The sequence below is a fragment of the Setaria italica genome, chromosome V, assembly GCF_000263155.2.
Source record: "Setaria italica strain Yugu1 chromosome V, Setaria_italica_v2.0, whole genome shotgun sequence".
Classification (NCBI taxonomy): Eukaryota; Viridiplantae; Streptophyta; class Magnoliopsida; order Poales; family Poaceae; genus Setaria; species Setaria italica.
In genome coordinates, this window is record NC_028454.1 from 805,893 (window position 1) to 875,105 (window position 69,213).

At 45.1% G+C, this 69,213-nt stretch overlaps 6 protein-coding genes across 10 annotated transcripts; 4 read left to right on the forward strand and 2 right to left on the reverse strand.

Annotated features, from left to right (window-relative positions):
- Positions 1–3,972: 3,972 nt before the first annotated feature.
- LOC101755169 lies at positions 3,973–9,020 on the forward strand. Its single transcript, XM_022827225.1, has 11 exons — positions 3,973–4,253; positions 5,746–5,849; positions 5,968–6,030; positions 6,129–6,256; positions 6,347–6,472; positions 6,872–6,927; positions 7,907–8,017; positions 8,098–8,219; positions 8,295–8,567; positions 8,672–8,805; positions 8,924–9,020. Exons 5-11 carry the CDS (start codon positions 6,396–6,398, stop codon positions 9,018–9,020), a joined length of 870 nt encoding a protein of 289 aa, XP_022682960.1. The 5' UTR covers positions 3,973–4,253; positions 5,746–5,849; positions 5,968–6,030; positions 6,129–6,256; positions 6,347–6,395.
- Positions 9,021–10,316: 1,296 nt separating this feature from the next.
- LOC101780417 lies at positions 10,317–16,941 on the reverse strand. The gene is made up of 15 exons (XM_004967379.4): positions 16,384–16,941; positions 15,464–15,585; positions 15,290–15,378; positions 15,177–15,215; positions 14,857–14,950; positions 14,484–14,526; positions 14,289–14,389; positions 13,102–13,660; positions 12,939–13,026; positions 12,206–12,397; positions 11,510–12,078; positions 11,263–11,401; positions 11,114–11,182; positions 10,905–11,024; positions 10,317–10,775 (listed from the first exon to the last, which is right to left on the reverse strand). The coding sequence occupies exons 1-15, from the start codon at positions 16,599–16,601 to the stop codon at positions 10,662–10,664; spliced, it is 2,556 nt and encodes an 851-aa protein (XP_004967436.1). The 5' UTR covers positions 16,602–16,941; the 3' UTR covers positions 10,317–10,661.
- Positions 16,942–19,941: 3,000 nt separating this feature from the next.
- LOC101780821 (U11/U12 small nuclear ribonucleoprotein 59 kDa protein) lies at positions 19,942–25,527 on the forward strand. Of its 2 annotated transcripts, none has more exons than XM_022826904.1 (10): positions 19,942–20,103; positions 20,252–20,450; positions 20,545–20,920; positions 21,043–21,126; positions 21,235–21,300; positions 21,752–21,824; positions 22,412–22,797; positions 22,951–22,991; positions 23,577–23,735; positions 24,902–25,527. In XM_022826904.1, the coding sequence occupies exons 2-9, from the start codon at positions 20,281–20,283 to the stop codon at positions 23,653–23,655; spliced, it is 1,275 nt and encodes a 424-aa protein (XP_022682639.1). In that variant the 5' UTR covers positions 19,942–20,103; positions 20,252–20,280; the 3' UTR covers positions 23,656–23,735; positions 24,902–25,527. The 2 variants fall into 2 exon arrangements, with proteins under 2 accessions (XP_022682639.1, XP_004967437.1); XM_004967380.3 differs by having other exon boundaries at positions 23,577–23,726.
- A 1,760-nt stretch (positions 25,528–27,287) lies between these two features.
- LOC101781224 (S-type anion channel SLAH2) lies at positions 27,288–31,592 on the forward strand. 2 transcript variants are annotated; one of them, XM_004967383.4, is made up of 5 exons: positions 27,288–27,400; positions 29,230–29,351; positions 29,470–30,045; positions 30,190–30,960; positions 31,051–31,592. In XM_004967383.4, the coding sequence occupies exons 2-5, from the start codon at positions 29,244–29,246 to the stop codon at positions 31,432–31,434; spliced, it is 1,839 nt and encodes a 612-aa protein (XP_004967440.1). In that variant the 5' UTR covers positions 27,288–27,400; positions 29,230–29,243; the 3' UTR covers positions 31,435–31,592. The 2 variants fall into 2 exon arrangements, with proteins under 2 accessions (XP_004967440.1, XP_004967438.1); XM_004967381.3 differs by lacking the exon at positions 27,288–27,400 and adding an exon at positions 28,945–29,105.
- Positions 31,593–33,722: 2,130 nt separating this feature from the next.
- Positions 33,723–38,317, forward strand: LOC101755576 (spastin). Its single transcript, XM_004971422.2, has 11 exons — positions 33,723–33,810; positions 34,141–34,183; positions 34,278–34,378; positions 35,008–35,566; positions 35,642–35,729; positions 36,258–36,452; positions 36,580–37,148; positions 37,257–37,395; positions 37,476–37,544; positions 37,634–37,753; positions 37,883–38,317. The coding sequence occupies exons 1-11, from the start codon at positions 33,723–33,725 to the stop codon at positions 37,994–37,996; spliced, it is 2,085 nt and encodes a 694-aa protein (XP_004971479.1). The 3' UTR covers positions 37,997–38,317.
- Positions 38,318–39,102: 785 nt separating this feature from the next.
- Positions 39,103–45,362, reverse strand: LOC101782153. Of its 3 annotated transcripts, none has more exons than XM_022826903.1 (13): positions 45,082–45,362; positions 43,486–43,589; positions 43,293–43,367; positions 43,079–43,206; positions 42,863–42,988; positions 42,199–42,371; positions 41,740–41,795; positions 40,649–40,759; positions 40,447–40,568; positions 40,099–40,371; positions 39,861–39,994; positions 39,650–39,742; positions 39,103–39,544 (listed from the first exon to the last, which is right to left on the reverse strand). In XM_022826903.1, the coding sequence occupies exons 2-13, from the start codon at positions 43,577–43,579 to the stop codon at positions 39,424–39,426; spliced, it is 1,506 nt and encodes a 501-aa protein (XP_022682638.1). In that variant the 5' UTR covers positions 43,580–43,589; positions 45,082–45,362; the 3' UTR covers positions 39,103–39,423. The 3 variants fall into 3 exon arrangements, with proteins under 3 accessions (XP_022682638.1, XP_012701854.1, XP_012701855.1); XM_012846400.2 differs by having other exon boundaries at positions 42,716–42,988; XM_012846401.3 differs by lacking the exon at positions 45,082–45,362 and having other exon boundaries at positions 42,716–42,988; positions 43,486–43,747.
- Positions 45,363–69,213: the final 23,851 nt, after the last annotated feature.

The window sequence follows — 69,213 nt, forward strand, 5'->3', positions numbered from 1 at the left end:
GTCAGGACTAGGGTGTAACATTTGTTCCTGATCTCTCTGAACCTCTGTACGTAACTGGTTACTAGTTCATCACTTCTCTGCCTAAGGCTGGTCAGATCTGAGAGCTTCATCTCGTGGATTCCCGCGTAGAAGTACTTATGGAACTGCTTCTCCAAATCGGCCCAGGTAACGATAGAATTGGGCGGCAGCGTAGTGAACCACTGGAAGGCCGATCCGGATAGGGATGACGAGAATAGTCGCACTCGCAGAGCATCTTGCGTAGCGGCTTTCCCGCACTGGATAATGAATCTATTCATGTGTTCCACAGTCGACATGTCATCCGGTCCCGAGAACTTGGTGAAATCAGAAACCTTGTACCGATAGGGAAACAACAACAAGTCATAGGCTGGCGGGTATGGTGTCTTGTATGTATAGGTTTGCACCTTTGGTTTCAACCCGAACTGATCTTGAATGACTTCTGCTATGCTTGCGGCCCAATCCACCAGCTGCTAATGTATGACCGGTTGAGGAATCGGTACTTGCTGCTGGACCAGGGGGGTGCCATGGCTGGGTGATGGATTGGAGCGTGCTGCAGATTTTTGCGGTTGCGTAGTCGGTTGAGCAGTCGATAGTTGATGGCGTAGGGGATCTGTCGCTCTGTCGTACAGTATCATCGGTGTCGCACCCTTGAGTGTTTCTGCAGCGTCTGCCCTCCTGCTGATTTCTAACGTAGCCGGTTGATATTGTGGGGACGTCGGCCAGATGGCCGATTGGAATGATACTTGGACTCGAGAGTTTCCGTAATTGGTTGACTGATCCAGCCCGGTCGTGGTTGCTGGTGCCCCCCAAGGCACTGAGTTTGGGGGCAGCGATTGTACGGAGGAAATTTGAGCAGACTGAGACGGTGCTTGTGATTGGTAGCATGGCGCGTTGTTGTACCCTAAGGGTATTGAAGCGTTGTACCCTCCATGTTGCATCGGTATCGGCTGAGGAGTCGAGTGAGACGCGCTTGGTACCGCTGAGGAGCCTCTGATTGGAGCTATGATGGGCGGGGTGTACGCTGGTCCCTGATACCCCTGAGCTACTCCGCTGACCAAGGAACTGATGATGGCGTTGTATACTGTGTTGGTCATTACTGTGGACTGGTCGATCATAGCATGGTAGACAGACTGTTGAATCATGTCAGATATCTTCCCCGAGTCCTCAACGATGGTGATGTGGTGGGGAGTTGGAAGAGGAACTTTCTTGACGGTCTCCCCGCTTCTGGTACGACTAAAGGATTGCAAGCATGTATTCCTGTACTCTTCTAGATGTCTTGCCAATTCTTCCTTCTGGTCGTCCTTGAGATCTGCTTCAGAATATTCGATGACGTTGTCTTCAGAGATCTCGGCAGCCTTCGACATGCTGGATATTGTTTCTGTCCCACCGAGCGTGCCAAAAGTGTGCTGGCGCTAAAAATTGGCCGATGATCCTTAGCGCCAGACACACGACCCGGGAGAATCTGCTTAACTCCTGTTCGGGTTATTGTTCTGGTGCGGTTCACGCGGCGTGCCAGTCAATCTGACCTGTTGATTGACAAGGAAATAAAAGTATTAAAATCCAGGGGGTTGCGATCGGCTAGAGTTCCGATCTATCTTCAAAAGGTGTGTCGGCGAATCGGCCGATTCACTGTAGAATTAACCAGCTATAAAACAGCCGATTCTGCGTAGCGATTGTAAAGAAAAACTACTAGAGCAAACTAAACAACGCTAGAAAAACAACACTTGGGATAGATCTAATCGGCTATATGATTCACTGTAGAAGTAACCAGCTATAAAACAGCCGATTCTGCGTAGCGATTGTAAAGAAAAACTACTAGAGCAAACTAAACAACGCTAGAAAAACAACACTTGGGATAGATCTAATCTCTAGAAGTGGCTATTTATAGCCTGTTACAACTGATTTCCTGACCGACTAGGATCTATCTCTAATTTTAAATGATAATAAATATTCACAAACACAACTCGTATGGGAGTTGGTTATCATATCCTCACGGGACAATCTCTTTCTTCAGCTATCCTTCTTTCTGGCTAGCTTAGACCCATACTAGCCAAGCCGCTCCAGCTTCCAACCGGCCGACCTTTACCGACCTCGTTTGTCAATCGGCCGAAACACTGTAGCGTCAATCGGCCGATTCCCAACTATAGCTTTTAGCTTGCCGCATCGGCCAATCTTTTCCTCCCTTGACGCCGATTCAAAACACGTCTCAAAATTCGACGTCAACGGAAACATAGAATAACTTCTAGAAACAAATTGACCCTCTGATTCTGCTTTTCCTAATTCAATAATGATCATTAATTTCTGGAAACAAATCGGCACGAAAGGACCACTCAGCATCGGCAATCGGTTGCATCCAGAAGGTCTTGATCCAGGGACGGCAATAATATATTAACTATTTATTATTTCACTGACTCCTGGGCCCGACAACCACCCGCAACACCCCCCCATTCGGAACATCAATAGTCTTTCGCAGGCAACTCAACTGTCGCTCCCTTCCTCTTCCTCGAGTCCCCCTCCTTTGCCACCGCAAGAAAACCCCATTCCGGTCCGGGGCCCCTTTGCAACTGATGGCACCACTCCCACTCATTCTGCAGCAATGGCCTTCCTCAACATCGATCCTTCCCCGATGATGCTGCCGGGGTTCGGGAGGGTCCTGATCCAGGGACGGTAGCAGTTCGCGCATGGTTACCCCAAGAACAAGTTTCAGGAACGAGGACATCGCCATCGTCATGGTCTCCAATCTCCTCCTGGTGAGATTCCCTTCGGTGAACTCCGTCATCGCATTTTGGAATTTCTGATAGATGAATATGGTGTTGTGGCCGGAGAAGTTCAGCTATTCCTATTTGGTAGAGGCCAGGCATTTGTGCATGTGGACTGAGTCTCGGACAGGGATGCTTTGGTTCACCATACTTTGCACTTTCATGAAGGGCTAGGTTTCGAGTTTGTCAATCACAACAGGGGGGCCAATGCTAGAAGGGTGTTTTTCAATAGAGAATGGTAACTCATGTTGATAGGATATGGGGTGGATAATCGCTCAACAGCAGAGATTGAGGACACAATCAAGTCCTTTGGAAAGCTCATCTTGTGGCAGGGGGACAATTTACTTTCCAGAGTCATTATCAAAATAAGAACTACTGATTTGGTGGATATTCCATATTATCTAATAATGTCTGAAGGAGATGACCTCGAGGGAGTATCCCTGATAGTTCAGTGTGAGATCATTCAACAAAGCATGATGGGTGGCCTTTTGATGGATGAAGACATTCGTCCTGGTGGTTTTGTGGATGACTTCATGGTCCCTGGCTTCCTAGGCCCCAATGAATTGTTGCCTCCTTTTCACCTTCCTGTGCCCCTAAACCTCAACGTCAACCTAGAATTGCCTTACCTGAATGCAAATCCCGATGAGGCCATGCCTAAAGCACACCCATGGCCAGTAGTTGATGAGGCCATGCTTGAAGTAAACCCATGGCCAGACGTCATCTGAGCTGGACCTCCACGTCCAGGAGCTTCCGGTCTCAATGGCATGCCTGTACCTGAGAATGCTATAGCCAATATGGATGAGCCATGATAGTGTTCTCGAAGTGCCTGGGCTCATTTTTACTCTTGAATTAATAGAATGTGTATTTTTATCACATTTTTAACTCTAGATGATAGTTTCATGTTAATATGTATTGACACTTGTATATAATTTTTTTATCACGTGCGACTTCCACCGGTATATAAATAAGGAGAGATAATACAGTGGTGGTAGCCTGGAGGAGGTTTGGCGCCCGAACTGGATGACGCTGGAGTTGAGGAAGAAGCGGAGAATGAAGAAGGCGCCAACACAAGTCAGTGGGTAGCTGTGTGCTATCTGTCTGTAGCGTGTGCGTCACGCGTGTGTGGGCCACTGTTGGCAGCGAGAGGGAGAGTCACTGTTATATTGAGGAGTTGCTAAAACAATCAATTATGAAACAACTAGATACAGGGGGAACCTTCCTCTCTCGGTTCCCACCTCCCTCTTCCGATCCGATCTCGTCCTCTCACGTCGCTGGCGATCGTCGGCGGCAACGGGACGCCGCCGCTCCTCTAGCCCTCCAGCCGACGAGCGACTAGGGTTTGGGGCACCCGTCCGCCGCGCCCCCCCGGGCCTCCCCATCCAGATCTGCAAGGCGTGAGTGAGCCCCTCCCGATCCGCCGCTCGCCCAGACCGCGCCGCCCGTCCCGCCTGCTCGCCCAGTCGGCAGACCGCGAAGGTGAGTCCCAGCTGATCATTCTCCCTCAGTTCTGTGTGTATCTTTGCTGCAAAATGGAATGAAAAATGGATTGCGATGGTACCTTTGTATGTTGGCATGTATATTATCTGGCAAATGGAATGAAAGATGGTTTGGTCTATCTGCATATGTACATGTATATTAATTGGATTACAGAATGGATTGGTATGTTCGATTATGGTCAGTAGTGTCATTCCTTGATAATTACAGAAGCTGGACAATGGACAGCACCTTGCACTGCTCATAGGTATGGCCTGTCATGGTCGCAGAAATTGGCTTGACTAGTAAATGTTGTGCTTGCAATCATTTGTTGTTGGATTTGTGACAAACTTTACAGTGCTGTAACCAGTAGATGTTTGTATTCAATATCAATCCATTACTCATCATAACCTTAAATATGTATTTATGTCATGCTAAGTTTTTTTTAAAAGTTTCATGCTGAATTTTTTGGATAACAACATGGCTGATGGTGCAGACACGGGCGAAGAGAACCTTAAGATATTTTGTCAGTTAGGTTCGGAGCAAGTTAAGGCAAAGAATCGATTGGGGACCCACTTAAACAAACAAGGCTACTGCAATGTATATATTACCCCTAAATTAGGTGACGCAGCCGCCGCCAATGCAAATTAGGTCGCCTCCCCTTGATATCTTGTTTCGATGGAAATGAAATTAGGTTAGGAGCTGGTTCTGTTGGATCTTTAGTTCATCTGATTGCGTATCTACAGGCTTGTACCTCTTAAAATATCAGGGATTTTAGTGTGGGAAGTGAAGCTTTGATGGTTTCTTTAACCATATATAGTGCTTTTCCCTATTGGTGCTTTTCCCTATGAATCCAGGTCAGCTGCCAATTGTAGCTTAGCACCCCTCAGTTTCTCTATACCATGTAAATCAACCAATTAGTTTGGTGCCTGCTTTCTAGGACTTGTTTGTTGTTGCCGGTTTGCTTATCTATTGATTAAAATTTGCTGAAAAATCAGGGTGTTTTTTTTTCGTGTTGGTACTCAAACATTTGATGTTTCTTTCAAATACTTTTGAGGTGTTTGGCATGTGGTTAATTTCCATGTAGGGTCAAGATTGCACGTGTAGTTCGTTGTGAATCCGTTTCTGCTTGTTTTGGCTCTGTCACGTTGCAATTCTCATTGCTTGTTCCTTGGTCCATAGTTTGGAAATTTTGTCCTTTTAATTCCATATCAAATATGAAATATGAAAATTTTTGTGCTCTATATTGGTTGGGAACTAATATATATGTTTCACTATGATGATATTTTGCACTCTACGTGTTCCTTCAACAGAATACAACCTGGTTGTTATTATTTGAAAAGTGAAAAAACTAACAACCATCAAGTTGACGGTGCATTTCTTTTGCTTTGCTTTATGAAAGTAGTATGGCATAAATAAAAATTGAATCGCTGACCCTGCAACGTTTGCTTTTCTGGTTGTTATGACCCACATTTTGCCTTTAATTCTGCTTCAGTTTTGGAAAGATGCTGCCAAGTAAGAGGGGTGCTGATGATCTTACAAGATTCTCAGCTGACAATAAAAGAACTTGCAGTGGAGAAGAGGCAACTGATTTTTTAGGTCTGCAGGTTCTTCCTTTTTCTTCATGTTTTTTTTATTATTTATGGCTCTATTTGAGCACTCGTGTGTGTTTGTAACATGCTTTCTTAATTTGGTGACTTATTTTGGGACAATCAAGATATCTGGAGGGATCTGGGTGTGGAAGTTGCATCAAAGGTGTCTAGAAGTGTTGTCTCAATTGGTTTGTCCGATGGTGATTATTCTGTTGTACCCTTAATTTTTTTCAAAATATATGTCTAAAATCATTAGTTTTGAATGATATAATTTATGATCTTGTAGGGCAAACTGTGCTATATGCATCCTCTGGTGTAGTTATAGAATGTCAGTCTTCCTTCACAAAGTTTGTGACTTCAGCAAGTTTGGTTAGAGCTTTACATGATTCTGAAACAAATGACCATACGGTTAAGGTTTGTGCTGCTGATAATTATTTACTAATTGCTGTTGTTTACTTTACATAACTGTGACCATTCTGTGCTGTTTTGCTTTTATCAATATAGATTGTAGTACGGCATGAAGAAGATGTGGCCATAGGGTTTCTGGAAGAATATGATTTGGATTATGAAATTGCTGTTGTCAAAGTCAAGGCCATCCTTGATGTTTATTGCGTGCCTCTCGATCATCAGGTGCAATTTGACCCCCATGGTCGAAAGGTAGTGGCAGTAGGGCGTCACATCTTTACCCTTAATAACGACTTGATGGTTTGGTATGTCTACTCCCTAGTTAAAGATATTTTTCAAATGGGATAGCTGTCTTATTGCAGGTGTCATAGTTGCTCTGTATTGTAGGCTTGTAGTGTAGCAACATTCCTGTGTATGAAATATTGAAGCCAATATATTTTTTAATTCAAAATATGTTAGAATTTTACGTTGAGACTAACTATTAGGGGATATGGTATCTCTTGACTAAGATTTTGTATACATTTGCTTAGTTCTTTCTTGTTTTATTGCATTATCTGCTCATGTTGATCCCTTTTGGGTTAGTACTCATATTGATCTAGTGCTCATGTTGATCTTCATCTACAGGGATAAAAAAAGACAAATAAGACGCATAGGTGTGAAACTTCTCCCTCGTCCTGAAGGTGAGTACACAACCACTCGACATTGGTTATCAGATGTTTCTTTTTTTTAATTTTGATTCAGCACTATTTGTAAGGTCCTTTAGTGGCGCAAATTAAGCCTTTGCATCTATATTTCTATTTACCTAGTACAGTCTTCTACAGTTGTATTGTAATGTTAGTGCTAATTCGTGTACCTTACTGCTGCACTAGCATTGCTTGCGCGTTGCGATCACAAATAAGTATACCTCAGGTTCTGATTTTATAATGTAAATTTTCTCTGATTACAGAGATTATTGTGCCTATAAAAATCAGCCGACTATGTACATATGCAGATAGTTCAATACTTTATCAAATAAAATGCTACACGCACATCTCTACATAAATCTCAACTACTAAAGAATACTGAGATGGTAATGATGGGGTGTCTGCCATCACCACCACTCTACCCCTATGTGTCACCACAATATTTACCCATCATCCTGCCACTTATTACAAATCAGTTTCACCCTCACCCCAATCACCTAGAACGACATCATGGAACCAAGGTTCACTACATACACAAATGTACTCCTTTGATTTTGTATTGCTGTTGCAACACGGGCAATTTGCTAGTCCATCTAGAAAAGATCTGGATTGCGGGTGCATACAGCACATCATGACCATCACTAGCTCCTTGAAGGTAGAGATGTTCATGGATATGTTCAAACACAATCACTTATAATATGAGTCACAAGATGCCATCATATTATAATTTTACAATATTATCTGCAGAAATTTAAGTGATTGTTTCATATTGTACATATAATTAGCATGTCAGTGCTAATCAACTTTGTTGCACCAGCATTAGCAAGGCACGACTTGGGTTGACTTTTTTATTTACCCCAGTCCATCAATGGATGTAGTCAATCACAATTCCTGTACACTTGCTGATTTATCATGCATTGAACCTTTTTACAGCTCTTCCGTGCCACTAACTATTATGCAATATCTTGTCAACCAGGTAGCATTAAGATTTTTGGAGACGTATATCCTAATGGTGTCTGGAGTGAACTCGAGCATGGAGTTGTTTCTCACATATTAAGAAATCTTGTTGCACTTGCTTCATTCAAAGGTGATTTTACTGTAATGTGTTGTATACTATTTCGCATTTGTATTTAGTCATCACTAGCTAATGACAATTATGTTGCCCAGGTGAATCAAAATTAAGAACATGCACGGGATTTTTCATTGACTATGCTGATAAATGCCCGACTATTCTGACATCAGCGAGCTTGGTTAGGAAAAACGACGCCAAAATTATTGAGGGCTTAAGGGTTGGTGCTCCTAATTATATTGTGTGATTCTTGTTCTTTCAAGACACTGCTTAAGTCTGGTAGTATTTTTTGCAGATTGTGGTGTTGCTTCCAAACAGGGAACGCTGTGAAGGAAAATTGGAACATTATAGTTTACATTACAATGTTGCTCTAGTCAGCGTCAAGAATTATACTGTTGATTGTCCTGTGGATCTGAACAGTGAGCATTTAGATTGGTCTACCAAGTTATTAGCCGTGGGCCGTTGCTTTGAATCAGGTTTAGCTATGGCTGCAAGTGGAAAATGTACCAGGTGGTCAGGCAACCTGGATTGCAAAGATCTTCAGTACACTGCATGTACAATCACTAAGGTAGCGTCATTGATTTTCTTTTTTTTAATTGCCTACTTTTACATGAGTATGATGTACTTAGCCTTATGTATACAACTGACAACCTCTCCATTTAACGTGGTTAGGCTGGGATTGGAGGGCCCCTTGTTGCTGTCAACGGCAAATTTGTGGGCATGAACTACTATAATAGGAACATGGGAACTCCGTTCCTGTGGTTTGATCTTCTCCGTGGAATTCTGAACTATTTTAAGACAGGACAGTAAGTGTGGTTTTGCTTTGCACTTAACTGAGATTTCTTCGAACATTTCCATAATCAAAGTTGGAGGAGGTTGAGTCGACATAATTTTTTATTAAATCCAATCTTTTGTGCTTGACAGAACAAATTATATGAAGATAATCCATGGTTCATCAGGATTACTTTGTAAGCTGGGCTGTATTGTTAAAGATGGTGAGCAACAACCACCAAATAGGTAATGTTGATACATCTCGTTACATAATAATTACCATCTTTGTAAATATGCTGATCACAATATGTTTTTTGGTAAATATGCTGATCACAATATGTTTTTTGGGAAATATGTTACATGGGAAATCGTTCAAGATGAAGATGCATCTAAAAATGAACGTGCAGCCATAAACAAACCCAATAGATATTATTACCGTAACGGAAATCTTTCCGTGTACAAGTAGTCCTACGGTCATGGAGCTTTTACCGTATACAAGTAGTCTTTTTTTCTACTCTGCTGAACCAGATGTAAGCTTGTTTTAGCTAGATTCGTTGAGGAATCTTTGTTTAATATTTGAACCCTTGTTATATGCAAGTCGAGAACTATACTGCTGAATCGTATGAGGTTATGAGCCCAAACAATATGCTGTGACGTTAGTCTCTGCAAGTGGACCCGTGCGCACGTCCTGGTTTCCAAATGTGCTGTCACATGATACCACACAATGGATAGTTTCTTAAGTTGCTTCTTGAGCTATTCAAGATAATTAAATGTTACATTTTTGTATATATGACTGTGAATTGAGGGTCCAAGCTGTGTAATCACATGAACAGTGTTGGATGTTTGACCGGTGACTGCGACGGTTTCGTGCGCTGATGTGGCGCCGCCGACCTCCTCGTGCTCTTTGCCACGCACGACGCCCGCCTCCGTGCTCAACGCTGCAGAGGTAGGCCGGCGTTCAGTTTTATTCAAAATTTTCACGAAAAGAGCACACAAAACCGATCCAAACATCCTCCAATAACCACATCCATTGGGCTGAGTTTCGAGTTGGACCAAGGGTCTATTTCGTAGCGGGCTTGTGTGTCTATTACTTGGTTTCCTCGAGTAAGTAATCCCCCCCCTCCCACCCCCATGGCGGACGTCGGAGATCTCGGATTTCATTTTTTCACCTCCCATAGGTAGCCTTTTAGTTTACGTACGATGAAGATATAAACAATAATCATGCATGTGTACTAAGTGTAATAATTTGTAGGGGATATAAATAGTGTATGTGTACTAAGTGTAATAATTTGTAGGACTGATTCCCCCTCTACGAGTAGAGAAGGTTGAAGCCGGATTATTTATCCATTATCATACGAGTAGAGAAGGTTGAAGCCGGATTATTTATCCATTATCAAAAAATCAATACGATGCTGTTGGAGCCTTTTTGCTTGGAGGTACTGGCCAATACAATTTCACGAAACCACTAAATGATATTTTGTAGTTGCATCATGCCTGAGCTACCTCTATAAAGATCCCCACGCACATACAGAAAAGACCAAAACCATTTCGAGGCTGACCACAACCTATGTAAAATCGTTATGTGACCAGGCAAATACAAAGAAAGAAAAAAAAGAGGAACAATCTGCACCGCAGATTACATTATTTGGTGTAATACAACAAACAGCACAAGCAAACAGGAATTTAAGGTGGAGATAGAACTGTTCTTCCTTCCTTGTTCTACAACAGAAACCGGCTTTTACGGCCTGATTTCTTGTGTCCCCTAACACTCCCCCATTTCTCCTCATGTTGTTATACATGTTCGGCCTATTTCGTCACGGCTGTTTTGTGTCTCTACTCTACTACTCTTTCAAATTATGTCCATACATTCTGCGTGTGGCATTCAGATTGCTCAAAGGAAGTATGTCAATTGCTGCTTCTTTCTGGAACCGCCTTCGCCGTACAGCTCGTTCCATTGCCTCAGCTCACCCATTATGGCGCCCTCGGCAGCGAAACTTGCAGCCACCTGCATTTCAGAGTTTAGGAGTATTAATAACAATTTTGAACTTGAAGCTACCCAGCTGTTCAGTTTAATGTTGGCAAACGCTATGCGCTGCAGTGTGCTTTTGAAATCCAACTTGAATTATGGATTCACCTGGTTCTTTGCTTCCTTCAAATCTGTCATGTTTAGTGGCCTTAGAATGATTGGCTCCTCCTTTTCTTTCTTCTTTGTAGAATCCGACGGAGCTCCTCCTTTTTCACGCTTCAGCTTCTCCTGAAGATGTTGAGAACAAAAAGGTTACATAGTGTATTCACACAATTCCTCTTGAATTAAGAAGCTTAAGTGTGTAGTGATCTCATTACCAGCTCCTTCTTTCTTTCCTTCTGTATCAGCTCCCTCACAGGGCGATACGCTGCCGTGGTGCATAGATTCTGTTACAGAGAAATGTGAGTGAACGAAGGAGTTTTTTTCTTTCATTTTTATTGGTATGTCTCATGATACTGTCACTGACCTTAAGATCACTGCCACTATATCCTTCTGTCATAGTTGCTAGCTCCTTAAAGTCCAGCCCTTCATCAACTTTCTCCTTTGACAAAAGCCGCCTCATAATCAGTTCCCGACTTTCCATTGATGGCAGACCCACCATGATTCTGTTAAAGAAAGAGAACACACCTTAGGCATAGAACATTGGAATGGTTCTGTTAGAAATACAAGGATGGACAAACATAACTACTTCATCGTAGGGACAAGACACAGACCTCCTCTCGAACCTACGAATGATAGCCTCATCAAGATCGAAAGGCCGGTTAGTTGCAGCAAGAACAAGAATTCTCTGATCTGGTCTTGACAAGAGTCCATCCCAGTGTGTCATGAACTCATTCTTGATCTTCCTCATTGCTTCATGCTCCCCAGCTCTGTTCCGCTGCCCAAGCATGCTATCAACTTCGTCAACAAAAATGATAGTTGGCGATACTTTGGCAGCTAATGTGAACAATGCGCGGACATTCTTTTCATCTTCCCCAAACCACTTTGACGTGATAGTTGACATCGAGACATTTATAAAACTTGCTTGAGCTTCATTTGCTATAGCCTTGGCCAGCATTGTCTTTCCAGTTCCCGGAGGGCCGAAAAGTAATATACCTCTGCAAGGCTTAAGAAGACCTCCTTTGAAGAGGTCAGGCCGTCGAAGAGGCAGCATGACAAGTTCATGAAGGGATTCTTTGATATCATCCAAGGCACCGATATCATCAAATGAGACTCCAATTTCATTAGCAGGTATAACTTCCGGTCTAATACGCTTTTCAAACTCATTATCTGGTGGCACTTCCTGGTAGCAAAAATGAAATGACAGATTGGTAAATTAGTTTCTCGAGACATGCACAGGATAACATAGAGCAGACAATAATAATACTACATTACTACTTATTTAAAGATGCAACCAAAAATTCTATTACCGGTGCTTTTGCAGCTGGAGGTGGACTATCCTTCTTCTCTGGTGCTGGTTTGCTCTCAACTGCAGGAGCAGCAGCAGCAGCAGCAGCAGCAGGGGCAGCAGAAGCGGCAGCAGGAGGGCGTACTGGTGGCAGCAAAGTTGCAGGTTTTGTTTCTGATTTTGCAGCAGTTGGAGCAGTTCCTTTTTCAGCAGCCTATATATTTGAGGTATGGTATGTGAATAAACACATTTTCTGAATGTTTCTTAGACAAGTAAAATTGGAATACTAAGGACAAATTAGGTATCCTTGTATTAACAAAATAAGGCAAGCCAAAGAGCCTAGCCAATTTGCTAAGTTTTAAATGGTAAAAGGTTTTAAATAGTCTGTAACATATCAATCCAGACGCCAGCTGCATCATTCTTAGTAACAATCCAAACACCAGTTGGAACATTTTACTGTAACTTACTTAGTGTTTTTTACACTAATTACTTAGCAAAAGTTACTGTAATATCAGTACAAACCTAGCAGCCTTCTCAGAAATGTAGGCAAACCAGATAACAAAACCTCGCAAGGTAGAATTAAGAGTAATAATTTTTATCATCGTGTGTATATTCAGTAGTGTACATCTGTAATATAAATCATAACAAGAGTAAACAGCGCTATCTTTTCATCATGTGTATTTAGTGGTGCATATCTGAGATTTAAATAATAATAATGATAATAATAAACTCGGAGGAGCATCCATTGAACAAACCTTCAAGGCATCAGCAGTCACTTCCAGCTTCAAGCTGTCCTTATCACTCATCTTGTTCTCTTGAAAAATTTCCAATGCATGAGACAAGCTGTGCCATGAAAGAGTCACAAACCGAGGAACAAATGTAAAGATCAACAGACAACTATACCAATATGCTACCTACCTCTTTGCAGATATAACTAATTTTCCATTTCGGTACTCCGGCTCTCTGTTATTCATCAAGTGATATGAAACTGCAGATACCACAATCTCCTCTATATACTTACTAAGGCCTATTGTATCAGATAGGCATATCGAGCCTAAGTCATCACACTCGAGGTCATTTTCTGCAAGGACTTCCAAAATATGATTCCGGTTATCTTGAAACTGAATCATCTTCATGTCTTCTTCTAATTGCGAGTTCCAACTTACAAGGTGATTTTCGTTTTCAGGTGGCTTGATTTCAATATTATATGGGAATAAAACAGTAAGCCTGTCGTCCAACTCCTCATCAACGTCCATCTCTACAATCCTTGATCCAAGGACAAGCACTGGCCCTTCAAGCTTGTTTAGTAATTTTTCAAACAGAAGATACATTTTTGGGGACTTGTGAAGAAACTTCTCAACATCTCTTATGTAGAGTACAATTGGATACTTTTTAGAGACTGAATGCAGAACCTTGTACAGTGCTTGTACTAAAATTTTCTCATCAAAAGTCCAGCTGCTAGCACGTCTGAGAGGAGCTGCATTGTTTATCATACACGATCATGAGAACAGAAAAGGTGCATAATGCGAAGCAGCAACACAGTAAAAAATTACTAAGGTGACTGCTCCCGCAAAATTTGTACATTTTCTCAATATTCATTCAATTAGGAGTACTGTACTCTTGTTTGTTTATTTTTCAACTATTTTGCATGCACAGTGTTACCTGCAGAAAATCACCTTATTATATCAGTATATTTGTTCATTCTTCATTGTTATAATATTATGTATGCATTACTAAAAGTAATGAGGTTCATTGACAAAATAAGAAAATAAACTACCTCTAATCAATATGTGCTTTACAACCCTGATATCGGATTGACAAATTCTACCTTGCTGGTCATAAATTAATACCACACCCACTATTTGACACGCTAAGCACACAAGCAGCTAGAGACTGCAAAGTGCCATTAAGGTACACACACATGGCAATGTAATCAAAGAGGTAGTTTTCTTTTTAAAAAAACAAGGAGGTCCAGTTTAATGCTAACATAGTTTTTCAGCCAGCTCATAAAAGGGTAAGGTGGTAAACAGTAAAAGCAAGAATTTTATTCCGGGACATAACTTCAGTCCTGTGCGACTAAGTATTTCAAAAGAACATCTTATGACCTGTATTAGTTGAAGGACCTTGCGATGCCAGGCTACTCATATCGGATGAAGTAGATGCATTTCTTCTGAGCTTTGGTAAGTTGCTCATACTTTCAGAACTCCTGGAAAATTCCATAGGGCAGGAGCATATAAAAACAGTAAAATGAATTCTAGTATATATTTCCAAGAATACATTAAGGCTTAACTTTTTCAGACCTTAGTTTCACATCTGTCATGCTGCTTTGTCTACGTATAGTTTCTGTGACAAAAACCAAGGCAATTAATAAACATACAGCTAATTTTATGAAGTAAAAGAACGACATTCAGTCATTGCATTCTTCAGTCTATACATGCAAGTGAATTCAGTTTCATACTGAAGAAGTAAACAACATTAAGAACAAATGGAAATCAACTGATTTTAAGAAACTTAAACCGCTCTATGGAAGTTTAAATGTTCAGAACAATGAAATGCAACACTGAGTTGAGGTCTGCAGATTCAGTTTGAAAGCTGAAGTAGATTACTGAGCATCAAGCAAAACATTGCAGAATAATGAAGAGCTGAACAGTATTTACTAAATGCTCAAGTGACCTTTTGGTTGCTCCTTTTGTGGAAGGATTGAAAGAGATCCAAGCAATCCAGTCACACGTTCAAACGTCGTCTCAGATATTGATCTTTTAAATGGCTGACACGAAGAAAATGCTCCAGTTAGAAGTTAGTCAAGGAGCACTCAATCTGTGAAGAGTTGAAAAAGATCAAGCTTGGCAATGATATGCAGACATATTACAGCACCGTATGAACAATAAGCAAACGTAACACACCGGTGATTTCCATTAATACTTACATCCGAAGGCTGGTGCTATGGGAATGTGACAAGATGAAAGTAACCACAGAATGCTTAAAGGTCTTACCTGCTCTGTGCTGCCACCAGTGCCATATTTGCTATGGATCTGTAAGGAAGGATACTGCATCAGAAATTCCAATAAATTTTGGTATAACAGGAAAATGTGGCAGCCAAACTCACCTTTATAAGAAAATCTGTAGGGTCCAGCAAGAGCAATTTTGCTTGGAAATAGTGGGCAAGCGCCTTGGCGAGCATCTGCTGGTAAAGCTCTTCAAGCAGGAACTTAACTTAGTCTGAAGACGAAATAAGTGAAATGACTGAACAATTGTTCACTTTCGCGGTGAAGATAATTACCTGCAGGGCCTGACAACAGAATCGCACGACTAGCTGGAGCAAGATTCCTGGTGTACCTGGAGATGTCTGCTTGCTTCAAGTGAACATACGCGGCGCTTGTAAGCACAACACGTGTTTGCTCACTGCACATTGGAATCGGAAGTAAAGGAAATAAACAGAGGGGGTTGAGATGATGAAATGAAAATGAAAAAATGTGCTGCACGCCAAATGGGGAAAAAAGAGAGGTCACTGCGTGTGCACATCATTTATGCAGTAACATCACTAATTCACTATTGTTCTGCAGGGTGCTATCCAGACCTGTACAAAATGAGCCCAGCTTTTCTCAGCCGGTAAAGGGGAAATAATTAAAAAATGGGATAACTGTCCATATTTTTTTAAACGGGAGGCCATTTTCGTCACCAACTTTCGTGGTAGCCGTTTAGTTAATTACACGGAGCCTACCGTGAGATATGTTTGTCTGTAGGTCAAATTCATCTACTAGAATAGAAACTGCTGGAAGATCATCTGGGTCCCTATCTTGCGCGACAGAGTCCGGAGGCAGAGTTCCCCTGCTAACGCCTGGGACTGAAGATCACACGCACTTTTCCCTCTATTTTTCTTCTTTTTTTCATCAGAATAAAAAAGTATGAAGTTGATCTGTACGCCTCATGTATATGTAGTATGTGCATGAGAAAATCGCGTAAGAAAAGGAATAAACACACACACACAAAAAAAACAGAGATCCCGAACTGCACAAGGTGACGCAAACAGCTCGAGCAGAGTGTGACGAACTCTGAAGCGAGGTGCGTAGTAACACGAGGAGTGGTTTTCGTTGGTGCAGTGCAGAATCGATCGCGCCCAGTGATGAGTCGCGCACGCGCCGGAGCACTTGCGCAAGGGAAAGGAGGATCGGAGGCGGCGGCGGCAGCGGCGGAACGAACCTGAGGTAGTAGGGGAACTCGTCGAAGGTGGCCTTGCTCTCGGCGCCGTCGACGAGGAGGCGGCGGAGCTCCTGCTCGACGCGCTCGACGGTGACCCCGTCCCGCGACGACGAGCCCGAGCGGCCGCCGCCGGCCCAGGGCGCGGACGCCAGGCCCAGCCCGACGCCGACGCCGATCCCGATCCCCAGCGCCGACATCACCACGCTCTTCCCCTCCATGGCTAGCTGGCGATCCGGGCGGCGGCGACGACGACGACGTACGCTGCGGGCGCGGCGCGCAAACCGGGAACCTAGCTCTGCGGGAGAGGGCACGCAGCCGGGCTGGCTTTCTTGCTAAAATTAAGCGAGGGAGGTGGTGGGAGGAGAAATCAGGTGGCGCGCGCGGCGGCGGCAACGAAACGGGTGGTGCGGCCGAGGCGAGGAGAGATGGAGGGGGAAGCGCAAGAGGCGGGCGGGGCTCTGCTCGTTGCCGTAGCAGGCTGCTGGCTTCTCGGGCCTTCCTCTCCTCTCCTCTCTCTCTCTCCCTGCTCGGCGTCGTCGGGGGCGATGACGCTGCAATGGGGCGCCGGCACGCGGCCTGCGTACGTGTGATATAGCGATACACGTACCACCCTGCAGAACAGGCAAAAAAAAAATGGAGGGCGATAGGTTGCTGCGGTGGTGCGCCCGGGCGAGGCCTGGGTGTCACTGCCCGATGGCAGAGGTGGCGGCATTCTTCTACCCGGAACCCTCTGGGTTTGATGGAATCATGAATAGGCGCCGAGGCGTTTTCCACATTAGCTTTCACCACCGCTAGCCGCAAAGCTAGAGCAAATTGGAAGGGTGCCACTTACCTTGTGGAGCAAATTGGAAGGGTGCACTTACCGGCGCATAGAGTTGAGTTACGAGGGGTATATATATGGTGAAAATTTGTAACTAACAACTGTTTTTTAACTTTTTTTAAGGGTGCATTAGCACCCTAATGGCAATATACCTTCGCCCCTGACCACCACCATTGCCCATCAAACCACACGATGATGCAGGTGCAAGCACTGCGCGGGAGAGGTTAGAGCTGGAGCTGTTGTTGAGTCACTAACGCGTGTGGGCTCAATCCATACATCGGTGATCCAATTGTAGAGGAAAATACTGTAGAGGAACCACTTCCATACTGGATCCAGGATTTTAGGAGAGGAGGCTTGTTTTACTCTTCTCTTTTTCTTTTTCTTCTTCCTTCTCTTTTTTTTTTTCATTTTCTTCGCACAAGACTGAACATTATTGGTGGAGCTTTGGAAGGCTCACTAATGGACACGGACTGCATGGGGCGGGAGGGCTTTAGCCCACGCTGGGTCCACCCCCGGGCCCCGGCGGCCCTGACGGCACCTCAATGTTGCCACTTCGGGGCATGCATGATGCATCGTGCGGTCGTCGGCTCCTTCGTGCAGTGCGTCGTCGTATCTTTTGCATTGTGGGCGTCACGTCCCCTCCCCCCGTGCAGTAGCACTGCTAGTAAAGGATCAGATCATAATACGTACTCCTAGCAGAGCTGACGGTGACACCGGACGTCGGCGCCCGGTCAGTTGGTGCATGGCGCGCCGCCGCCGGGGTTAGTATGTCAGGGTTGTTCAAAAGCCTATAACCGGCGGTGACGCGCAGCCCCCTGCAACGCTACTCCAAAATCCAGCCAAGCCTGCACACCGAAGCACCCCATCAACTCGTCTGCGGCCACGGCTAGCAGGATGCGGCGGCGGGTGGCCACGGCGAGGTCCCGGCAGACGCGGGTGGCCGCTAGCTGCGCGGCGACGGTGGGCGGGGCACGAAGCGCGCAAGCGGTGGCAGCGGCAGAGCCACGCGCGAGCCGGCGGGTGAGGCAGTGCGAGCGTGCAACAGCGACCGGGCTAATCGAGAGCTGTGTAGCCGGTGAGGCTGCGGTCCAACCTCCGCGCGCAAGGCGGCGGGGCCACGCTCCGGCCGCTGCGCACGAGCTGGCTGGCGAGCGAGGCCACCAGCAGGGCGAGCGCACGGCGGCGGCGGCCGGCGTCGAGTTAGCTCGCGCCAGCGGCAGCGGCCATGGCGAGCTGCGCCTCCTCGGGTCGCGTGCTGATTGCTGAAGAAACGACGCAACCCTCCAATCCGTTTTTCACGGCGTCTACGCCCGTTGGTAAGCGGGACGACGTCGTTTCGATTTCTTGGTTTTTTCTTCTCTCCTCAGTAACTCCCCTGCCACGTCATCTTTTGGTTACGTCCATTTAATGTTATGGAAGGATGCTCACACGTTAAAACGCGAGGAATCATCGACCAATAATGAACTGCACTGATCAGCCGTCGAAGAATAATAAAAGAAAAAAGAAATAATCCTCGCGGGTACCTGTTCGATCATGTACTCCATCACTGCACTATTTGCAGGGTGGCCTCGCCTAGAATGTTCCAGTGCCAGCTGATGAGCCACGTCACTCTTTTAGCTGAAACTAAGGGATCGCGACCTGGTGCCACGTGCCCGTGCAAGACTGGCTGAGAGGCTACGCGGCATGCATGCAGCGCGCTTCGTGGAGCGAGGTGGGCCAGCCCGAGAAAAAATATCTCCCGTGCAACGTGCGTGCGTGCCGCGCCCGCGTCCGGCGCGGACCCCCCCGAACACAAACCAATCACCTGAACCCCCCCCCCCCCCCCCCCCCCCCCCGCGTCTGTTTGCAGAAATGCCCTTCCGGGAATTCATCCCGGCGCTGGCCGTCATTATTTTTCCTGCAAGGGAGATCCATGGCTATATGTCTTGATGTGATTGGCGACTTTTGTTTACACATTGTTCATGCCTCGAGAAAATCATGTCTTTTTATTTTTCATTTCATTTCCCGAATGTAAAGATTGTTTCCGAACATTTTGTCTAGTGAGATACGATTTTAGTTTTTTTGTTTCATTTTCTGAAGGTGTCGCAACATTTATTAAGTGAGATAGTAATTTTGTTCTTTTTTTGTTTTATTTATTATTTTTGTTTTATTTTCTGAATGGAAAGATGGTTTTCCAACATTTTGTTGAGTTAGAAGTTTTTTATTGGATTTTTTCGGATTCATTTTATGAATGTACCGATGGTTCCAAACATTTTAGCAATTTTGAAATACAAGTAAAAAGATGACATAAAAATTATGAAAAAAAATTAAATATATTGTTTTCCCATGTGCTTGTATACATGAGAATGTTCCACCGATCAGAGTGGGCAACCTGCAAGGTTCCACGGTCCACATCTTATTAGCCACCCTACTAAGTCATATCCCACGCGAATCTTGATGCACAATCTGACGGTGCGTAAAGACCAGCGCCGGGGCACACCGCCTCCAAAACGTCGCTTCCAAAGCCCCTCATTTTGCGAGGTAATGCCCGTGTGGTAACTTGGCCCAATAAACACACATTCCGGCCGGGGAGAGGGAGAAGGCCCACAGGCCGCGCGACTCGCCGCCAGCTGGCCCGCCCAATTCCCCCATCCGAAGGGAGACGGCCCAAGACCAACAGTTCGCACGAGCACGCAGCCCAGCTGGGGCCTCTCGCGGTTTCGAGGGACGGCCTCGCTCGCGTCTTCTCCTCTCTTTCCCGTTTCCAACGGGACCGCAGCCGATCCCCACACCCGCCCGCTCATCGCCACCGCCGCCGCGGCGTTCGCCGGAGCGGCCGCCGTCGTCCCCGTTGCGGAGGCCCAGACACCTCGTCCGCCTCCAGGAGCTGCACCTCCTCCGGGTCACTCCACTCATTCTCGGTAAGGCTCGACTGCTCCGTCAGTTCCAGCTTCCCCTAATACCATCGAACAGTGGTTTGTGAATGATTCCATCCGGTTCTCGCGCAGTCGCGCGGACGCCGTGCGTGCCACTCTGCAACTGATTTCCCTCGTATTCCTCGTTTCGCAGCCGACTCGCGTCCACACCGGCTGTTCAGTATGTTCCGGCCGCCGAATGCTTTCGGGGCGCCTCCTCGTCCTCTGCAGCCTCCCCCATGGCAGTGGCAGCAGCCGCCCCAGCCTTCGCCCGCCGTTTCCTTTTGGCAGCGCGACAATGTGCGGGACCATGTCAAGAAGCTGCAGGAGACCATCGAGGTTTCGAGTGCACTGTGAGTTCCTATTTCCTAAAAACCCTGAAAGCCAGTGATGGCCATGTAATTTGGTAATTTACGTCCTTGTCTTGACAAAGGATTTGAACTGCAGGATAAGTGAACTCGAGGAAATCGCAGCGACTAGAAATCCCGGTGATGCTACTGCACAGGAATCTGACTCGTCTTCGACGAAATTGCCATCAGGGTCTGCCGATTCTTCGGGAGACAAGCCCCTCCGTTTCGTTGAGCTTGCTAGATCTATGGGGGTTAGTCAGGACACTCATGAGTCAATGGCGACAGATGCAGCTAATTACCTTTGCCATCAACTCCAGCACCTTCTCGCACCTATTTCTTCTGCGATTAACCAAAGTGGCCCTTGGGAGGAAAGGTCGGCGATGGTTAGGTTGGCTCAGAAGCTGCAGAAAGCCAAGAGAAATAAGCGGTGGAGGAAGAGGAAAAGAAAACATGTTGCGGAGCTTTTCCAGAAGGTAGCACTCATCGTTGTCTTTTTATGGTTTTACGCATTTGTGAAGGCATTCCTTCAGAGCACGAGCAGCCAAAAATCCAACTAATGATGAGTGATGACATCCCTTGTGTCGATGGTTAACAGGAGTGTGCAGATTATGACAGAATTGACCAGGAAGCTGATGAATGGAGGGCTAAGCAAATAGCCAAGGACATTGCTAAGCGGAAGGTGCTTTCTCATTTGTGTGAAATTTTGTTTCGCTGTTAGGGTTATTTTGAATTAGGACAGCATCGCTGCTCCATGATTAACTGATTCATTTGTGTACATGTAAACCAGGTGGAAAGCATGAAGCAGATTGCTAGAAAGAAAGCAAATGAGGAAAGAAAACGCCTAGAATCTGAGGTAATATGGAACAAATTTCATGCCTATGGTGTGCTGCAAAAGATCTGTTCCCTAGCTTGTTCAGGCTGTCTTTTATTAGTTGTCTGCAAGCACATGTATGCATTGTACTAAATATTGGTATAACCCAATACTTTTTTGGTATGGATAAGTTTAGCTGCAACCTTTAAGTTTGCCTTCCTAGCTTGTGATCTTTCTCTTGTTTTCTTATGAATTTAGGAACCCTCTGATTCTATACCTGTCTTTGATACAGTGCAACAAACCTCATGTGCTATCATTCACGTAGTTTCCTGCTTTATCTTCAGAGCTATTATGCAATCATTTCATGAATAATTGAGTAGCCGTTCGATTTGCTTTCTTTATAATTTAATGTACTAATGATTCTATGGATGTTTTCATAATATTCTTGATTCTGAGTAAACTAATTTCCCCCACACAAATCTGATACTTCCAGCTCGAGCTTGCCCTAATGGTCGAGAAACTTCAGGAACTTCGTTCTATAAGAGTTCAAAAAATGAAGAAGCAAGGTGAGATATTCCTGTTTTCCTATTTCGTTATTTACCTTCCTCTGTTTTACATAATATATTTTGTAACCTTATGATCACAAATTAATGAGGTGCAATATCTAGGAAAAATGGGTCATTTTAATTATATCAATACACATTTTAACATTTAATCATTCATTCTCTCTCATCCTTGAAAGCATAGGCAGTTAGAATTGTAGTTGACTTGCATTGTGAAACACCAATTCTCAAGATGGACCTAATAAAAGTCTAAAACAGATGGAGCATTATTATCACATTGTTTTCTGACCTTAAAGACTTAGCTATATTGTTCAGATTCCGGCAAATGCATGCTGAAAGCACACACTCCTAGCAACCCCCCTTTTTTTTCTTTTAAGAGAAAAGGATATCTTATCCATGTTGGCAATACGGTATATGTGCCCAGCTTTATATGTTCTCACTGGCGCAGATTTTTAGAAATGCCACTGTGCTCACAGGCTTCTGCAAGACTGCAAACTTTTCTTTTTTGCATTGGTGGTGTTGATTTTCCTTTTCCATTTAGTTCAGTGTCTTACAAGAGATGGATGCATGGGTTTCTTTGTATGTTGTAGGTCATTTTCTTCCAGAAGAGGATGATAAATACCTTGAGCGTGTTAAGGCTGCAGTTGAGGAAGAGGAGCGCCAAGCTGCAACTGCTGCTCGGACTGATGCTGTTAAGGATGCTATTCTGACTGCTGAAGAGTCAAGGAAGGCTCCACAGAATGAAAATCATCACGAAGATGGTTCTGAGCAATTTAGAAGTGGACCAACAGAAGACAAGAACCAGGGTGATGTAGGGATAAGTGAGAAAAATGACCAGGCCAGTCAGAAAACAGAACATGTAGGTCATAAAGTTGAGGGAAAAGGGCATGTACATCATGACCCTGTAAGCAATCTTCCTTTTGAGTTCTACCATTATTATCATGGAAGTAGCTATGATATGGGGACACTCATTGAGGTAATTATTCCAACTTCAGAACTTTGTGCGAGTATTTTCTTTAATCAATCATGTATAAGACTGTAAATAACTTTATAATTTTCACTTCATGGCATGGGCAACTAATCAATACATTTACTCAGTCAACTTGTCTTTATATTGCCTCTGTTGTAGGTCCGCAGAATGTGGGATTCTTTCATCAGACCTGGAGGAAGGTAAGACCTTTAGTGTTGAAGCAATTTCCTTCGAGTTAGCTAGATGCATTGAACAAGAATCTCTGTAACTAGTTTGAAGTTTCTGTGCAATTATGTTTTGCGGGCTTCTTTAGTTAAATGTAACAAGATGAAAGGGAGGTTAACCTCAGGAGGGTTTCATTATGAAGTAGTGTCCATCATGATCTATACTCTAAACTAGGAATTCCACTATGAAAAAGGGGCGTCTTTGGTAGTGGATACGCTATGCTTGTAGTGGAGTGATTCCAAAGGAATTTTGGACGAAATAGGAGGGATTCCATAGGGATTTGTTGTGTTCCAACCCATCTTCTAGACTGTCAACTGCATCGGTATTGATGCATTGTTGTGTCCGCAACTTTCAAGTCTGATACACTTATGATAGCTTCATCTTATTGCTGCTGGAAGAATATAATTTAACATAACTATTTGTTGTTTTTGCTTGAATATCTTCTAATCTTATATAACAGCATGTAACTGATGCACAGCTGGAGTAACAGAATAGTTCAGTGCTGTGGTGCGTTCTTGTATAATGTTTTCCCTAATTGTGCATATTGCACCTGCCTGCAGCCGTATACCTGGGCACTGGGTTCAGCCACCCCCTCCATCTGATGAGGTATGGGCATCGTATTTGGTGCATCCCAAGTAAATCACCATTGAGTTCTACAAATGGTCTTTTCTGCCTCAAAACCACTGGAATCTTTCACCGGCTCGTGGGAGGTAAGCTAGGTACTTGAGTTATAGAACTTTAAGTGTTTTTTACATTCCTCAAGAGGTTCCAAGAGGTATCGGTACCTCCTGGCATCAATTATTGTTAAACTTCAGTACTTTCTCATGTCAACCAATGATGTACAGAGTTTGTTATGGGTGCAAGAGACTGCAGTAGTCTGAATTTACAGCTGTTTGCTCTATAAACATTTTAGTAATGCTTAATTATCTTCCGGCTTCTGCATGGACTATCATGAAATTTTTTAACTATATTAACTATAGAAACCGTCTGTGTGTTTGTGGAAAGAAAATTGTTCCTGTCTCTACTTCTTTTCCAGGATGTGGTATTTTCCTCGCCTATTATTTGTTCCATCTGTGGTTTTTGTGATGTCAAACCCTGAATTAAATTTGTAATTTTAAGCTCCTTAGATATCCTGGCTTATGGGTTAAGGAAAAGAAATAAACCGCTAGCAAGGACTATCTTTTTGATGGTTGTGGAGGCATTTTCTTTATGTGAAGATTACCAGCAACAGTTTGTTTTCTGACCTGTTGAGTTGTTCATTGCGACCTCCTGTCTGCTAGAATGTGACTCCAAATTACTTTACCTCAGGCATATTACTACCGGGAGCGAGAAATTGAGCTGGATTCCTTTAGGTCTGTAGTTCCTAATGCATAGACACCATGTTTAACATACAAACTACCTCATTCTTGAAACAGAATGTCCCCCTCTAATGATATGCAGATATGCCATGCTCCCAACTTGTTAGCACATAAACTTGTAATTATGGAAGAAAACAGAATCTACAACTCTGATCGGAGCACTAAAGTCAGCTCATTGAGAAATAAAGAACTCACCATCCAAGCTACAACATTTCAGTACTTTTCTTTTGGTGTAAAAAAACTAAATGCAGCTAAAGATTCTTTTTGGGATCTAAAAGATGTGAGAGTATTACATTACATTACATCACATAATGTTACTCATTACTGTTTAAATCCTTTCATCTATTGTTGGTTTAATTTCAATGAGTGTCAGACTACGTTTATATTTTTTATTAGGCTTGCCATGGACCTTTCTCTAAACTGCAAGATACTTTAATTACTGGTCAACAAAACTTCAAGTTAACCGTATAGTAAATTAGGCTAAGCTTTATTATATGCTGATAATTCTTTTATATTGGTGACTCCAGGATCCGAGGACAAAACAATGCATAGTTCTGGAAGAAACAATGGCATCTTGCTAAGACAACTTATAGATCTGTGTTTGACTCAGTGAATGGTAATGTAAAGTACAAACGAGAAGGTGCAATGATCGGTTGATCTGTGTTTGACTCGGATTCTATGACAAAGTTGAAAGAAAAGGATGCTGAAGGAAAGAGCAAAGACTGGCAATGGTGCTCAAGAGTATACTAAATTCGTGGATTTAAGGTGCTGAAGGTAAATTTGTAACATACAAGACATGATCTGCATGATTTGTCATATCCTCTGTTAGCTTCACTCCTTCCAGCTGTCAAGGCACCCTACTGTTCTACTGGTGCCTCAATCATTGTTTGCTCAATGAGTGCAAACTGCCATAACACTTTTGTTGGCACCACCGTTCGTTTTGATCTCCAACAAGGTAGGTCCTGGACTTGTGTACGTAAAGGATCCCCTTGCTCACTGGTGATTTGACATGGCAGGTTCTCGAATAGTAGAATTTAGTGCAATCTGTGTAGTCCACTGAACTGATGAGAAATTTTGGTAAAGGTGACTGGTTAAGCTAGAGCATTGTATTTTACCTAGCAATACTGAATGGAGTTTTTAATGTCTCGGTCTAGTCTGTGATTGATTGGATGGATAACATTGTTGTGCATCAGTGCATGGCTATTTCTGCACCTTTTCAACAAACAGAAAAAAATTGTGCAAGACTGCAAAAGCATGGCCATTTGAGTTACCTATACCCATTTTCCCTGCTGCAGCATTTTGGTGAGATGACTGACAGCCCACCTAAATTAGGACTTATGACTTTTGCTTTACTATATCCTGTACAGTAGGCATAAGGCTTCAATAAAAAACAGCCCAACGAATTACTTATGGACACCCTTATAAGAAACAAAGAGGTTCATGAATTGGATGGCATTAGCATCGAGTACTAGATTTGTTAGATAATATAAGGACAGCATACGCAGGCCACCTTTCTGGTATGCTTGCTTGCTCCTCCCATTCTCTATCTCTTTGAGGTGATTGTATTTCCCAACGCTGAATCCTAAAGCTTGTGGTGACAAAATTGGTGATTCTTGATATCAGGGCATCATATCTCCTTGCTTTTGTGGACAACTATACTGGTTTGCTCTTTGGGAAATTATTGGGTGCACTGGGTTTCTAGTTGTAAGAAACGGAATATCCAGTTGCCCTCTGACTTTGTTGAAGGCTGTTTCTTTTCTGCATTTAGGCATGGATGTTAGGAGACAGGTCAATGAAGTAACCCACCTAGCATCGTCCTGTCATCCTGTGTGACATATTGCTAATCATTCTTATTTCGTGCACAGTGCTATGGCGTTGCTACTAGTATGCATATTAGTGAAAGTTAGCTAACCAGGCTTCATAATTTACATTTCTCCTTGCCAAAAGGAAATAGATTTTTCATCTTTTTCTGTAATGGCACAATTCTGAAAGAAATCATTTGAAAATGATGCAACTCTTACTTGACCAGTCTCTCACAAAAGATGACTCAAGTTGCGGGTCGAAAGCGACCTGAACCGTGCTAAATTTAAAGGGATGTTGGGTGAGTGCCATTTTGTTTCATCCATCTTTTGATTGTTATTCGGACGGCATTTCTCCCTGGGATTCTAAAAAAGACTAAAAGGAAAACGCAAAAGCACGGCACCTCCCTGGGATTCTAAAAAAGACTAAAAGGAAAACGCAAAAGCACGGCACGCTTTCGTCTTTTGGCCTTTAAGCTGCTTTTCGCTTGATTTCCATCCTTTGTATGAAATGGCCACGGTACAGGTGGATTGCTGGGATTTGGACCCTTATAGTGATGTGGTGGTGTGGCTGCTGTGAGTGTGACCTGAACCTCGCAGCTGGGTGGAGTGTGAATGTGTTGCCTTGGTAATGCTGGTGTTTGAGAGTACCAGTTACCTTGCTTATCGGCATTTCCACCAATCATATAGACATGTCCTTATCTTATCTTACACAAATGATCATGCTTTGTGGCCGTGCTACGTGAGCTTAATTTTAGGCACGCAACTGCGCGTGAGGTTTTTGTGTTGAGAATTGTGCAGAGACGGATCTTCTCTGCACCCACACCTGCTATTCACTTTTTTATCCGACTCCTGGGATGGTAAGTGAATTGGTAATCAATCTTACCAATCCACCTGATCCTGCCCCGGTAGCTCACGAGCAACGCGGCTCGTGGAACGTCTAGGGGCTTTACCACGATAGCTCGCGGCCGGCCTCGGCCACGTCACTCGTGGCAGATAACTCATCTTGCTAATACACGTGATTATTGTTGAAAGGAAGAACTAAGAAGGAGGGGAGCTTGCATGCGTATAAATCCAGGACGAGGGCACACGGGAGCACGCACACCAACACACCCACTGCACGCAACACAAGGATAGGAGCTTTGCTTGGAGCACCGAGGGTGGAGACTCTCCTCCTCCCATCTGCTGTGCCAGCAGACCTGTACAGTCATCTCGCAAGGTCAGCTGGTGAGTCCAAAATCTTGCCTCCACCTATCGCTTTTTATGCTCCCATGACCTAACGGTAAAAAACGTGTCAAACTCTTAACTAGTGATCCTTCATCAAAGGAAAATCAAAAGTATAATAGTGGTGTGATATGTGGGCCCGTCATGTCAGCCAGGCAGTTCCTGTGTATCCCCCGGACATACGGGCACGAACCAACCTCCCTAGGCAGGCTGACACGTGCACCGCGCGTGGGGCTTCCCGACTCCGACCCCACCCGCAGCGACACAGCCCACACGTACCCTCCCCGTCCCGACACCCGCCACTCCTAACCCCGCCGTCCGCGCGCGCCACCGCCTCCCCAGTCCGCGATCGCCGTTGCTAATCGCCGGCGCCTTCCCCGACTGGTGACCGGCCACGAGGGCTCACCGCCGGGCCCCCCGCCTGCATTGCCCTGTTCGTCCCTACCCAACGCCCCGATGCACCTGTGCTCCAGGTTTGATCCCCATCGATTGCTTGTTTATTGCTTGGCCTTCCTCTCCACTTGGGTATCGCATCGGGGACCGACGCTTCCCTCTGAAGCCTGGCCTTGCGTCGAAATGGAACCCACAAGAACGCCGAGAAGAAGCTCAGAGATGTCGGCTTCTAGGCAGTTGAGGCCGTCGCCTGAATTTTCCCTGACAGCAACCGCGCATGGCATGTGGCGTGGCTCGGTCAGAAACCTTTGCCCTAACGTCGTGTGCAGATTCTGCACGCGCTTCGCTTTCACTTGAGAAAGTTGGCGTATGGCCTTGCCTTGTACGATCGATCGTTATGCGTTTACTTAGAGAAGCTCGGGTGGGGAAATAATGTTCAGGACAAGGCATTCAGTTGCTTGTCTCTGGCTTATGGTGATCCTGCTGACAACAAGGCATCATAAATCTGAACTCTGAACCATCATTGAAAAATAATAGAGGTTCTCATCTCACCATGGACCCCCAATGCAAATCTTTTATAATAACGTAGAAATGGAATTCAGATGCAAATTGGTTTGCAGCCTTGTGAAGAGGATTGATTGGCAATCTGAAACCCGGGTGTCACCTCACTCCTCTGCGCTGGTACAAGTTTCCAGCGCTTAGCTCCTGAATGATAAGGTAAGCAATAAGTTTAAGATATGACGGTCGTCCTATCAACTTAGCCATCACCCAGTTGCGATTCATTGCACACTCCTTGCGGATGCATGTGTCTCGCCCCCGCCTGCCTCACTGTTCTCTTCCCCCAACAGCACTAGCAAAACTAGAGGCCATGCTCTCTTCAGGGTTGCCTGCAGTCCAGGAAAGCCCATGCCATTTGTGCCCAACGCTTGCCATGCTTGTGCTCGGAGTTTCATAGCCACAAGTCTCGAGATTTTTGCCTCGATATCCTGCACGGCTGCACCTACGCCACACATATGGACGGTTCGTGATGATGCGTCGGCATTCAATTGCACATTCTGCTGCCCGACGACGCCGTCTAGCTCTCTGCACTCAGCTTGAACACCTTATATATACGTGCTCTTGCACTGCACAAGTGGTCTGCAACTCATTGCATCTTCTTTGTGACCTGATTGTCCATTACACGATCCCAGCTGATGCTTGTTCAGTTTGGTTTCATCCATTTCACTGAACTCTTCTTCATAGTGATCACTGCTCGACCGGTCCGTCCTGTACTGGACGTACTAAACGACAATGACACGATGCACTGCGTGCACCCGTAAGAACTCTATAGTGATGACTCGAGCTGACAAGTGATTCACTGAATCGTTATGCATGTATTCCGATCTCCAGCGTTTGTTTTGTTTTCTCTGAAGGATCAACATGTGTCGTCTGTGTCGCAGGTTTCGCGAGGTTCATGGAGACGGACGAATCTGCGGCGCCGCAACGCTCCGCGCACGTGCACCCGGACGCCGTCGCCGTTCACATCCCGTCGAGCCTCTCCGCCGAGGAGCCGGCCTCCAGAGTAAGTGGTCCTCGCGTGTCACTCACCATACATCCAGCTTACTTAATTTGACGTCAGTGCTACCGCCTGCTCGGATCGGACCACGAGTATGAACAGTTTTGCGTGCCGGTGTGCGTAGGAGCGACACGGTGACATGATCGCCGCCATGGCAGCGGCGCCGTCCCCGGGGTACTCGCCGTTCGAGGCGCCCGTGCTCGCAGCCGCGCGCCCGGTGTCGATCAGCTTACCGGCGTCGCCGACCGGATTCGGCGCCTCGAGGACGGAGGCGGAGCTGCATCGGCACGCCGTCACGGACGCGCCGCCGCGGATGGTGTTGCCGCCGCGCGCCCCGGCGGCCGTGGCCCTCGCGCAGCCTGACAAGGTGGTGTTCCGGTCGCAGCCGATCGCCGCCGCGCCGCTAGGGGCCAAGGCCGCGGAAGGGCACGGCGACCCCAGCCGGAGCGCGCCGCACGCGGGGAGGGGCAAGCCGCCGCGCAGGGACACCAGCTACGACTCGTTCAAGACGTGGTCCGGCAAGCTGGAGAAGCAGATCACCACGCACCTGCTAGGCGGCCGGGCGCCACCGCAGCAGCAGGAGGAGGAGGAGCCCGAGGAAGACGACACCGCGACCAGAAGCCGCCGCAATTCCTCCTCCATGCCCGAAGTGCAGCGCTTCTTCGCCGCGCTGGAAGGCCCCGAGCTCGACAAGCTGAGGGTACTGCTGCTGACCACATGCCTCGTAGCTGCGAACGTTGTCGTTACCACGCGACGTGTCGTTTCTTCTTCTAGTAGCTTGATGGTGCTGACGTGGCTACTGCTAGCTGACCGTCGTGTTGATGTTGCCGTTGTGGCGTGGCAGTCCTCGGAGGAGCTGATCCTGCCGTCCGACAAGACGTGGCCGTTCCTTCTCCGGTTCCCGGTGTCGGCGTTCGGCGTGTGCATGGGGATGAGTAGCCAGGCCATCCTGTGGAAGCGGATCGCCATCTCGGCGTCGACGCGGTTCCTGCACATCACCGCCAAGGTCAACCTGGTGCTGTGGTGCGTGTCGGTGGCTCTCATGGCCGCCGTGTGGGCGCTCTACGCCTGCAAGGTGGTCTTCTACTTCGAGGCGGTCCGGCGCGAGTACTACCACCCGATCCGCGTCAACTTCTTCTTCGCGCCGTGGATCGCGTGCCTGTTCCTGGCCATCGGCGTCCCGGACGCGGTGGCGGCGAGCCTCCCCCACTGGCTCTGGTACGTGCTCATGGCGCCCATCGTGTGCCTGGAGCTCAAGATCTACGGCCAGTGGATCTCCGGCGGGCAGCGGCGGCTGTCGCGGGTGGCCAACCCCTCCAACCACCTCTCCATCGTCGGCAACTTCGTCGGCGCGCTGCTTGGCGGCATCATGGGGCTCAAGGAGGGGCCCATGTTCTTCTTCGCCGTCGGGCTGGCGCACTACACGGTGCTGTTCGTGACGCTGTACCAGCGGCTGCCCACGAGCGAGACGCTGCCCAGGGACCTCCACCCGGTCTTCTTCCTCTTCGTCGCCGCGCCCAGCGTCGCGTGCCTCGCCTGGGCCAGGATCACCGGCGAGTTCGGCTACGGCTCCCGGGTCGCCTACTTCATCGCCATGTTCCTCTACGCCTCACTCGTAAGCTGCTTGCATTGGTCGATCGATCAGTCCATCAATGCCAAATTGTTATTAACTGCAAGCTTGCAACCATGGGAATGACGATGGCAGGCCGTGCGGATCAACCTGTTCCGGGGGTTCAGCTTCTCGCTGGCGTGGTGGGCGTACACGTTCCCGATGACGAGCGCGGCGATCGCGTCCATCCGGTACGCGTCGGAGGTGAAGAACGCCTTCACGCAGTGCATGTGCATCGGCCTCACGGCGGCCGCCACGCTCACGGTCACGGCGCTCTTCCTGACGACGCTGCTCCACGCGGTGGTGCACCGCGACCTCTTCCCCAACGACATCTCCATCGCCATCACGGAGCGCAGGCGCAAGCCCTTCTTCGCCAAGGAGTTGATGCGCAGCAGGAAGCAGGCGGCGGCGCTCGACACCACCCCCTCCGATGCCGCGGACCTGGAGGCTGCGCGCGCCGCCACGACGTCGTACACGTAGGCCGGCGGCCGGCAACCGTGACCACGACAATGATACGCGTGGATCTCTAGCTCTTGGACAAAAGGCCCATTTTGTGTGGCGATCGATGTATGTGTAGTAGAAGAGTTGTATGTACACTGTGTATCACGGAGGAAGAAGATCTATCGTATATGCTGCCACCATCTCCTATCACTCGATTCAGTTGTGAGTTTGTGATAAGTTGCCATCAGCAGCAATCATGGCGAACTGCAGGAGGAGGTCGAGAGTGCTGAGTCCAGTGTGTCGGAAAGGAAAGGGAGGCTCCCGCGCGGCTGCGGTGGTGAGGACTAAAGAGAAGAAAGAATCCGGCAGCAATCCGGCGAGACATGCAACTCACATGCAGTTCTTATCATCTTCTCAATTCTTTACCCATATTTTCGATTAAAAGAAGGTGTTTCTGGCCGGAGTCGGAGCAACGCCGACCTGAATCATGGCACCCAGCTCCCGACGCGCCCGCAGCGTGGCGTCAATACCATACATCACATATGTTGCAGAATCACGTTGTGTCACCTTCTAGCTCCGTGCGCTAGGTTTGGATGGACCAGTACGCGTCGGCCCAATAAAACCTATGATTGACACGTGATGGGACCTGCTTGTACTATTCTTGCGCCTTTCTTTTTTTTATTTTCCAATATATTTCTTTCCTTCCTTTTTATCTTTTGTTTTCTCTAACTTTCACTTTTTTCTGTTTTTCTTTTTCTTTTTCCTTTCTCTTCCTCCTTTTCTTTTCTTCTTATCTTTTATTGTATTTTTGGTAATTCTCTTTGTTTTTTCTTCTCATCTTTTGCCTTTTTCTTTCTCTATTATTTTTTTTATTTTTTCTCTTTTATTTATTTTATTTTCATCCCTTCTCCTTTTTCCAAGTTCTCTTTTTCCTTTTTTTTTCCATCTCTCTTCTTCTTTTCCTTTTTTTTACCATTTTGCGGTTACATCCTTTTTCTCATTCCTTTTTATTCCTTTTTTCTCTTTCATTTTGTTTTTTACTTTAATCTCTTGTTTTGTTTTTATATTTTAATTTATATTTCTATATATTCCTTCTTGGTACGTAGTTTGTATTTAACTTTTTTTCCTTTTTTTTCTTTTTGTGATTATTCCTTTTCTATGACTATATTTTTATTTATTATTCAATTGTTTCTTTTAATTTTTAGTTTTTTATATTCTAGTAGTAACTTTTCTTTGCAAGACAACACTAAGTGTAGCGACTACGGTAGTTGATGTATATTTTCTTAATCTTTTGTTACCGTGATCGTCAAGTGTGCATATTTTTTAGTTAGTTTTATTTTTATTTACTTTTTATTTAGTTCGTCAAGTGTGCATATTTTTATTTTGTCAAGTGTACATGATTTCTATGATGTTTCGTAAGTTCATATAATTTGTTCTAGGTTATGCATATTTGTTCTATAAAGTTGATATAATTTGTCCAGTAGTGTGTACTTGTTTGTTCATGATATTCAGTTTCTATTGTTTTGATAGTACAATGAATTGTTCACAATTTCAACTTTTTTGCATTGTATTATTATTTTGTTCGTCATGTTTAATTATTTGTTCACAAAAAATATCATTTTTATAATTTATTCTATGGTTGTTTATTTTTGTTCTATATGTTTGAATAATTTGTTCGATGTGTACAGTTATTTTATTCCGTGAGTTCATATAATTTGTTCAGCAGTGTGTACGTATTTGTTCGTGATATTAAATTTCTATTATTTCTGCTATACAATAAATTCTTCGTGATTTCAACCCATAACTAGCTAGCTATTCTTAAGCTGAAAGTTACGCAACCTATCACACTATCATTTATTTAATCATGAACTTGTATTTTTTGTGGTGGACTTTCATTTAACTTTATTGGAATAAATTGTTCATGATTATAGTTACTTTTGTTTGCTATGTACTATTATTTTGTTCATCTTGTTTAATTATTTGTTCTAAAAAAATAATTATTTGTTCTTGTGTTCAATTATTTGTTCGCAGTAGCCAAAATTAATTATTTTGTATTAAAAAAATATTTTTAAAAAATATCATTGAAACATAGTCAAGTGGGTCTTATTTTAAAGATTTTGTTGTAAGCAATCCATTGGTACGATCAAAATTAAATTTGGATATACGGTTTGAGATTTATAGATTTTTTTATTTGGTAGTTACTTTGCATGTGGGTGATATCATCTATCTGTCTTGTATGCATGCAACAGATCTCTATTTTATTTCCTGTTCATGTGAGGTGAGGTTAGCGGTTCATATATTTTATCCCTCTATACTCCTATTAGCCCATGATATTAATATCTGAGACGATGTTTGAACGTGTGACTGGATTGCTTGGATCTCTTTCAATCCTTCCACAAAAGGAGCAACCAAAAGGTCACTTGAGCATTTAGTAAATACTGTTCAGCTCTTCATTATTCTGCAATGTTTTGCTTGATGCTCAGTAATCTACTTCAGCTTTCAAACTGAATCTGCAGACCTCAACTCAGTGTTGCATTTCATTGTTCTGAACATTTAAACTTCCATAGAGCGGTTTAAGTTTCTTAAAATCAGTTGATTTCCATTTGTTCTTAATGTTGTTTACTTCTTCAGTATGAAACTGAATTCCCTTGCATGTATAGACTGAAGAATGCAATGACTGAATGTCGTTCTTTTACTTCATAAAATTAGCTGTATGTTTATTAATTGCCTTGGTTTTTGTCACAGAAACTATACGTAGACAAAGCAGCATGACAGATGTGAAACTAAGGTCTGAAAAAGTTAAGCCTTAATGTATTCTTGGAAATATATACTAGAATTCATTTTACTGTTTTTATATGCTCCTGCCCTATGGAATTTTCCAGGAGTTCTGAAAGTATGAGCAACTTACCAAAGCTCAGAAGAAATGCATCTACTTCATCCGATATGAGTAGCCTGGCATCGCAAGGTCCTTCAACTAATACAGGTCATAAGATGTTCTTTTGAAATACTTAGTCGCACTGGACTGAAGTTATGTCCCGGAATAAAATTCTTGCTTTTACTGTTTACCACCTTACCCTTTTATGAGCTGGCTGAAAAACTATGTTAGCATTAAACTGGACCTCCTTGTTTTTTTAAAAAGAAAACTACCTCTTTGATTACATTGCCATGTGTGTACCTTAATGGCACTTTGCAGTCTCTAGCTGCTTGTGTGCTTAGCGTGTCAAATAGTGGGTGTGGTATTAATTTATGACCAGCAAGGTAGAATTTGTCAATCCGATATCAGGGTTGTAAAGCACATATTGATTAGAGGTAGTTTATTTTCTTATTTTGTCAATGAACCTCATTACTTTTAGTAATGCATACATTTCAATATTATAACAATGAAGAATGAACAAATATACTGATATAATAAGGTGATTTTCTGCAGGTAACACTGTGCATGCAAAATAGTTGAAAAATAAACAAACAAGAGTACAGTACTCCTAATTGAATGAATATTGAGAAAATGTACAAATTTTGCGGGAGCAGTCACCTTAGTAATTTTTTACTGTGTTGCTGCTTCGCATTATGCACCTTTTCTGTTCTCATGATCGTGTATCATAAACAATGCAGCTCCTCTCAGACGTGCTAGCAGCTGGACTTTTGATGAGAAAATTTTAGTACAAGCACTGTACAAGGTTCTGCATTCAGTCTCTAAAAAGTATCCAATTGTACTCTACATAAGAGATGTTGAGAAGTTTCTTCACAAGTCCCCAAAAATGTATCTTCTGTTTGAAAAATTACTAAACAAGCTTGAAGGGCCAGTGCTTGTCCTCGGATCAAGGATTGTAGAGATGGACGTTGATGAGGAGTTGGACGACAGGCTTACTGTTTTATTCCCGTATAATATTGAAATCAAGCCACCTGAAAACGAAAATCACCTTGTAAGTTGGAACTCGCAATTAGAAGAAGACATGAAGATGATTCAGTTTCAAGATAACCGGAATCATATTTTGGAAGTCCTTGCAGAAAATGACCTCGAGTGTGATGACTTAGGCTCGATATGCCTATCTGATACAATAGGCCTTAGTAAGTATATAGAGGAGATTGTGGTATCTGCAGTTTCATATCACTTGATGAATAACAGAGAGCCGGAGTACCGAAATGGAAAATTAGTTATATCTGCAAAGAGGTAGGTAGCATATTGGTATAGTTGTCTGTTGATCTTTACATTTGTTCCTCGGTTTGTGACTCTTTCATGGCACAGCTTGTCTCATGCATTGGAAATTTTTCAAGAGAACAAGATGAGTGATAAGGACAGCTTGAAGCTGGAAGTGACTGCTGATGCCTTGAAGGTTTGTTCAATGGATGCTCCTCCGAGTTTATTATTATCATTATTATTATTTAAATCTCAGATATGCACCACTAAATACACATGATGAAAAGATAGCGCTGTTTACTCTTGTTATGATTTATATTACAGATGTACACTACTGAATATACACACGATGATAAAAATTATTACTCTTAATTCTACCTTGCGAGGTTTTGTTATCTGGTTTGCCTACATTTCTGAGAAGGCTGCTAGGTTTGTACTGATATTACAGTAACTTTTGCTAAGTAATTAGTGTAAAAAACACTAAGTAAGTTACAGTAAAATGTTGCAACTGGCGTTTGGATTGTTACTAAGAATGATGCAGCTGGCGTCTGGATTGATATGTTACAGACTATTTAAAACCTTTTACCATTTAAAACTTAGCAAATTGGCTTGCCTTATTTTGTTAATACAAGGATACCTAATTTGTCCTTAGTATTCCAATTTTACTTGTCTAAGAAACATTCAGAAAATGTGTTTATTCACATACCATACCTCAAATATATAGGCTGCTGAAAAAGGAACTGCTCCAACTGCTGCAAAATCAGAAACAAAACCTGCAACTTTGCTGCCACCAGTACGCCCTCCTGCTGCCGCTTCTGCTGCCCCTGCTGCTGCTGCTGCTGCTGCTGCTCCTCCTGCAGTTGAGAGCAAACCAGCACCAGAGAAGAAGGATAGTCCACCTCCAGCTGCAAAAGCACCGGTAATAGCATTTTTGGTTGCATCTTTAAATAAGTAGTAATGTAGTATTATTATTGTCTGCTCTATGTTATCCTGTGCATGTCTCGAGAAACTAATTTACCAATCTGTCATTTCATTTTTGCTACCAGGAAGTGCCACCAGATAATGAGTTTGAAAAGCGTATTAGACCGGAAGTTATACCTGCTAATGAAATTGGAGTCTCATTTGATGATATCGGTGCCTTGGATGATATCAAAGAATCCCTTCATGAACTTGTCATGCTGCCTCTTCGACGGCCTGACCTCTTCAAAGGAGGTCTTCTTAAGCCTTGCAGAGGTATATTACTTTTCGGCCCTCCGGGAACTGGAAAGACAATGCTGGCCAAGGCTATAGCAAATGAAGCTCAAGCAAGTTTTATAAATGTCTCGATGTCAACTATCACGTCAAAGTGGTTTGGGGAAGATGAAAAGAATGTCCGCGCATTGTTCACATTAGCTGCCAAAGTATCGCCAACTATCATTTTTGTTGACGAAGTTGATAGCATGCTTGGGCAGCGGAACAGAGCTGGGGAGCATGAAGCAATGAGGAAGATCAAGAATGAGTTCATGACACACTGGGATGGACTCTTGTCAAGACCAGATCAGAGAATTCTTGTTCTTGCTGCAACTAACCGGCCTTTCGATCTTGATGAGGCTATCATTCGTAGGTTCGAGAGGAGGTCTGTGTCTTGTCCCTACGATGAAGTAGTTATGTTTGTCCATCCTTGTATTTCTAATAGAACCATTCCAATGTTCTATGCCTAAGGTGTGTTCTCTTTCTTTAACAGAATCATGGTGGGTCTGCCATCAATGGAAAGTCGGGAACTGATTATGAGGCGGCTTTTGTCAAAGGAGAAAGTTGATGAAGGGCTGGACTTTAAGGAGCTAGCAACTATGACAGAAGGATATAGTGGCAGTGATCTTAAGGTCAGTGACAGTATCATGAGACATACCAATAAAAATGAAAGAAAAAAACTCCTTCGTTCACTCACATTTCTCTGTAACAGAATCTATGCACCACGGCAGCGTATCGCCCTGTGAGGGAGCTGATACAGAAGGAAAGAAAGAAGGAGCTGGTAATGAGATCACTACACACTTAAGCTTCTTAATTCAAGAGGAATTGTGTGAATACACTATGTAACCTTTTTGTTCTCAATATCTTCAGGAGAAGCTGAAGCGTGAAAAAGGAGGAGCTCCGTCGGATTCTACAAAGAAGAAAGAAAAGGAGGAGCCAATCATTCTAAGGCCACTAAACATGACAGATTTGAAGGAAGCAAAGAACCAGGTGAATCCATAATTCAAGTTGGATTTCAAAAGCACACTGCAGCGCATAGCGTTTGCCAACATTAAACTGAACAGCTGGGTAGCTTCAAGTTCAAAATTGTTATTAATACTCCTAAACTCTGAAATGCAGGTGGCTGCAAGTTTCGCTGCCGAGGGCGCCATAATGGGTGAGCTGAGGCAATGGAACGAGCTGTACGGCGAAGGCGGTTCCAGAAAGAAGCAGCAATTGACATACTTCCTTTGAGCAATCTGAATGCCACACGCAGAATGTATGGACATAATTTGAAAGAGTAGTAGAGTAGAGACACAAAACAGCCGTGACGAAATAGGCCGAACATGTATAACAACATGAGGAGAAATGGGGGAGTGTTAGGGGACACAAGAAATGAGGCTGTAAAAGCCGGTTTCTGTTGTAGAACAAGGAAGGAAGAACAGTTCTATCTCCACCTTAAATTCCTGTTTGCTTGTGCTGTTTGTTGTATTACACCAAATAATGTAATCTGCGGCGCAGATTGTTCCTCTTTTTTTTCTTTCTTTGTATTTGCCTGGTCACATAACGATTTTACATAGGTTGTGGTCAGCCTCGAAATGGTTTTGGTCTTTTCTGTGTGTGCGTGGGGATCTTTGTAGAGGTAGCTCAGGCAAGTCTAGAGCTGAGCCGATCCCAACATTCCTTTTTTTTTTCTGTTTGTTTGATGCAACTACAAAATATCATTTAGTGGTTTCGTGAAGTTGTATTGGCCACTACCTCCAAGCAAAAGGCTCCAACAGCATCGTATTGATTTTTTGATAATGGATAAATAATCCGGCTTCAACCTTCTCTACTCGTAGAGGGGGAATCAGTCCTACAAATTATTACACTTAGTACACACACTATTTATATCCCCTACAAATTATTACACTTAGTACACATGCATGATTATTGTTTATATCTTCATCGTACGTAAACTAAAAGGCTACCTATGGGAGGTGAAAAAATGAAATCCGAGATCTCCGACGTCCGCCTTGGGTGGGGGGGGGGGGGATTACTTACTCGAGGAAACCAAGTAATAGACACACAAGCCCACTACGAAATAGATCCTTGGTTCCAACTCGAAACTCAGCCCAATGGATGTAGTTATTGGAGGATGTTTGGATCGGTTTTGTGTGCTCTTTTCGTGAAAATTTTGAATGAAATTGAACGCCGGCCTACCTCTGCAGCGTTGAGCACGGAGGCGGGCGTCGTGCGTGGCAAAGAGCACGAGGAGGTCGGCGGCGCCACATCAGCGCACGAAACCGTCGCAGTCACCGGTCAAACATCCAACACTGTTCATGTGATTACACAGCCTGGACCCTCAATTCACAGTCATATATACAAAAATGTAACATTTAATTATCTTGAATAGCTCAAGAAGCAACTTAAGAAACTATCCATTGTGGGGTATCATGTGACAGCACATTTGGAAACCAGGACGTGCGCACGGATCCACTTGCAGAGACTAACGTCACAGCATATTGTTTGGGCTCATAACCTCATACGATTCAGCAGTACAGTTCTCGACTTGCATATAACAAGGGTTCAAATATTAAACAAAGATTCCTCAACGAATCTAGCTAAAACAAGCTTACATCTGGTTCAGCAGAGTAGAAAAAAGACTACTTGTATACGGTAAAAGCTCCATGACCGTAGGACTACTTGTACACGGAAAGATTTCCATTACGGTACCAGTATCTATTGGGGTGGGCTATGGCTGCACGTTCATCTTTAGATGCATCTTCATCTTGATCCTCAAGGATTTTGTCTTCACTTCGTCTAGCCACCACCCAGCGGCCATTCAATGATTTCCCAAAAAACGTATTGTGATCAGCATATTTACAAATATGGTAATTATTATGTAACGAGATGTATCAACGTTACCTGTTTGGTGGTTGTTGCTCACCATCTTTAACAATACAGCCCACCTCACAAATTAATACTGATGAATCATGGAGTATCTTCATATAATTTGTTCTGTCAAGCACAAAAGATTGGATTTAATAAAAAATTATGTCGACTCAACCTCCTCCAACTTTGATTATTGAAATGTTCGAACAAATCTCAGTTAAGTGCAAAGCAAAACCACACTTACTGTCCTGTCTTAAAATAGTTCAGAATTCCACGGAGAAGATCAAACCACAGGAACGGAGTTCCCATGTTCCTATCATAGTAGTTCATGCCCACAAATTTGCCGTTGACAGCAACAAGGGGCCCTCCAATCCCAGCCTAACCAGGTTAAATGGAGAGGTTGTCAGTTGTATACATAAGGCTAAGTACATCATATTCATGTAAAAGTAGGCAATTAAAAAAAAGAAAATCAATGGTGCTACCTTAGTGATTGTACATGCAGTGTACTGAAGATCTTTGCAATCCAGGTTGCCTGACCACCTGGTACATTTTCCACTTGCAGCCATAGCTAAACCTGATTCAAAGCAACGGCCCACGGCTAATAACTTGGTAGACCAATCTATATGCTCACGGTTCAGATCCACAGGACAATCAACAGTATAATTCTTGATGCTGACTAGAGCAACATTGTAATGTAAACTATAATGTTCCAATTTCCCTTCACAGCGTTCCCTGTTTGGAAGCAACACCACAATCTGCAAAAAATACTACCAGACTTAAGCAGTGTCTTGAAAGAACAAGAATCACACAATATAATTAGGAGCACCAACCCTTAAGCCCTCAATAATTTTGGCGTCGTTTTTCCTAACCAAGCTCGCTGATGTCAGAATAGTCGGGCATTTATCAGCATAGTCAATGAAAAATCCCGTGCATGTTCTTAATTTTGATTCACCTGGGCAACATAATTGTCATTAGCTAGTGATGACTAAATACAAATGCGAAATAGTATACAACACATTACAGTAAAATCACCTTTGAATGAAGCAAGTGCAACAAGATTTCTTAATATGTGAGAAACAACTCCATGCTCGAGTTCACTCCAGACACCATTAGGATATACGTCTCCAAAAATCTTAATGCTACCCGGTTGACAAGATATTGCATAATAGTTAGTGGCACGGAAGATCTGTAAAAAGGTTCAATGCATGATAAATCAGCAAATGTACAGGCATTGTGATTGACTATATCCATTGATGGACTGGGGTAGATCAAAAAGTCAACCCAAGTTGTGCCTTGCTAATGCTGCTGCAACAAAGTTGATTAGCACTGACATGCTAATTATATGTACAATATGAAACAATCACTTAAATTTCTGCAGATAATATTGTAAAATTATAATATGATGGCATCTTGTGACTCATATTATAAGTGATTGTGTTTGAACATATCCATGAACATCTCTACCTTCAAGGAGCTAGTGATGGTCATGATGTGTTGTATGCACCCGCAATCCAGATCTTTTCTAGATGGACTAGCAAATTGCCCGTGTTGCAACAGCAATGCAAAATCAAAGGAGTACATTTGTGTATGTAGTGAACCTTGGTTCCATGATGTCGTTCTAGGTGATTGGGGTGAGGGTGAAACTGATTTGTAATAAGTGGCAGGATGATGGGTAAATATTGTGGTGACACATAGGGGTAGAGTGGTGGTGATGGGCAGACACCCCATCATTACCAACTCAGTATTCTTTAGTAGTTGAGATTTATGTAGAGATGTGCGTGTAGCATTTTATTTGATAAAGTATTGAACTATCTGCATATGTACATAGTCGGCTGATTTTTATAGGCACAATAATCTCTGTAATCAGAGAAAATTTACATTATAAAATCAGAACCTGAGGTATACTTATTTGTGATCGCAACGCGCAAGCAATGCTAGTGCAGCAGTAAGGTACACGAATTAGCACTAACATTACAATACAACTGTAGAAGACTGTACTAGGTAAATAGAAATATAGATGCAAAGGCTTAATTTGCGCCACTAAAGGACCTTACAAATAGTGCTGAATCAAAATTAAAAAAAAGAAACATCTGATAACCAATGTCGAGTGGTTGTGTACTCACCTTCAGGACGAGGGAGAAGTTTCACACCTATGCGTCTTATTTGTCTTTTTTTATCCCTGTAGATGAAGATCAACATGAGCACTAGATCAATATGAGTACTAACCCAAAAGGGATCAACATGAGCAGATAATGCAATAAAACAAGAAAGAACTAAGCAAATGTATACAAAATCTTAATCAAGAGATACCATATCCCCTAATAGTTAGTCTCAACATAAAATTCTAACATATTTTGAATTAAAAAATATATTGGCTTCAATATTTCATACACAGGAATGTTGCTACACTACAAGCCTACAATACAGAGCAACTATGACACCTGCAATAAGACAGCTATCCCATTTGAAAAATATCTTTAACTAGGGAGTAGACATACCAAACCATCAAGTCGTTATTACGGGTAAACATTAGAAGCTGCGACAACATAGATAAACAACAAACTGGAAATATATTTGCATACCTGACTGGCTTCACCAGGTTTAGAAATACACTCTTTTTCAAGGATGTACGAAAATGCACCACACGTTCGAGAATTATACTCCTTGGCAAGAAAATTGGTCTTTCCATATCCCAGAAGAGGTTGATGCCAAAAAAGTTCCCATAAAAATCATAAAGTGCACCGCCCTGCATAACCTAGAAAAAAAAGTGGCAGGCTTTAAAATGATAACGAATAAGAGTTACTCCCACCTTTATGTTAAAATTGTCACAGTTGATTGTCTTTTGGAAATTGTGAATGGCTAAATGCTACTATTAACAATGTGTAAATACTTTAAAATGTATATATTATCTTCCACTGCAAATTCAACCAACACAAAATCCATTCAACTTAACTGTACAGTTTGGTAGGTATTGGGAATTTGGGATGTGTAAGAGTAAACAGATGTAGTACATTAATATTTTCTTTATTGAATACAAGACATAGTTCAGTTCATATAGTAACAAATAAGATTAGAATACTCAGAATAATGCTAGTGTACCTCAGATAATTTACATGTAGAGAACATAAGATACCGACTATATTGAGATCCATGTGAATCAGTACATGTCCCACTTGTGGTCAATAATCTGTTAGAGATGTCACGCCCTACTGCCACTACCTTTCGACCATGGGGGTCAAATTGCACCTGATGATCGAGAGGCACGCAATAAACATCAAGGATGGCCTTGACTTTGACAACAGCAATTTCATAATCCAAATCATATTCTTCCAGAAACCCTATGGCCACATCTTCTTCATGCCGTACTACAATCTATATTGATAAAAGCAAAACAGCACAGAATGTTCACAGTTATGTAAAGTAAACAATAGCAATTAGTAAATAATTATCAGCAGCACAAACCTTAACCGTATGGTCATTTGTTTCAGAATCATGTAAAGCTCTAACCAAACTTGCTGAAGTCACAAACTTTGTGAAGGAAGACTGACATTCTATAACTACACCAGAGGATGCATATAGCACATTTTGCCCTACAAGATCATAAATTATATCATTCAAAACTAATGATTTTAGACATATATTTTGAAAAAAATTAAGGGTACAACAGAATAATCACCATCGGACAAACCAATTGAGACAACACTTCTAGACACCTTTGATGCAACTTCCACACCCAGATCCCTCCAGATATCTTGATTGTCCCAAAATAAGTCACCAAATTAAGAAAACATGTTACAAACACACACGAGTGCTCAAATAGAGCCATAAATAATAAAAAAAACATGAAGAAAAAGGAAGAACCTGCAGACCTAAAAAATCAGTTGCCTCTTCTCCACTGCAAGTTCTTTTATTGTCAGCTGAGAATCTTGTAAGATCATCAGCACCCCTCTTACTTGGCAGCATCTTTCCAAAACTGAAGCAGAATTAAAGGCAAAATGTGGGTCATAACAACCAGAAAAGCAAACGTTGCAGGGTCAGCGATTCAATTTTTATTTATGCCATACTACTTTCATAAAGCAAAGCAAAAGAAATGCACCGTCAACTTGATGGTTGTTAGTTTTTTCACTTTTCAAATAATAACAACCAGGTTGTATTCTGTTGAAGGAACACGTAGAGTGCAAAATATCATCATAGTGAAACATATATATTAGTTCCCAACCAATATAGAGCACAAAAATTTTCATATTTCATATTTGATATGGAATTAAAAGGACAAAATTTCCAAACTATGGACCAAGGAACAAGCAATGAGAATTGCAACGTGACAGAGCCAAAACAAGCAGAAACGGATTCACAACGAACTACACGTGCAATCTTGACCCTACATGGAAATTAACCACATGCCAAACACCTCAAAAGTATTTGAAAGAAACATCAAATGTTTGAGTACCAACACGAAAAAAAAACACCCTGATTTTTCAGCAAATTTTAATCAATAGATAAGCAAACCGGCAACAACAAACAAGTCCTAGAAAGCAGGCACCAAACTAATTGGTTGATTTACATGGTATAGAGAAACTGAGGGGTGCTAAGCTACAATTGGCAGCTGACCTGGATTCATAGGGAAAAGCACCAATAGGGAAAAGCACTATATATGGTTAAAGAAACCATCAAAGCTTCACTTCCCACACTAAAATCCCTGATATTTTAAGAGGTACAAGCCTGTAGATACGCAATCAGATGAACTAAAGATCCAACAGAACCAGCTCCTAACCTAATTTCATTTCCATCGAAACAAGATATCAAGGGGAGGCGACCTAATTTGCATTGGCGGCGGCTGCGTCACCTAATTTAGGGGTAATATATACATTGCAGTAGCCTTGTTTGTTTAAGTGGGTCCCCAATCGATTCTTTGCCTTAACTTGCTCCGAACCTAACTGACAAAATATCTTAAGGTTCTCTTCGCCCGTGTCTGCACCATCAGCCATGTTGTTATCCAAAAAATTCAGCATGAAACTTTTAAAAAAAACTTAGCATGACATAAATACATATTTAAGGTTATGATGAGTAATGGATTGATATTGAATACAAACATCTACTGGTTACAGCACTGTAAAGTTTGTCACAAATCCAACAACAAATGATTGCAAGCACAACATTTACTAGTCAAGCCAATTTCTGCGACCATGACAGGCCATACCTATGAGCAGTGCAAGGTGCTGTCCATTGTCCAGCTTCTGTAATTATCAAGGAATGACACTACTGACCATAATCGAACATACCAATCCATTCTGTAATCCAATTAATATACATGTACATATGCAGATAGACCAAACCATCTTTCATTCCATTTGCCAGATAATATACATGCCAACATACAAAGGTACCATCGCAATCCATTTTTCATTCCATTTTGCAGCAAAGATACACACAGAACTGAGGGAGAATGATCAGCTGGGACTCACCTTCGCGGTCTGCCGACTGGGCGAGCAGGCGGGACGGGCGGCGCGGTCTGGGCGAGCGGCGGATCGGGAGGGGCTCACTCACGCCTTGCAGATCTGGATGGGGAGGCCCGGGGGGGCGCGGCGGACGGGTGCCCCAAACCCTAGTCGCTCGTCGGCTGGAGGGCTAGAGGAGCGGCGGCGTCCCGTTGCCGCCGACGATCGCCAGCGACGTGAGAGGACGAGATCGGATCGGAAGAGGGAGGTGGGAACCGAGAGAGGAAGGTTCCCCCTGTATCTAGTTGTTTCATAATTGATTGTTTTAGCAACTCCTCAATATAACAGTGACTCTCCCTCTCGCTGCCAACAGTGGCCCACACACGCGTGACGCACACGCTACAGACAGATAGCACACAGCTACCCACTGACTTGTGTTGGCGCCTTCTTCATTCTCCGCTTCTTCCTCAACTCCAGCGTCATCCAGTTCGGGCGCCAAACCTCCTCCAGGCTACCACCACTGTATTATCTCTCCTTATTTATATACCGGTGGAAGTCGCACGTGATAAAAAAATTATATACAAGTGTCAATACATATTAACATGAAACTATCATCTAGAGTTAAAAATGTGATAAAAATACACATTCTATTAATTCAAGAGTAAAAATGAGCCCAGGCACTTCGAGAACACTATCATGGCTCATCCATATTGGCTATAGCATTCTCAGGTACAGGCATGCCATTGAGATGCTCGGGATCTTCTTCAGACTCCTGAACCGGAAGCTCCTGGACGTGGAGGTCCAGCTCAGATGACGTCTGGCCATGGGTTTACTTCAAGCATGACCTCATCAACTACTGGCCATGGGTGTGCTTTAGGCATGGCCTCATCGGGATTTGCATTCAGGTAAGGCAATTCTAGGTTGACGTTGAGGTTTAGGGGCCCAGGAAGGTGAAAAGGAGGCAACAATTCATTGGGGCCTAGGAAGCCAGGGACCATGAAGTCATCCACAAAACCACCAGGACGAATGTCTTCATCCATCAAAAGGCCACCCATCATGCTTTGTTGAATGATCTCATACTGAACTATCAGGGATACTCCCTCGAGGTCATCTCCTTCAGACATTATTAGATAATGTGGAATATCCACCAAATCAGTAGTTCTTATTTTGATAATGACTCTGGAAAGTAAATTGTCCCCCTGCCACAAGATGAGCTTTCCAAAGGACTTGATTGTGTCCTCAATCTCTGCTGTTGAGCGATTATCCACCCCATATCCTATCAACATGAGCTACCATTCTCTATTGAAAAACACCCTTCTAGCATTGGCCCCCCTGTTGTGATTGACAAACTCGAAACCTAGCCCTTCATGAAAGTGCAAAGTATGGTGAACCAAAGCATCCCTGTCCGAGACTCGGTCCACATGCACAAATGCCTGTCCTCTACCAAATAGGAATAGCTGAACTTCTCCGGCCACAACACCATATTCATCTATCAGAAATTCCAAAATGCGATGACGGAGTTCACCGAAGGGAATCTCACCAGGAGGAGATTGGAGACCATGACGATGGCGATGTCCTTGTTCCTGAAACTTGTTCTTGGGGTAACCATGCGCGAACTGCTACCGTCCTTGGATCAGGACCCTCCCGAACCCCGGGAGCATCATCGGGGAAGGATCGATGTTGAGGAAGGCCATTGCTGCAGAATGAGTGGGAGTGGTGCCGTCAGTTGCAAAGGGCCCCCGGACCGGAATGGGGTTTTCTTGCGGTGGCAAAGGAGGGGGACTCGAGGAAGAGGAAGGGAGCGACAGTTGAGTGGCCTGCGAAAGACTATTGATGTTCCGAATGGGGGGGTGTTGCGGGTGGTTGTCGGGCCCAGGAGTCAGTGAAATAATAAATAGTTAATATATTATTGCCATCCCTGGATCAAGACCTTCTGGATGCAACCGATTGCCGATGCTGAGTGGTCCTTTCGTGCCGATTTGTTTCCAGAAATTAATGATCATTATTGAATTAGGAAAAGCAGAATCAGAGGGTCAATTTGTTTCTAGAAGTTATTCTATGTTTCCGTTGACGTCGAATTTTGACACGTGTTTTGAATCGGCGTCAAGGGAGGAAAAGATTGGCCGATGTGGCAAGCTAAAAGCTATAGTTGGGAATCGGCCGATTGACGCTACAGTGTTTCGGCCGATTAACAAACGAGGTCGGTAAAGGTCGGTCGGTTGGAAGCTGGAGCGGCTTGGCTAGTATGGGTTTAAGGTAGGCTAGAAAGAAGGATAACCGAAGAAAGAGATTGGCCCGTGGGGATATGATAACCAACTCCGATACGAGTTGTGTTTGTGAATATTTGTTATCATTTAAAATTAGAGATAGATTCTAGTCGGTCAGGAAATCAGTTGTAACAGGCTATAAATAGCCACTTCTAGAGATTTGTAAAACAATACATCAATCAATACAACCAATCTACTTTTTCTTCGTATTTTACTTTCAAGTCGGCGACTTCGCCAAAATACTTTCTCTTTCACGAGTTCGTACGAGTTGGCAGTGCTGCATCGATACGATCTCCGGCCGATTCTGTAAGTTTCGCTTATCAAGTAATATTTAAGCTTTGACTTCGGGCGCATCGCTGTTGTTACGTTTAGATTTATTCACCAGTTATCGATATCAACTAGAATCGTAGGTTATACCTGTTGTTTTAGTTTTTATCACCAGTTATCTAGCTTGAGATACAAATTGTCGGCTCTTATTACTTTTCTTCCCTATTATCATATAGCCGATTAGATCTATCCCAAGTGTTGTTTTTCTAGCGTTGTTTAGTTTGCTCTAGTAGTTTTTCTTTACAATCGCTACGCAGAATCGACTGTTTTATAGCTGGTTACTTCTACAGTGAATCGACCGATTCGCCGACACATCTTTTGAAGATAGATCGGAACTCTAGCCGATCGCAACCCCCTGGATTTTAATACTTTTATTTCCTTGTCAATCAACAGGTCAGATTGACTGGCACGCCGCGTGAACCGCACCAGGACAATAACCCGAATAGGAGTTAAGCAGATTCTCTCGGGTCGTGTGTCCCGCACTAAGGATCATCGGCCGATTTTTAGCGCCAGCACACTTTTGGCACGCTCGGTGGGATAGAAACGATATCCAGCATGTCGAAGGCTGCCGAGATCTCTGAAGACAACATCATCAAAGTTTCTGAAGCAGATCTGAAGGATGACTAGAAAGAAGAATTGGCAAGACATCTAGAAGAGTACAGGAAGACCTGCTTGCAATCCTTTAGTCGTACCAGAAGCAGGGAGATCGTCAAGAAAGCTCCTCTTCCAACTCCCCGCCACATCACCATCGCTGAGGACTCGGGGAAGATGTCTGACATGATTCAACAGTTTGTCTACCAGGCTATGATCGACCAGTCCATAGTAATGACCAACACAGTATACAACACCATCATCAGTTTCTTGGTCAGCGGAGTAGCTCAGGGGCATCAGGGACCAACGTACGCCCCGCCCATCGTAGCTCCAATCAGAGGCTCCTCAGCGGTACCAAGCGCGTCTCACTCGGCTCCTCAGCCGATACCGATGCAACATGGAGGGTACAACGCTTCAATACCCCTAGGGTACAACAGCGCGCCATGCTACCAATCACAAGCACCGTCTCAGTCTGCTCAAATTTCCTCCCTACAATCGCTGCCCCCAAACTCAGTGCCTTGGGGGGCACCAGCAACCACGACCGGGCTGGATCAGTCAACCAATTATGGAAACTCTTGAGTCCAAGTATCATTCCAATCGGCCATCCGGCCGATGGACCCACAATATCAACCGGCTACATTAGAAATCAGCAGGGGGGCAGACGCTACAGAAACACTCAGGGGTGCGACACCGATGATACTGTACGACGGAGCGGCAGATCCCCTACGCCATCAACTATTGGCTGCTAAGGCGACTACGCAACCGCAAAATCTGCAGCACGCTCTGATCCATCACCCAGCCATGGCACCCTTGGTGCGAGTGAGAGAGGGTAGAGAGGGGGCGAGTGAGAAAAGTTAGGCCGGGGGTTTTGGGATAAAATTTAGATTTTCTTTTGTTAGAATAATAGATTAAATTCGTATATCACCATTTAAATCACAGAAATTTCTAGGAGTGTCCAAAATTAGTGAAACCAATTTTGGTAAGATTGTTTTATTTTCCTTTATGCATTAAAATTCTTATATACCTTAGGAAAAATAATAAAAAATTAGGTATTTGTTTAATGCCTTTTCATTAAGGTATTTAAATAAATACTTAACCTTTATTAAATGCATAAAATATGGAATAATGTTTTCATATTCATAAATTATTATTAACCCATAGGAAATTAGGTTTTGAGACTAGAAAATAATTATAATATTTCTAAAAATAAAATAAAAAGCCTAAGGTAGGTTTAGTAAAGAAAATAAAATGGTGGGTTAATCTTTTCGGGTTTTTGTGAGTTGGCTTGCAACTTTATCATGATAAATTGTGTAGTCACTTGTTGGCTTGTAACTTTATCATGAAGGAAAGTTGTATAGTCTTGTATTGAAAAAGTTGCATCACTAACCCATGCATACGCTGTATCGTAGACACCGAAGCACCTGAAGAGGAATTCATGGAATTATCAGAAGGATCTTCGGAGTTTGAGGAGATCGTTGAATTGATCCCCTACGAAGCCAATCCGTCGGACATTACTAACATTTTTATAGATCAAGGCAAGCCCCGGTGCATTTATACCTATCTACTTTGGAATTACTATTTCATGTGTCCAATTACTGGTTAATTGCTATTTTGAATGCATTAAGTCTAGGAGTTGATTGAAACTCAGTTTTGTGCATAATCATACCTTGTTTTAAGGACATCTTTGCCACTTGTTCAAACAGTTAGTAAGTAACCCAAGTTAGAAATGCTTAGATGCTTAAAGTAACTTGGTTACCAAACCTTAAGGTGAAATGTTGAGTCATACATGCTAATTATGGAAAGGTGGCTTGGAAGTTAAAAAGTAGACAGAAGCTAGAGATGTTAGTTCTGTCTGCCGGTTTAATTTGGTTAAGGCCCGATCGTTGTCTTAACCTTTGATCAAGTGATTGTCACCTGATTGCTTACTGGGTATGGGACGAGTAAAGCCCGGTAAGTTAGTAGACTCTCTGATCGGGAATATTTCGTACCCGCACTTGATGTGCTGGAGATTGGTAGGGGCGTAGCCTGAAAGTCACATGGAGATCAGGCCAGACGTGGGGTCCCATGTGGGGGTGCGTCCCTGGGTTCGGGTAGTCTTATTCCCAATCCTTGGGTTTGCTAATTGAAAGGTCGTTACGTACGACCCGGACAGTCGTACATAGCTGGTGATCAGGGTGCTCTCCTGCAGGATGTAAATTGATCCGAATCACCGCAATTCTCGGTTATGAATGCACTTGATCAATGTTGAGCATCGTAGTATAACCTCATGAATGCAATATCTTTCCAATATTAATTTGTTGTATGACTTAATTTCTCACTGCTTGCAAAAGTATCTTTTTGTCATCATTTAGATTGGTTAGGTAATAACTTAATTGAGTTAAAAGATAAAGCTAAGGTCTCACTTTTTAGTAAGCTCTTTTGGCAAAAGGTGAGTCAGCCAGTACACTAAACAGCTATCACGTAGTTCCAAAAAAACTATTATATTGGTTAGTCGGGTAAGCCTTGCTAAGTACCCTGTACTCAGGGTTATCCCTTGTGACTGTTTCAGAAGCACAGCAGGAGTCCGCAGAGGAGGAAGCCCCGAAAAACTAGGGTATTGTTATGAGTCTCGCAATACCCTAAGAAGAAAAACTTAAATGTTCGTCTCTCCCCTGGACCAGTTTATGTTTTAAACTCCGAGAATCTCTCTGACCTGCATTGTTAAGTTTATTTCAAACTATGTTCTGTAATAACTCGTACCTCGTGTATGTATGTAAAAATGTAATATTTGTTGATGCTTTCCCATCGTGGAGACAATCCTGGTGTATGACTATGAGACGTAACATGGATCTTTCGAGGAGTCCTAGGGACACTCGACGGACTACCAGACTTATATTGTTTTAAGTGCGTTTCGGATAATTGCTGTTCCGACGGTGATTAGGCGCATTTAAACCAGTTTAAGTTGGGCGGTTCCGCCACAGCTGGTATCAGAGCCATAGGTTGGGATAATCAACAGATATTACTATTTAAAAATTGAGACTCTATTTTAAACGAAGAAAATGTGAGTCATAGGTGGCAGTAGAGTTAATTGGTTGTTTGTTTTGCAGATGCTAACCATTTGTTGCGTGTCGCTAGTATTCGATAGTATATTATTAGGGAGAGATTGCGATGCCACCAATTTGTCTACGAGTGTGTATATGAGTCTGAGAGTACATTGGAACCGTTGCATCATGTTGCATAAGCATGTTTTAAAAACTTTGGGTTTGGTGAGTGCCGTTAGACCTAACCCCGTTTCTTTTATAGGATTTTCCAAGAAGGATATACTGATCAGAACGGATGGACCCGGGGGCATTACCTAGACAAGCCCGGGTTTGTACAGTTGTTGTGGAAAACGCTGCAGGAGCTGGGCTTCCATAACCCTCCGGAATATTATTGGAGGAAGGAGGACACCTGTCATAAGTAGTGTTGTACTGTTTATGTCCATATCCCAGATGAAAACACAAACCCTAACTGGCGTCTTGATGAAGTTATGGAGCAAGGTTTTGAGTTCAATGATACAATTGAAAGGGCAGCCATGACCGCCCTCACGGACTTATGCGAGAAACATAAGGTGGAAATAGGGTCGAGCTCTGCTCGATTCTATCCCATAAAGCATCAAGATGATGGAATTTGGAAAAGGAGGATCAAAGCATTGAAGAATTCCTCACGCGTGGAGCATGATATTCTGGTTGCAGCTGCCTCCGACTATATGACTGCTATGTATAACCTTCATCAATCCTGCATAAGAGAGTATTTGTTGATGCCAGATTTTGACACGTGTGTAATCGGCGTTAGGAAAGGAAGAAATCAGAAGGAGCGGCGAGACACAGGGGTGGCGGTTGGGAATCGGCTGATTGGTGCTACAGTCATGGATCGGCCGATTGACCTTTGGAGTTCCGCCTCGCCCGACCCCTGAGGTCTGGGATCGGATGCGCCCGACCCTCCAAGGGAGGATCTCCGCCTTGCCCGACCTTAGGTCCCAGGGTCGGAGTAGTCTGAACCCTCGACATGTGGGTCCTAATCGGTTGTCCCTTGCCGATGAGGTGAATAGAAATTGCCGATTAGGAGGCTAGAATAATTGGGCCGGTGTGGGCCTAAAGAGGATTATGAAGATGAAGAGGGAATCAGCCCATGAAGAGCGCGGTAGTCGACCTAGTACGAATCGTACTTGTAAATATTCATTTTCTGTTTAAATTTAGGGATAGAGTTCTAATTGGATAAGAAGTCGTTTGTAACAGGCTATAAATAGCCACCTTTGTAGATCTGTAATCATCAACTACTCAATACAACAAATTACTATTTCCTCGCACTTACTTTCAAGCAGGCGACTTCGCCAAATACTTTCTCCTTTTTCACGAGTTCGTACGGGTTGGCGGGGCTGCATCAACTTGACCTCCGGCCGATCTCGTAAATTCCGTTTACCGAGTAAATTCTAAGCTTTAACTTCGGGCGCATCGCTGTCGTTTCGTTTAGATTTATTCACCAGTTATCGATATTCACTAGAATTCTAGGTTTTACGGGTTGTTCTAGTTTTATCACCAGTTATCCAGCTAGGAATTGAAGCTTTCGGTTTTCTTGTGCTTCGTTATTCAATCTATTGTTTACGCATGGCCGATTTAGATCTATTCTTAGTGTTGTTACTGTAGCGTTGTTTACTCCAGCAGCTTTCTTTATTAACGCTGCCCGGTAATCGACTGCATCATAGCCGATTTCTTTATTACAGCAAATCGGCCGATTCGCTGATAAGCTTTCTCGAGATCGGAACTTTAGCCGATCACGACCTCTAGGATCTGACACGTTTCTTTCCTTGCCAATCAACAGGTCAGATTGGCTGGCACGCCGCGTGAACCGCACCTGGGCGATCACCCGAACAGGAGCTAAGCAGATTCTCCCGGGTCGTGTGTCCGACGCTGGGAATTCGATCAGCCGATCAAGCTTTCATCGATCAATCCACGGTGATTTCTAATACGGTATACAATGCCGTCATCAGCTCTTTAGCTAGCGGCGTATCTCAAGGGTACTAGGGGCCGGCATATGCTCCACCAATTACGGCTCCGAACAAGAGTTATTCAAATGCTCCTTATTCGGCTTCTCAGCCGACCCAAATTCCAGTTGGAGGTTCTGGCGCTTCCTCATCGTCGACCCTTATGGGGCCTAATGGCGCACAATATCTCCATCCGTGTCCCATTCAGTTGTCCTCTGCGCAGTTTCCTCCTTTGAACCCAGCGCCTTGGGAGGCACCCTCAGTGATGGCCACCCAGGATCAACCGGCCAGCTATGGAAGTCCTCAACTCCAGGCATCTTTCCAGGCGGCCGTTAGGCCAATCATGCCACAGTATCAGCCTGTCACGCCGGAGATGAGCAGGGCGGCAGAAACAATGGAAGTACTTCGGGGCGTTGCGCCGCTTGTGCTGTATGACGAAGCGGGCGGCTCATTTAGACAGCCGACCCTAACTATGCAGCCGGCTATGACACATCAGACGCCGCACGTTTTCACTCAACATCAAGTCACCCCACCGCCAGTATACCAGCACGTACCAGTTCCCCAGCCGATCGTACACTAGCAACAGCCAGACTGGATGGCGCGCATAGCAGAGGTGATTCAAGAGCAATTCGGCTTAAAACCGAAGGTGCAGACCTGCACATAGAAGACACCATACCGCCTATATACGACTCGCTGCCGTTTCCCTATCGGTATAAAGTTCCTGATTTAACTAAGTTTTCGGGACTAGACAACACCTCAACTGTGGAACACGTGAACAGATTCATCATCCAATGTGGGGAAGCAGCGGCGCAGGATGCTCTACGGGTGCGCCTTTTCTCGTCATCCCTGTCTGGGTCAGCCTTTCAGTGGTTCACTACGTTACCGCCCAACTCGATAATTACATGGGCTGATCTGGAAAGGCAGTTCCACAAATACTTCTACGCTGGGATACATGAAATGAAGCTGTCTGATTTAACCAGCCTCAGGTAGAGAAGCGACGAGCCGATATCCTCATATGTACAGAGGTTCAGGGAGATCAGGAATAAGTGCTACTCCCTGCCCTGACTGATGCACAATTGGCCGATATAGCCTTCCAGGGTCTCTTACCTCATATCAAAGAAAAATACGCCTCGCAGGAGTTTGAGAGCTTAAGCCAAATCGTCCACCGATTGTCTGGTCAAGAAGTACGCCCTTTCAATCCACGGAGGAACTTCCAGAAGAAGGTGGCATACTTAGAAGAGGTTGAAACGGAAGAAGACACAGAGATCGGCCTCGCGGAATGGGTTAAGGGGAAGAAGCCGATATCGTGTCCATTCAGAAAGAAGGAGCCGGAAACGTTCGGATTCGACACATCAAAGGCCGATAAAATCTTGGACCTCCTCCTCCAAGAAGGACAGATCAAGCTCTCGCCGTACCATACGATTCCGTTTGCCGAACAACTGAAGAAGATGAAATATTGCAAGTGGCATAACGCTACCTCCCATGATACAAATGAATGCAAAATTTTCCGGCAGCAGATATAGTCGGCCATCGAGCAAGGCAGACTTAAATTTGAAGTTCCAACGAAACCGGCCAAGCCGATGAAGATCGACCAACACCCTTTCCCCACCAACATGGTTGATACGGGGAGAAATTCACTCCAAACCAAGGTACTAACGTCCGAATCGGCTAAGCAAAGCGGCGCCGTGGACCCCAGAAATCAAGCAACACCCGAAGACGTCAAGGGAAAACGGCGGATGGAGGATGATGACGACGGAATGGGAGAACCACGTAAGCCCATTACTTCCCAATTTCTGCTCAATAAATATCAACGGCAACATGAACGCTCAAGATCCCGGGAAGAGGCGATGCGGCGACATGAAGATCACTGGCGATGTCTGTTCTTCATCCACTGTTGGGAAAGCAACCTCAGGTTGCCATCGGCTGATAATTGCCCTGAGTGCAACGGCCCGTATCGTAACAATCGGCCGTTCAGAAGGTCTCGCTCCAGAGATGGGAAACCAGAGCCGATCAGCAGGAACTGGCGCGACCACGAAGACCGGCGCCCTCTAGTACGTGATCGGCTGGGGGGCAGAAGTGACCAATATGACCAGCTGGAAGGCAGGCGCAAGCGGCACGATAGGCCGGGGGGCAGATTTGATCGATGTGACCGGCCAAAAAACAAGGTTAGCATCCACAATCGACTTGAAGAGATGGCCGATGCTCGGGTATCAGACGAGAGTCCTTTAGGACGCTGTTGACTCCAGATTTCGGCACAAGTAAAATCGGCGTCAGGAGAAGAGGAAATGGGAAGGTACAGCAGGAATAGCTGGAAATCGGCCGAGTGGCGCTACAGTTGAAGATCGGTTGGTTGGTGCTACAGTCCAGGATCGGCCGATGCTACAGTCCAGGATCGGCCGATAAATCTTTAGCATTTCGCCTCACTTAACCCTTGGAGTTTGGATCGGACACGCCTGGTTCCTGATCGGTTACCCTTTGCCGATGAGGAATCGGCCGATTAGGAGGTTGGAGTAATTGGGCCGGTATGGGCTTGGAAAGGATCAGAAGGATGAAGAGGAAATCAGCCCATGAAGCGTATAATAACCAACCTAGTACGAATCGTACTTGTAAATATTCGTTTTCTATTTGAATTAGGGATAGAGTTCTAGTCAGATAAGGAGTTGTCTGTATGGGGCTATAAATAGCCACCTTTGTAGATCTGTAATCATCAACTACTCAATACAACAAATTACTATTTCCTCGCACTTACTTTCAAGCAGGCGACTTCGCCAAATACTTTCTCCTTTTTCACGAGTTTGTACGGGTTGGCGGGGCTGCATCAACTTGACCTCCGGCCGATCTCGTAAATTCCGTTTACCGAGTAAATTCTAAGTTTTAACTTCGGGCGCATCGCTGCTGTTTCGTTTAGATTTATTCACTAGTTATCGATATTTACTAGAATCATAGGTTTACCTATTTTTCTAGTTTTATCACCATTTATCCAGCTAGGAATCGGCAGTTTCGTCTTTTCTCATATTTTGCCATTGAATTTACTTATTTTACACATAGCCGATTAGATCTGTTCCTAGTGCTGCTACTGTAGCGTTGTACTGATTGCTTCGGTAGTTTTCGTCCACGCTGCTACAGTAATCGGCTGCTTCATAGCCGATTTCTTTATTACGGCAAATCAGCCGATTCGCTGATAAGCTTTCTCGAGATCGGAAATTTAGCCGATCGCAACCTCTAGGATCTGACACGTATTTTTCCTTGCCAATCAACAGGTCAGATTGGCTGGCACGCCGCGCGAACCGCACCAGGGCGATTATCCGAACAGGAGTTAAGCAGATTCTCCCGGGTCGTGTGTCAGACGCTGGGGATTCGGTTGACCGATTTCTAGCGCCAACACACTTTTGGCACGCCTGGTGGGACCAATACAACCGCCACCATGTCGAAAGCTACTGAAGTCTCCGAAGATAACGTCATCGAAGTAATAGAGGCAGATCTCAGGGATGACCAGAAGGAAGAACTAGAGAAGCAGACGGCACAATACCGGAAGATTTGCTTGCAGTCCTTTAGTCACACCAGAAGCGGGGAGACTATCAAAAAGACTCCGTTTCCAACTCCCCGCCAAATCACAATCACCGAGGACTTGGACAAGATGGCCGAGATGGTCCAACAGTCCGTTTATCACACCTTCATTGATCAATCCCCAGTTCTTGCAAATACGGTGTACAATGCCGTCATCAGCTCCATGGCTAGCGGGGTACCTCAAGGATACAAGGGACCGGCATATACTCAGCCGATTCCACCAAACAAGGGTTATTTGAATTCGGCTTCTCAGCCGATCCAATTTCCTGTTGGGGGTTCAGGCGCTTCCTCATCATCAATTCCTATGGGGTATAATGGCACACAACACCTTCAGCCACACCCCGTACAGCTGTCCTCTGCGTCGTTCCCTCTAGTTAGCCCAGCGCCTTAGGGGGCACCATCAGCTACGACCGTTCAGGATCAATCGGCCAGTCAGGGAAGTCCCCAATTCCAGGTGTCTTTCCAGGCGGCCACTCGACCAAGTATGCCGCCGTACCAGCCTGTCACACCAGAGATGAGCAAAGCAGCAGAGCTTGTACTATATGATGAAACGAGTGGCTCATTCAAACAGCCGACCTTGAATACACAGCCAGCTATAACACACCAGATGCCACATACTTTCACTCAGCATCAAGCCGTCCCGCCTCCGATATACCAGCACGTGCCAGTTCCCTAGCCAACAGTTTACCAGCAACAGCCGGACTGGTCGGCACGTATAGCAGAAGTGATTCAGGAACAATTCGGCTTAAAGCCGAAGGTACAGACTTACACTTACAGGACACCGTACCCGTCCACATACGACCTACTACCGTTTCCCCATCGGTATAAAGTTCCTGACTTCACCAAGTTCTCGGGGATGGATGACACTTCAACCGTGGAACACGTGAATAGATTCATCATCCAATGCGGGGAGGCAGTTGCGCAAGACGCTCTACGGGTGAGGCTATTCTCATCATCCTTGTCTGGGTCGGCCTTCCAGTGGTTCACAACTTTACCGCCCAACTCGATTATTAAATGGGCCGATTTGGAGAGACAGTTTCATAAATACTTCTACGCCGGGATGCATGAGATGAAGCTGTCCGATTTGACCAGCATCAAGCAGAGAAGCGACGAGCCGATATCCTCATATGTACAGAGGTTTCGGGAAATCAGGAACAAATGCTACTCTTTGGCTCTGAACGATGCACAGCTGGCTGATATAGCCTTTCAAGGTCTCCTGCCCCACACCAAAGAAAAATACGCCTCACAGGAGTTTGAGAGCTTAAGCCAAATCGTCCACCGATTGTCTGGACAGGAGGTACGTTCTTTCGATCCACGGAGGAACTTCCAGAAGAAGGTTGCATTCCTGGAGGAGGTTGAAGCCGAAGAAGATGCTGAGGTCGGTCTTGCAGAGTGGGTCAAGGGAAAGAAGCCAATATCATGCCCATTCGGCAAGAAAGAACCTGAAACGTTCGGTTTTGACACGTCAAAGGCCGATAAAATCTTCGACCTTCTCCTCCAGGAAGGACAGATCAAGCTCTCACCATATCATACGATACCTTCTACCGAACAACTAAAGAAGATGAAATATTGCAAGTGGCACAACGCTACATCCCATGACACTAATGAGTGTAAAATCTTCCGGCAGCAGATACAGTCGGCCATTGAGCAGGGCAGACTTAAATTTGAAGTACCAACAAAATCAGCCAAGCCGATGAAGATTGACCAACACCCCTTCCCTACCAACATGGTTGACACAGGGAAGAACTCGCTCCAAACAAAGGTGCTAACGTCCGAATCGGCTAAAAAGAGTGGTGCTGTAGACCCTAGAAATCAAGCGACGCCTGAAGACGTCAAGGGGAAGCGGCGGATGGAGGACGACGATGGCAAATCAGGTGAGCCACGCATTACTTCCCAATTCCTGCTCCAAAAATATCAGCGGCAACATGAGCGCTCAAGATCCCGGGAAGAAGCGATGCGGCGACATGAAGATCACTGGAGGTGCCCGTTCTTCATCCACTGTTGGGAAAGCAACCTCCGGCTACCTTCGGCCGATAATTGCCCGGAATGCAACGGCCCGTATCGTAACAATCGGCCGTTCAACAAGTCTCGCTCCAGAGACGGGAGACCAGAACCGATCAGCAGGAACTGGCGCGACCGAGATGACCGGCGCCCTCCCGTGCGTGATCGGCCGGGGGACAGAAGTGACCGATATGACCGGTCGGAAGACAGACGCCATGACAGGCCGGGGGGCAGTTCTGATCGACATGACCGGTCGGAAAACAGGGCCAACGTTCACAGTCGGCTTGAAGAGATGGCCGACGCTCTGGTGACAGACGAAAACCCTTTAGGACGTGAGCCAGAATAGGAACGCGCCAAGCCAAGAACCAAACCAGTAAACCCCAGGTGGTGTCCCGACGGATTGACCAAATCTCAAAAACGAAGGATCCAATGTCTCCGCCAGTGGGAACAGCAGGAGGAAGAACAACAGTGCACGTCGGAAGGAGGGAAGGCAGGTCTCAGGTGTGGCGCCCCAAAAGAAACGACAGAGGAGGCGACGAATCGGCAGGTGATGAATCGGCAGCCGACATCGGTATGGTTTTCATACTGCCGATGGAATTTATGACTCCTGCCGACCGACAGGATATGTCGGCGATAGAAGAACAGATGGCACAGTTGGCTTTGGAGCCAATGATAGCCACGTTCGAGAAGCCCGAAGACGACAAATGACAACATCTGAAAGCGTTGTTCCTTAAAGGGCATGTCAACGGCCGACCCCTCACCAGATTAATGGTGGACGGAGGAGCCGCAGTCAATATCATGCCATATGCCGTGCTCCGGAAGCTTGGGAAAAGCGATGATGACTTGACCAAGACAGACATGATGCTCAAAGACTTCGAGGGCAACGTGTCTCTCGCTCGTGGCGCCCTCTGCGTCGACCTCACCATCGGCAGTAAGACCCTTCCCACTACCTTCTTTATTATTAATGGCAAGGGATCCTACAACATGCTACTCGGCCGAGACTGGATACACGCAAATTGCTGCATCCCATCGACAATGCATCAATGTCTTGTACAATGGGTCGGCGACAACATTGAGGTGGTCAACGCCGATTTCGCATACAGCATCGCGGTAGCCGACTCGCAGCAGTGGAGCTGCGAAACCGTCAAGTGCATATCCGGTAGAGTATGGGATACCGACTTCCTGAAGGTGTCCGATTTTGGCCTACAGCCGATCCGAGTAGTCGGCTCCGAAGACTCAGATTAAATGGATCAGCTCGCCTGAGAAGATGGGAAGCTAGGGCACGGGTTCACGTCGGCCGATTCATTAGAGATGGTAGACTTAGGCAATGGCACCAAGTCAAGGCCGACTTATATTAGTGCAAATTTAGACTCGGAATACAAATGTAAACTGACAAATTTGTTAAGAGAATTTAAGGATTGTTTTGCTTGGGAGTATCATGAGATGCTTGGATTAGATCGATCTATCGTTGAACATCGGCTACCCATAAAACCAGGATATCGGCCGTATCAACAGCCGGCACGGCGGTGCAATCCTAAAATTCTACCAGACATAAAAGCCGAAATAACTCGGCTAATCGAAGCCAAATTTATTCGGCAATGCCGTTATGCCGAGTGGATCTCTAACATTGTACCAGTGTACAAGAAGAACGGAAAGCTACGTGTGTGCGTTGATTTTAGGAATCTTAATCAGGCCACACCGATGGACGGGTACCCCATGCCAACGGCCAATGTGCTGATAGACGCTGCCGCGGGACACAAGATTATTAGCTTCATGGACGGAAACGCTGGGTACAATCAAATACTTATGGCCGAGGAGGACATACCCAAAACGGCCTTCAGATGCCCGGGCCACCTTGGTTTATTCGAATGGGTGGTGATGACTTTTGGCTTGAAAAACACCGGCGCCACGTATCAGAGAGCCATGAACTACATATTTCACAAACTCATCAGCATTCTGGTAGAAATCTGCATCGACGACGTCGTAGTCAAGTCCAAAGGGCACGAAGAGCATCTGGCCGATTTGCGAAAAGTGCTGGAATGCACTAAGAAACATGGGCTGAAGATGAACCCAAATAAATGTGCCTTCGGCGTGTCCACCGGACAGTTCTTAGGATTCATGGTGCACGAGCGGGGAATAGAAATCAATCGGAAGACCATAGCGGCTATCAACAAAGTCGTGGCCCCGCAGAATAAAACTGAATTGCAGTCTCTAATCGGCAAGGTGAATTTCATCAGAAGATTCATATCTAATCTATCCGGGCGGATCCAGGCTTTCACACCACTATTAAAGCTGAAGCCTGACCAGGAGTTCATATGGGGGGAAGAGCAACGCAAGGCACTGGAAGATATCAAGCAGTACTTGGTCTTGCCACCGGTATTGGTTCCTCCTCAAACTGGTAAGCCATTTAAATTATACTTGTCAGCCGATGAAAAGGCTATTGGGTTGGCTCTAGTCCAGGAGTTCGAAGGAAAGGAACGAGTAATTTATTATGTCAGTAGAAGACTTCTGGACGCCGAAACAAGATATCCTCCAGTGGAGCAGTTGTGCCTATGTCTATACTTCTCATGCACCAAACTCAGGCACTATTTACTGTCGGTGGAATGTGTGGTCGTATGCAAAGATGACGTAGTAAAATACATGCTGTCACTGCTGATCTTGAAAGGACGAATCGGCAAATGGATTTTAGCTTTGTCAGAGTTTGACCTACGGTATGAATCGGCGAAAGCCGTCAAGGGTCAGGTCATGGCCGATTTCGTCGCCCAACACTGCGGACCAGAGACTACCTTCGTGGAACCGGTACCTTGGACTTTATACTTTGATGGATCGTCATGTGGTGTCGGATCAGGAATCGGCATCGTCCTCATATCGCCTCGGGGGGCAAGTTATGATTTTTCTCTAGCGATAGAAGCCACCGCCACTAACAATCAAGCAGAGTACCGGGCTGTATTGAAGGGTTTACAATTACTAAGAGAAGTCAAGGCCGATTCGGTTGAAGTCTTCGGGGATTCCATGCTTATTGTAGATCAATTAACGGGGAGGTCCGAATGCAAGGATGATGTATTGAGAATTTATTACGAGGATTGCCTGCAGCTCTTAAAAGAATTTAAATCGACAGTAATCAAGCACATCCCAAGGGATCATAACGAGGATGCCAACAAACTCGCCCAGCACGCATCTGGATATCGGCCAATTCTAGGCGCTATGGCTTTGGAACTCGCGGCCGATGACTGGCGAAAAGAAATTGCCGACTACTTGAAAGATCCATCTAAGAAAGTGGATCGACGGGTGCGTTTCCATGCTACCAAATACGTACTGCTTGAAGATGACTTATTCTACCGAATGATTGACGGCATCCTGCTCAAATGTCTGGGAACAGAGGAGGCTAAGACTCTGATGGGAGAAATCCATGAAGGGGTGTGTGGAGCCCATCAATCGGCCCATAAGATGAAATGGATGATCAGGAATAATGGGTATTACTGGCCAACGATCCTCGAAGATTGCTTCAAATATTATAAGGGACGCCAGGATTGTCAGAAATTCGGGAATGTCCAACGTGCGCCCGCATCGGCCTTGAACCCCATTATCAAGCCGTGGCCGTTCAGAGGATGGGGAATAGACCTTATCGGCCAAATTTACCCTCCATCAAGCAAAGGGCACAAATTTATTTTGGTGGCTACCGATTACTTTACCAAATGGGTGGAAGCAATTCCGTTAAGAGCCGTGACATCGGCTACCATGGCCGACTTCGTAAGGGACCATATCGTCTACCGATTCGGCATTCCCTAGACTATTACGACTGATCAGGGAACAATGTTCACGTCAGGGGAATTCGAGGAATTCACAGCCGATATGGGAATCAAATTGTTAAACTCCTCTCCATATTACGCCCAAGCTAACGGCCAGGCCGAATCCTCCAACAAAGGGATAATTAAGTTAATCAAAAGGAAGATAGAGGAGTAGCCGAAAAAATAGCATCTATGTCTAACTGAAGCCCTATGGGCATACAGGATGGCTTGCCATGGGGCCACCAAGTTATCCCCTTATCAGTTGGTGTACTACCGTGGGAATCAAGGGCGGGATCGAGGCGCATTTCGCTCCAGGACCAGTTAACGGCCGACGACTACTCGTCACTCATGAAAAGGGAGCTTGATGACTTGGCTGGTCAGCGATTGAGAGCTTTGATAAGCATTGAGGAAAACAAGAAGAAAGTAGCCAGGTGGTACGGTAAGAAGGTCAAAGTCAAACAATTCACCCCAGGGGACCTGGTTTGGAAGTTAGTATTGCCGATTGGGTCGAAAGATCCTAAATTCGGAAAGTGGTCCCCTACATGGGAAGGGTCGTATAAAATCGGCAGATGTGCTCCGGGAAATGCTTATATTTTGGAGACAATCGAGGGAGAAGAGTTTACTAGGGCTCTGAACGGAAGGTACTTGAAAAGATACTACCCTAGTATATGGGTCGGAGCATGAAGGATCGACCACAATACAACAGCACACAGCCGATACAAAAAGGTTCGTCTAGAAAAAACATGTAATCGTCCAAATCGGCCGATGTATTCATTCGGTACGGACGGTGGGTTACACGGCTGACAAGGTGCAAGTCGCCCTTAGAACAAAAAATAATAATTAACCATTCTTTTTCTTACGCTCTCTCTCAGCCCGACCTAACTCTATCATAAGACGGATGTACTCTTCTTCTATCTCTTTCATCGAAGCCTCCACTTCGACTTGGCGGGGAAGAGGGTGGCTCCGGTCCATGGCCGGGCGCGATGTTCCTGCTGCCGCATCTTCAAGGGCCACTCGAGGAGGAAGCGGATGACTTCTGTCAGCCTGAGGTCGCCGGCGGGCGTTGCCGTCCAAAAAGTCTCAGATCCGACGGATGTCAGCAGGGACATGTTCTTGAAGTTCGTCACGATGAGCCCTGATTAAATCCTTGTCCTTTGACAACAACGGTTCATCAGAGTGCATGAGCTCGATGGCGCGCTCGAGTTCGGGGTGAAGGCGTCGAGGCTGGGAAAAGAACGATTAAAAAGTGATCTCCTTCAAGAGAGCTAAACTGAGAAGAAGGATCAAGGTAAGATTTTCACCTGGTTAACAGAAGAAGAGGAAGACGATGAAGACATGACTGAAGGTTGCGCCGACGAGAGCAGATTGGGGAAATAAAGCCGAGCCAAACTGGTACTCTCGGAAGGAGGGTCTAGGCCGGTATTTATAAGAAAAAGAGGCGTAGATATTTGGTAAAGGTGCGTCCCGTCGGAAGTAAGAAAGGCAATGAATAAAAGAAGCGTCACGAAGGACGGTCAAAGCAATCATTAAGGGCTCGTACAAAATAGTCAGTACTTTTACAGATTGCCCAGAAGGGCATCGATAGCCGCAATCGCTCGACGCCGGATCTGATCGGCAGAGTCCAAAATCCGCTGGTCATCATCCGCCGATCCGGGGACTTCTGATGCACTGCGGTGGAGTTTTAGGGCTTCATGGGCCAAATGCTGGCTCTCCTGTTTTAGATCGGCGATGACAGAAGGGAGTTCTTGGAGCCTTTTCTCTTCAGCATTTATTGCCTTGGTCACCTGTTCCATCTCTTTGGCGAGCTCTGCCCTTCGGTGTTTGAGACGATCTATCTCGCCGACGATCCCTGGGCGGGAGTCCTCCAGAAAATGAATGCGTTGGTGCACCTCTTGGGCCTGACGTTTATACGCATCCTCTTCTTCACGAGTTTTGGCCAACTTGGCGCGATCGGCCATGTGACGAAGGGCTCTGAAGATCGGGATCCTCATCGACTCGATGTATGCGGCCGGCGCCAAGGCTTCCTCCGGTTCTTCCGGCACTCGCCCGCTGACGTCACCAAAGAGCTGCCGAATCGGCGAGGCATCTTCTACCAACCGGCCGATGTCTCCTTGAAGAAGGGATCGGATGCTGGCAAGTTTGGCTCAGACGTCGTCGGGGATGGAGCTCAAGGTGACCTGGCGGGAGGCGACTTCTTCATCGTCAGAGAGGGCGACCGCAAAAGAGAAAAGGCTGTTATCAGGGGTGTCCTTTTCCTGGAAATAATAAAGAAGAAAAATAAATCGGCTGATGGTGATAGCAAATCGGCTAAATAAAGTTGAAAGATTTCTTACTTCTTTGAATCGGATTTCCTCAAGCTGCATTTGGGAAGCCGTTATCCCCGGTTTAGGGGCTGGTGCCATGGGTTCATCAGAGGAAGAAGACTCCACGATGATTGGTGCTGTGCTTGGACCAGCTTCCTGAGAGGGGACCAGTGGTTGAGAAGCGCTTGGCGTGCCGATGACCTATGTCAGAAGGTTGAATAAGCACATTATTCAAATACTAGGGGAATCGGTGAGATAGTGTTATACCTCAACGGATGGAAGCGTGGGCGCGTCGATGGCCGATTGGGTTGCTGCCGATTGTTGTGTGTCCATAGGGGTAATCTGTGCAGTCTAAGATAAGAAGGATTAATATCAAAACAACAATCAGAAGGATTAAACATAAGTTTACCTGAACGGCCTCTAACAGTAGTGACGCAGCGGCTGCCCCAGCTTGCGCGACGACTTGAGGATCGGTCTCTCTGGTAGCTTGAAGAGGCGGTGCGGCCGAAGTCTCTGCCGATACGAGCGTGGGAGGATCCACCGATTCTATACGGGCCCGGACTCGGCGACTGGTCTTCTTGGTGACTTTCTTCTGTGCTTGCTTCGATCGGCCAACGATCACGTCCACGGACGGGGCATCATAGCCGATGAGAGGGAAGGTAGTGTATGGATGATGATCTTCTATTAGTCGACCACTCCGGCTGTGTGTTGGGGGGACACGGTTCTCGGACTGACGCAATAGCAAAACAGGGGCTGTGGTCAGCAGGTGCTTTAGGGTTTTGAAGGCTTCTTTACACTTGTCGTTCCACACGAATTTGGCCTCCTTCTTCAACAACTCTGTCATGGGCTTAGCTATCTTAGAGAAATCCGGTATGAAGCGCCGATAGTAGCCTGCCAGTCCAAGGAAACTTCTGATCTGGTGCACTGAGGTAGGAGGCTTCCATTCCATAACTTCCTGTACCTTACTGGGGTCGATGGCTATACCATCCTTGGAGATAGTGTGTCCCAAAAACTTGACACTACCTAACCAAAACTCACACTTGGAGAACTTGGCATAGAGTTGGTGATCTCTCAGCCGTTGGAGAACTACATGAAGATGATCGGCATGTTCTTCTTCGCTCTTTGAGTACACTAGGATATCATGAATGAACATCACCACAAACTTGTCCAGCTCGGGCATGAACACCAAGTTCATGAGGTACATGAAATAGGCGGGTGCATTAGTGAGTCCAAAGGACATGACCAGGTACTCGTATAGTCCATATCTCGTGGAGAAGGCTGTCTTGGGTATGTCGCATGGTCGGATCTTGATTTGGTGATAACCAGAACAAAGATCGATCTTGGAGAACACTTTTGCTCCGGCTAACTGATCAAACAAGACATCAATGCATGGCAGGGGATACTTATTCTTGATGGTCACAGCATTGAGGGGTCGGTAGTCCACACACATGCGTAGACTGCCATCCTTCTTCTTCACAAATAGGGCAGGGCAACCCCAAGATGATGTGCTAGGTCGGATGAAGCCTTTTTCCAACAGATCGTGCTACTGGGTCTTCAACTCGGCTAACTCAGCAGGTGGCATCCGATAGGGTCTCTTAGATATCGGTGCGGTGCCAGTGATCAACTCTATGGAAAACTCCACCTCTCTATCAGGCGGCATACCAGGCAAGTCTTCCGGAAACACGTCAGGGTACTCACAGATAACAGGGAGGCTTTCTAGACAGGCTCTCGATAGAGGGTATGCACAAGGAAGTGCAGACTTAGGATGTGTCAAGGATAGGATAGAACTGCCATGGAAGGGTGAGCTGATGTAGAGAAATCGGGCTGTTGTATCTAGAACCACATGATGTCGGGCCATCCCATCCATCCCAAGGATGACATCTATGCCTTCTAGGTCAAGGACGATAAGGTTTTCCTTGAAGAGGGTCGGGCCTAGCTGGAGAGGTACAAGAGTAACGATCTGATCCGATGCTATCTTCCCTCCAGGAGTGGCGATCAAATAAGATTCCTTAGTGTGACCGACATCCAGCTCACATCTTTCTCTAGCCTTACTCCCGATAAAGCTATGAGAGGCTCCTGAATCAAACAACACAACAACAGCTTGATTTAAAACAAGGAAAATACCCGTCATTACTGGCGCACCTTCGGGGAGCTCGGTCAAGCTGGTGTAGTTGAGTTGGCCTTGTCGGACTTGCACCTTGGGCCTTCTTCCTCTGTTTGCCATGGGGTTTTGGCCTTGCTGTTGATTCTTGTTCCTGGGGCAGTCCTTGGCAAAATGCCCTTCATTGCCACAGGTGAAACAACGGCTACTAGCTGCAGGGCGGGGTGGTGCTGGTGGGGTCGGCCGGGGCACCTGTGGTTGGAAGCTGGGGAAACGGGGCGCTGCTGCTGGTGGGGGTCGGGCAATCCACCTTCCTGACTGATGGGGTCGGCCGGGGGCTTGTGGAGGAACCATCCTGAACCTTCGGGTCGGCTGGCTCGGAAATGCCACGGAGGCTTTCCTCTTCTAGTCGGCCTTAAGAGCTTGTATGCAATCCTCTTGAGAGATGGCCAGATTGACCAACTCATTGTAGGTGTCCACCTTGATGGGTTCCAACCTTTCCCTGAGCTCCAAGCTCAGCCCTCGGCGGAATCGGTCCCGCTTCTTTTCATCCGTGTCCGCATGGTAGCCGGCATAACGGCACAGGTCGTTGAAAGCTTGAGCGTAGTGTAGCACATCTTGGGTTCCCTGGGTAAGGGCCAGGAATTCGTTGAGCTTGCGCTCCAAGAGACCTTCCGAGATGTGATACGCTTTGAACGCTGTCTTGAACTCATTCCAGCTGACCACATGGCCAGCCGGCAGCATGGCATGGTAGTGATCCCACCAAAGCCGTGCGGAGCCACGCAGCTGTTGAGCTGCGAACCGAGCCTTGTTATGGTCGGGGCATGGGGCGGTGAGAAGCTCGAACTTGGATTTGATCGTACGAACCCAGGCGTCAGCGTCGAGGGGTTCTTGTGTCTTCTGAAACAAAGGGGGCTGTGTCCCCAAAAAGTCCTCATAGCGAGCCACATGCGGCTGCTGCTGAGCCCTTCCACTATGGGGCTGCTGCTGTTGCCCTTGTACAAGATGCCTTAGCAGCTCAGTTTGAGGTGCTAGGATTGCCTCTAGTGGAGATGAGGGCGGGGGTGGGGGAAGATCCTGTAAATGCTTGCTACTACCGGGCACAGAACCAGACCTGGTGCGATGCGCTATCTGCAAGAGTTAGCGTTCCATTAAATGCATAATCTTAGAAGTACTCCAACAAATGGAACGTATATGTCAAATCCTCCAATGCAACTCTTGCCGATAATGCCACACACGTCCTCATAGAGGAGATACACTTTTCCCATACTCATGTTTGTTAGCGTGTATCTTAGCCTTGTACTCAACTTCGGGCGAATCATACCCTACTCAGACTCCTATAATCCAACTTAAGCCAAGGGGTCGGCAACGATCCACACTAAAAAGGGGTCGGGCGAGGCGGAAGCTGCCTCGAAGGGTCGGCGCACCCGATCTCGCGAACCGGGGTCGGCCAACTGAATAGACTCCCAGAAAACAGCGTGTGGTCGCGGCGTAACTCACTTAGCCTAGCATTCCAACACTTTGCAAAGGTTAAAGGCCAGGTACCAGAATTGACTTTATACACAGCGGTGTTCCAACACAGAGAGTACTCGACTCAAGGCTAACCTATTACAATCCTTTCCAAAATTTAGGCTGCCGAGGAGTACAACAAAGAATGAGTCCCTGAGAACTCTTAATCTACAAGTGGACACTATGAGTAGGAGAAGGGGCGCCATCTTCTTCGATGTCCATACTGGACGCTCCCTCATCCTCCTCGGGGTCCTCTTGAGCCTCGAGCTGCTGTTGGAGGTATGCCCTAGAGGCAATCATAGAGATGATGATATTCCATTTGTATCCATGATTTGTATATTGTGTTCATTTAATATCCATTAAAGGCTACTTGAATTGATTTGCAATTATGTGAATTGTATGTGAAAACTCTTTACTTGTATGGTTATTCTAAAGTTGTCCCTAGTCGGAGTTCATGTGAGAACACACATGAATATTAGACTAGCACATGTATTAGTTGATGACTATGTTTCACAAGTCATGGACATGGAGATGTTGAACTAATAATGTGGACACATGTGGAGACATGTGTTAGGACTGACCCAACACGAGAAGTAGTTCTCTCTTTAAACAACATATACGCTTTGTCCTTAGACCTGAGATTGTCGCATGTATTCTAGATATGGATCGACCTACTTAGGGGCTATCAAACGCTATGCCGTAA

Bases quoted from the DNA above. Each gene is read 5' to 3' on its own strand.
- LOC101755169 (XM_022827225.1), top strand. From the start codon at position 6,396: ATGATTTGGATTATGAAATTGCTGTTGTCAAAGTCAAGGCCATCCTTG. The intron at 6,473-6,871 runs GTGCAATTTGAC...CTTCATCTACAG, and splicing joins GCGTGCCTCTCGATCATCAG to GGATAAAAAAAGACAAATAA. The intron at 8,806-8,923 runs GTAAGTGTGGTT...TGTGCTTGACAG, and splicing joins AACTATTTTAAGACAGGACA to AACAAATTATATGAAGATAA.
- LOC101781224 (XM_004967381.3), top strand. From the start codon at position 29,081: ATGACACGATGCACTGCGTGCACCC. The intron at 29,106-29,229 runs GTAAGAACTCTA...TCTGTGTCGCAG, and splicing joins ACGATGCACTGCGTGCACCC to GTTTCGCGAGGTTCATGGAG. The intron at 29,352-29,469 runs GTAAGTGGTCCT...CGGTGTGCGTAG, and splicing joins CCGAGGAGCCGGCCTCCAGA to GAGCGACACGGTGACATGAT.
- LOC101780821 (XM_022826904.1), top strand. From the start codon at position 20,281: ATGTTCCGGCCGCCGAATGCTTTCGGGGCGCCTCCTCGTCCTCTGCAG. The intron at 20,451-20,544 runs GTGAGTTCCTAT...TTTGAACTGCAG, and splicing joins ATCGAGGTTTCGAGTGCACT to GATAAGTGAACTCGAGGAAA. The intron at 22,798-22,950 runs GTAATTATTCCA...CCTCTGTTGTAG, and splicing joins ATATGGGGACACTCATTGAG to GTCCGCAGAATGTGGGATTC.
- LOC101782153 (XM_012846400.2), bottom strand. From the start codon at position 43,579: ATGCTGCCAAGTAAGAGGGGTGCTGATGATCTTACAAGATTCTCAGCT. The intron at 42,989-43,078 runs GTTTGTGCTGCT...TTATCAATATAG, and splicing joins CAAATGACCATACGGTTAAG to ATTGTAGTACGGCATGAAGA. The intron at 40,569-40,648 runs GTGATTTTACTG...TATGTTGCCCAG, and splicing joins TGCACTTGCTTCATTCAAAG to GTGAATCAAAATTAAGAACA.
- LOC101780417 (XM_004967379.4), bottom strand. From the start codon at position 16,601: ATGGAGGGGAAGAGCGTGGTGATGTCGGCGCTGGGGATCGGGATCGGC. The intron at 15,216-15,289 runs GTGAGTTTGGCT...CCTTCCTTACAG, and splicing joins CTACAGATTTTCTTATAAAG to ATCCATAGCAAATATGGCAC. The intron at 11,183-11,262 runs GTCAGTGACAGT...TCTCTGTAACAG, and splicing joins ATAGTGGCAGTGATCTTAAG to AATCTATGCACCACGGCAGC.
- LOC101755576 (XM_004971422.2), top strand. From the start codon at position 33,723: ATGATATTAATATCTGAGACGATGTTTGAACGTGTGACTGGATTGCTT. The intron at 34,184-34,277 runs GTCTGAAAAAGT...GGAATTTTCCAG, and splicing joins ATGACAGATGTGAAACTAAG to GAGTTCTGAAAGTATGAGCA. The intron at 37,149-37,256 runs GTCTGTGTCTTG...TTTCTTTAACAG, and splicing joins ATTCGTAGGTTCGAGAGGAG to AATCATGGTGGGTCTGCCAT.